This window comes from Myxine glutinosa, unplaced genomic scaffold (genome assembly GCF_964187855.1).
Source record: "Myxine glutinosa unplaced genomic scaffold, kmMyxGlut1.1 SCAFFOLD_699, whole genome shotgun sequence".
Lineage (NCBI taxonomy): Eukaryota > Metazoa > Chordata > Myxini > Myxiniformes > Myxinidae > Myxine > Myxine glutinosa.
In genome coordinates this window covers 1-55,460 of record NW_027616794.1, presented here as the reverse complement: position 1 = coordinate 55,460, position 55,460 = coordinate 1, and the positions used below count along the sequence as shown (strand labels likewise).

General features: G+C 45.0%; 1 protein-coding gene across 4 annotated transcripts; it reads left to right on the top strand.

Moving 5' to 3' along the window:
• Positions 1-400: 400 nt before the first annotated feature.
• LOC137422005 (choline transporter-like protein 1) lies at positions 401-50,879 on the top strand (the record flags this gene model as incomplete). 4 transcript variants are annotated; one of them, XM_078768913.1, is given in 12 exon segments in its annotated part: positions 418-585; positions 2,443-2,556; positions 3,944-4,045; positions 11,025-11,167; positions 17,143-17,279; positions 18,274-18,364; positions 18,513-18,682; positions 28,403-28,492; positions 28,746-28,891; positions 28,998-29,184; positions 40,516-40,681; positions 50,723-50,879. In XM_078768913.1, coding segments are annotated over 10 exon segments (1,290 nt in total), but the record flags the coding sequence as incomplete, so codon positions are not given.
• Between the last annotated feature and the right edge of the window lie 4,581 nt (positions 50,880-55,460).

Sequence of the window (55,460 nt, the reverse complement as noted above, 5' to 3'; positions counted from 1 at the left end):
GGGTTCAACCATATATTGACCCCTCTATGACGGCATTAAACGATTAATCACCCACCCTGCCTGTAAAACACCAGGATGGCAGTTTATCGTTACCTATGTCAGGAAAAATAGCAATAAAACCAATAACAACAACAACAACAACGACTACGAGTATAAATGTCTTTTTCCACGTTTGACTTCATCTTCATTTTACATCCTCATTGACACTCACAGACAGACATGGATTATGTTTGTGAAACACAACAAGCAGTGAATCGGTTAAACATGACGGCGAAACGTCCATGAGCACGCTTAGTTTACGGGTAAAGAGAAACATCCGGGCGGTAAAAGGGCGATGGAGTAAACTAAGTGTGTAAACACATTCCCGAGTCGCGAGCAGTGGGCGGGGTCGCGCATGCGCACTTTGCCCGTGGCCTGTGGGCGCTTTCCGGGCCGAGCGGAAGCGGACGAGTTGCGATATCGAGTTTGCTGAGGGTTCCTGGTCTCCTCGGCGTTTTCCCCTGAACCGGGCGGTCTGCCACCTCCTCGGTCGGGCCTGGTGGCCGAGGGGCCGAGCCCCGGGCCATGGGCTGCTGTGGATCGGAGGTGAGACCCGCCATGAGTTCAGTCAGGTGGCATATGGGTCCACGGGGCTCGGCTCGTGATGCCGGGACCGGGTCCCTGAGATCCTGGGATAAGTTTGTCCTTTGTTTATAATGGTACTGCGTGTCCAGGTCGCCTCACGCTTTCTTGCCGACCTGTTGTAGTCGTAGCTGTTGCTGCTGGTGTTTGTGGTGGTGGAGGTGGAGGAAGACCTGGTGACGAGGTGGACCTCGCGCGCACATGATGATGTTTTAGCTTATTCCGGTTTTTATTAGTAAGAAATTGTATAAAAACGAAAACGTTTTGTTTTGTTTTCTTGTTTCAGGTTCAGGGTTCGAATTTCTCTTCAATTTGACTTATTGAGTCTATTTTACTTTTAATGAATTTATAACATTTTTCACTTTGTATCATTTGTTATTTCCTTTTAATTGAACTCCTTATCTGTTTATTTACCTCTTATTTCTCGAGATTGTGTTTTCTCTCTCTTGCATTAACTTTTTATTATTTCCAGGATTGCTGCTTTTATGTTGTTTTTCCCTTTTATTATTCTGTTATTTTTTTTTTGTTTTATCTTATCTTTGTTCTCAATATGGTGCTGTTCTCACTTGTTTTTCCTTTTTATATTCCTCTTCATAATCTTCATCATATTCCTCTTCCTCTTCTTCTTCTTCCACTTCATCTTCCCCTTCTTCCACTTCTTCTTATTAATCCAATTCATCTTCTGCCAATTCATCTTCTTCTGCCAATTCATCTTCTTCTTCTGCCAATTCATCATCTTCTTCTGCCAATTAATCTTCTTCTTCTTCTTACACTTTATCTTCTTCTGCTTCCACTTCTTCTTCTTCCACTTCATCTCTTCTTCCACCTCATCTTCCTCTTCTTCAACTTCATCTTCTTCCTCTTCCACTTCTTCTTCTTCTTCCACTTCATCTTCTTCTTATTCCACTTCATCTTCTTCTTCTTCCACTTCATATTTTTCTTCTTCCACTTCATCTTCTTCTTCCCCTTCATCTTCTTCTTCCACTTCTTCATCTTCATCTTCTTCTTCACCCTCTACCTCATGTACTTCTAACTCCTTTTTTTTTCTTTTTTTTTAAAATCTGCTTTGTAATCTTCATATTCTGCTTTTTTCCTTCTTCCATTTATTATTCTTTTTAAAATTTCCTTTTCTTTAATGTTTTTCTTTTTTTTCTTTTTTCTTATTATTTCTTATTATTCTTTTTTTATTGTTTTTTTTGTTTGTTTGTTTTTACTCTTCCATTTATTTATTTTTATCCTGTTGGTATCGAAGTTGACTCAGCCTGTCATCCTTCCGAGGTCGGCAAATTGAGTACTAGCTTGCTGGGATGAATGATCCCGGTGAGTACCCCGATTTAGAATAGGTACACCGTATCCCTGCGCATCGTAAGAGGCGACTATGGGTTAGTGTCAGGAAGGGCATCCGGCCATAAAAACATTGCCTCAAACAGGGAACCATGATTGTCATGGGGCTCGAAAGGCTAACCTCGCTATAGCGGGGAAAAATGGCCTTAAAACGTTCATTCATTCTGTTGGTATCGAAATGTAAACTTCTGTTGTGGAACTTCTGGAACTGAACCCCGATTCCTGTCTTGTCCTACCCCGTAGTCCATTGATAGATGGGGACTCTAGCACAGGGAAGTGCGAGTGAAGTGTGACAGGCAAGTGTGACTGTCCTCTTGAGCTTTTGCTGCTGCATGTTTTGAGTGAGGGATTAAAATTAGTTTGTTAATGTGGAATGACAGGATGGCCTAGACTAGAGACACTCACACTCACTTCTGAGCTGTCTGGCCTGGGTTTGAATCCAGACCCAGCTATAAACTGTCATCCTTGTGTTTCCAGGCAGGGTGATTCATCAATGTGTGTGCCATCCCTCAGATGGACCCACAGGTGTTCCGTCAGCCAGTATTCGTTGGTGGACGTTAAATATCCTGCAGTGTCCTGCACATAGAATAGGTGAGCTATCGACGGCACCATGGAGCAGATTCCAAATTCCTGCCCGAACTACTGCTGGGAAGGCAATGGCAAACCACCCAGTATAACCCTTGACAAGAAACTGCTTCGGCAGAATCGACGCTCTGTCAGAGTATGGCACATCAGAATGTGTGGAATTCAGTGATTGTACAATTGTTCTGAATGTTAAAAAAAAAAGTTGGACAATTATTGAAAATGTGAAAGATTCCAGTTTACGGTTGGTTGGATGTTGTTGGTCGTGCAAGAACCCAGCACAAGTGTTGGCAACTTTTCAAGTTTGCTTCTGTTCAGCGGATGCGATGGAATGTTTGTCCGTCCCGATGCCCATCTCCCCTTTCACCACGACACGAGTTGTCACCAAACTTCATCGAGCATGATATTAACATTGCCGTAAAATCGCGGCATTCATGTGGGTGGTACTTCAACTCAAGGCCAACCTTCATGGGGATTGTCAACCTTCATAGGAGTGGGTGGTACTTCAAGGCCCACCTTCATGGGAGTTGATGGTACTTCACTTCACGCTTGATACCTTCTCTCGAGGATTAAGCATTGCATGGTACTACACCCGACCCACAAAGCGGCTGTGAAATGGTTTTCTTGTTTCATTTAATTCCCTCATGCTTTAAACACAGGCGAGACAACTCGGAGGGATGCACCACTTATCGGGGCCAATTTATCCAACCCACTCTCTGCCATTTGGCTTTGGTAACGTTAAAAGTATGCTCAGGATAGTATGAACATCGTGTTGGTGGTATGATTGGTCTGCTTAGGATGAATTGGCAGTTGTTTCACAGGCAGGCGAGCCATCAATGTCTGTGCCGTCCCTCTGATGGATCCTAAACTGGGCTCTCCTGCCAGGATTAGTTTGTGGATGCTGAAGATCTGACTGTGTCCTTGGTGCAGGTTATGCGAGCTGTCGCTGGCACGCTTGCCCAAATCCAAATTCCTGCCACTTTCAGTCAAACACAGGACCTGGCCAACTAGTTTGTGAAAGAATTCCGGCAAACATGTTTTCAGGGCAATCCCACATGGTGGTGGGTATAATTGGGGCCATTAAGGTAGTGTGCTAGTTTGAGGTGTTTCCAAATTGCATCCATGATGACCTTTTACCCACAAAGTTTGTGACACATGAACTTTGGACGTGGTTGGTTAGTATTCTTATTTTGATCCAATATATATATATATATATATATTTATTTATTTATTATTTATTTTTGTTCCCTGGGATATACAAGCGTATGACATTGGACAGTAGCTGTGTGATCTGAACGAGGGCAACCTGAATAACCCGTCTGTGAGATCTTTATCCTGCAATACGTTACCTTTATCAATTTCTCCCTCACCTATTTCCTATCCCCTTGTACCTCAGAGTGAATCCAAGCGTCCTGTCCGCCAGTGGACCCCACTGGAGAAAAGATGCTGCACAGATGTTCCTTGGCTTGTCATCTTCTTCCTCTTCATCTCTGGCATGGTAAGGCCACTGTCGTACTGGTAGACCCCTGAGAGAAGCATCTGTAATTGATGTCTGCTGCACAGTATTGTTGCGGAAATGGCTACTAAGGCTTATTATTGCATAGTTTAGCATTGTTTATTTTCATAGTGCACATCTAGAATAATCGTGAGGTAATTTAATGGGATTATAGGATTATCCGTCTATTTATATATAAACCTGTCTTCCCTCCCTAATTTTGGTGTCTAAAAGTGCTTTCCCCTTACATCCCCCCCCCCCTTCCCATGCCTCCTCCCCCCAAGCCCTCTTCCTCCCACAGATCTCCCGATGTCCCTGCTCTCCATCTTGTTCTCCCGCTCCCTTTATCATATGTTTTATGTGTCAGTTTGTCTTTTTTGTGATCAATGTTAGCTCTTACACGAGCCTAAATCTTATATCCCCCCAAAAAAAAAAATCCCTCATTAATGCCCTTTCCTTTGTAATCCACCTTTAGAGGCCCTTTTTCCCCACAGAGTAGGGGTTGGCCTTTTTCGGGCATCTTGGTCCCTTTTTTGAAGCAATGTTTTATGGCCGGATGCGATTTGTCGGATCCGGATGCCGGATTCCGGATGCCGGATTTCCTTTGTAACATGTCCTAAATATGCTTTTTGGGGAAAAATGAGGCCGCGACTACAACCTTTGATGCAAAATGGGCAAGCACACAAACCCTTTACTACACTAGTGCCAAAGATCAAGGGGAGGGGCCCACCAATGGACTGTACTTGCCAGGCCAATAGGAGCCACAGGGGCATAGCCAAGTGACGACACAGGGCATCATGTGCACCAAAGGGATAAAGTTGGGTGCAATGGGGGCCGGGAGGAGATGTGTCTTGGTCCACACTGTGGGAGCTGAGCGGTTTTCTTTGTGTGCACGGTCGGCACAGTGGACACATCCTGCCTCCTCTACGCTTCCCTGACCGAATCTTGAGTCCCCCGCCCCCCTAAGGTCCTGTCCCGCCTGCAGTTCTCCACTGGGCAATCGAACCATGACGCGAGACCAGACGCTGTTCCCCACCGTGCCATGCATTTCCATTTGGGACTTGCTTTGCTCAACCGAGCACAGCTACGGAATTTTCAGTCTTGTCCGCCTCCTTGGTCATTTCATTCAGATGGTGTGTCTGTCCGGCTCAGACATTCCACCGAAGTACAGTAGAGCAGCAAATAGGCCCTCAACCCTGCATGGAGCGTCTGGGCCTGAGTGACCACTTTAATCGTGGTTTGTCAGGATTGGGAGCAGGAAAATGGCCGAGTCTGTACAACTGTAACAGTATCTTTGCACATGAGCAGGAAGAGATGATAATCTCTATGTATGTTGTATGTTTTATCTACTACTCTATGAGAGGATTTAACCTAGGAAGCTGAAACTTTCAGGGATTATTGAGGGCACCCTGAAGTTGTGTCTGTGCAAGTGTCATTTGATTCCAACAGGTTTGAAAAAAAACAAAAAACATTCCGCCCATCTTGGCATTTTTTATTTTCCTTTGTGGAGGGCTGGGGGGGGGGGGGGGTGGGGGAAGGTTGGACAGGGGGGTCCGATTGGAATTATCTGTGCTATACAACCAGGGGGTTGACTCAGCCTGTCATCCTTCCGAGGTCGGCTAATTGAGTACCAGTTCACTGGTAATTCCCTGTTTGTCGTTAAAGGCGGCAAAAAGGGTTGGCGTCAGGAAGGGCATCCGGCCGTAAAACATTGCTTCAAATAGGGGACCGAAAAACAACAACAACCACGGTTCCCGAAAAAGGCCAACCCCCGCTTTGCGGGGAAAAATGGCCTCTAAAGGTGGTTTTTTTATATTTTTATACAACCACGATGCAGTACAATGTTTTCGCTCCATGTACATAACCCGGGTCATTTTTATTTTTGGGAGTGATCAAGGCAGCGGTCTGTTGCCTATACACTGCTCAAATAAAGTGATATGCCAGAAGAACCCGTTGCACGCTTGGAACGAGATCGCCCATATGGAGGATACTCTGATAGTTGTAATAAACATTTGATTCAACATTGGTTTTGTGATTAAAGGAAAACTACACTCAAATTTCCAAAATACACCACCACGATTGGTGGAAATGCATATTGGAATTTTCTCCACACATTAAATACTAAAGAAAAATCCAAGCTCTCAATTTTTGTCGTATCTTTAAGTGATATTTAATCGAATTATTGATCTTCCAATTGTAAATCTATCTATGCTATAGAGCATGATTGGTCTGTTTGTTCACCAACTCCATTTTTGGCTGATTTCAACCAAATCTGGCATGAATGAAGGCCCTCCCTCCCCTCAGGCTGTCCTTGATGCGTCGCAATCCTCCAGAGAGGGTTGTTCATGATGCAAATTAACGTAGTCACGAGAATGTAATATGAAGGTCTCTGAGTTGTGGGTAGATTAAAATGTTTACATAAAATAGAAAGGAGTTGAATGTTGGAAGGAAAACAAAATCCTGGTAATTCTAGCAGAGAAAAAAAACAACCCATAGACAAGGTAAAGTTTAGAAGTGACAAAAAGAGCAGGTGTGGCACCTTCCTTGGTGAACCTTATTGAGAACAGCTGTGACATGGTGTACTTTAATACGTGTATCTCTCAAACCTATCTCTTACTTCACACAGCTATGGTTTTGCATCATACAGGTATTCATGTGTAGCACTTGGCTGATGCTGAACATCATTGCAGGCTGCATCGCAGATGCTGTGCCACCTGAAGGTTGGAGCTGGAATTTGGAATTTTTCGTCAGGGTGCTTGCGATAACTAACCTTCTTTGCAAAAGAAACCGAGTTGTTCTTTTTATCATACTCAAAAAACAGTGCTGGCAGACAGGTCCTTGTGTCTATTTGTATGTCACGAGCCAAACTTGACCGTCAAACTTTCCTCATGGGGATTTGTACATGACTCTCTACTCGCGTTCCAAAGTGTTGTCTTCCTCTGGACTGACAGGTTGGTCCGAGGTAGCATAATGTACTCGACTTTTGAGCTCTGGTTTGATTTTCAACCCAGCTGTAAATTCCCTCTGCAGTATCACAGGCAGTGCGGTGATGGTATCAATGTTTACGCCGTCTGTTAGATGTGATGGTTGGCAATCTGGCTCTCCTGGCCGCCAGTATTAGTTGTTGGATATTAAAGATTCACGGGTGTCTTTCACAGGAGCAGGCTATTGTGTGCTGGAACATGGCTAAATTCCTGCCCTGATCTACTGGGGCACTGCATTAGCAGCACAGCTGCACCCCCAGCAACAGTGCTACCATAGGTCATCATCATCAGTAGCCCCTGGCGTCCTCACCTGAAGCCCACAGCCCCAAAGAAGCAAATCACTCTGACGGGATTCCCCCAGAGATTGAGTAAAGAATAAATGTTAAATAATTATCTGTATTGTGCAAGTTGAGAACAAGTCGTTTTTAATTGGTATACAATGTCAAGTTCGTGCCAAAAGAAGTGCTCTCAGCCCACTCATGTTCTTCATGATGATGGTGCTGGTAAGTAGGAAGGTAAACGTGAAAGATATTCTGGGGGAATATTGTATGCAGACGATCTGGTTGTTGTGGTGGAGAGTGGGTGGGAGAGGTCGGAAGTATTCGGGGAGTGGAAGGAGGCATTTGAGAAACATGGGCTGAAAAATGAACATGGAGAAGATGGAGGTGATGTGGGTGGGGCAGCAGAGTACAGAAATTAATATCAGGTTAAAGGGGAAGGTGATCAGACAAGGAAATAGGCTTGAGTATCTCTCGGGTGGGGTGGACAGTGACCGGGGACGGTAAGTCAGAGACAGAGGTGTTAAGGAGGATTCAGGTGGGTGCAAATGCGTGGAGCAGGGTGGAGGGAGTAATGACAGACAGGTTTCAAGTTGATTGAAACGAAAGGTTCTGATTTTGTGTGTGACGCCGGCCTACCTTTACGGTCTGGAGATGGTGGCACTGACAGAGAGACAACAACAGAGGCTGCAGGTTTGCGAGAACGACTGGGTCAGGACGATTGTGGGAGTGAAGAGGTGGGTATAAGGAGAATGGATGAACTGAGGGAGAAGATTGGTGTGCATTGGTGAAATTTCGGCTGAAATAGGCTGGACATTTGGTGCAGATGGGGGAAGAGAGAATGGCAAAGAGAGCGGATAGGTTGAGGGAACAAGGTATAAAGAAAAGAGGTGGACCACAGTTGAGAAGGGACGATTGTGTGAAAAAGGATATCAGAAAGGTGGGAATGGTTGGAGAGTGGAGAGAGTTGCCTGGAGACAGAGGGGAGTGGAGGAGTGTGATTGTCAAGGCAGGGCAGGAGTTTGGTGCCATCGGACCTCACCCCTTATAAAGGGAAAAGGAGGAGAACAACAACAGTGAAACCTCAGTTTAATGGACTAGTAGGGGGAGGGGCTGTCCATTAATGAAGAAAATCCGTTAAATCAAATGGTTATTTTTGAATGGTAAGAAACACCCAACCATGAATAATGGACATTATTAAACAGTTATACCTTACATATATGTAATAAAACGTACTCAAAATAAAATAAAAAGAAGAAAACAAGCATTAAATAGAAATGAAATAAGTATATACAGTATTTTACTATAATCTCCATTTGCTCCGTGATCGATAGTGGTGTCTCAGAATACTTTCAAAAGTTCAAATCAAAGATTTTTATGATCATATACATGTATATCACTGCTATGATCAAAATCTTGTTCCCTGAAACAACTTGCCTTCACCTCCTGGAAGGCAAATCAAACTGATGGTAATCTCAGTTCCTTTCACAAAGCTTTGAACAATTGTGTGTCTCCCCTCAATGGAGCCAGGAAACTATCTCTCTACTCTCCACACTGAACTCTCAAACATGTCTCCCTCCTCCAAATCCTGGTGGCGTCTTGTCAAATCTGCTTCTGGTGTTTGTTCCCCCTCCATTCCCTCCTTTACCTCAAACGGCTACACAGCTGACACCACACGTGACAAAGCCGAATGCTTCAACTCTGTGTTTGCCTCAACATCTTGTGTCCCAAACCCATCTCTCTCTGTACCCACCTTACCCAGTCGTACCCAGCTGCTCCTGGACTCTGTGTCCTTCTCTCCTGACAAGGTGGAGCAGTTTCTGTCAAACCTCGACTCTGATTCTGCAACTGGACCAGACGGCATCAGCCCACGGGTCCTAAAATCCTGCTCTGCCGCGCTTTCACACCCTCTCTCTCCGTTCTCTTCACCCTCTCTTTTGCTCAAGGTCATCTTCCATCAGCTTGGAAATCAGCAAACATTTCTGCTTTACACAAAAAGGGGCAAAAACAGATCCTTGCAACTGCAGACAAATCAGCCTGCTCCCAATAATCAGCAAGGTCATGAAATCCATTATTGCTTTTGATAAAATCCTTCCTCTTCTCCAATGGCTTGATGTCAGATCACCAATTTGGATTCAGACCAGGTCATTCCACCCTGGACAAGCTGCTTCTGCTGTCTCAACAATGGATGGAGGTCCTCAACACCAACCAGGAAATCAGCTATCTCCCTTGACATATTTCATGCCTTCTTCACGGTCGGGCACCCCTCCCAGCTCACCAAACTCTCCTCCTATGATATCCATGGAAATCTCCACTCATGGCGCACGGACATCCTCTCCGGTCGCAGTCAGCATGGAGCTGTCAATGGAATTCTCTCATCTCTTATCTCTTCTTCCTGTCCAGGCTGGAGTTCCTCAAGGAAGTGTTCTGGGCCCTGTGCTTTTTCTGGTCTTCATTAATTATCTCTGACTCTCTGGAAAATCCTCTCTATCTCCTTGCTGATGACCACTCTCTGCCGCTTCATCTCTCATCCCTCAGATTGACAGGGCGACTCTTCACTCTCTGCAGACTCAGATAAAATCACAAACTGGTCAAACAAGTGGAACATGTCTTTCAATCCTGACAAATCTTACACTCTATATCTCTCTGAACTGACCATCTGGAAAACCCTCCCATCTACTTTCTCAACAATCCTCTTCAAGAAGTTCTGTCACTCAAGCTCTTGGGTCTCACTGTCACCCATAATCTTTCCTGGGTAAACCACATTTCCAAGCTGGCCTCCAAAGCCAGTTGCCGACTGGGCATCCTCTGTCATGCGAAGTCTTTCCTTGGCACTTCTGAGCTCCTCAGTACATACAAAGCTTTCATCCGCAGCTTGATGGAGTACTGCTCTCCCCTCTAGGCTGGTGCTCCTGCCTCACACCTAGCTCGGCTTCACGCTGTAGAAGCCAAGGCTTTCTGAATCATTGGTATCTCCTGTGATGCAGCTGATTCTGAGGGCCTTTAACTCTCTCACCGCAGGCAGGTTGGTGGTATTTCTGTCTACTACCGACTCGTTTCCGGCCTTGCACCCCCTGCTCTGTCTGTGCTCTGTCCCCCCCAATATTCCTGCAGGACCCACAAGATCTGTCAGCAACCCTCTTCTGGTGAAACTGCCAAAATCAAGACTCTCTGCTCACCTTCACTCTTTCAGTCCTCTTTTCTCCTGCTTCTGGAACAAACTCCCTCACTCTCTTCAATCCCACTACTCCCTCCAGGTCTTTAAAACAGCTGTTCACCACCATCTCTTGTCTTCCCCCATCCAAAACCTTGATCTTTTCTGCCACCGTTAATCCACCCCAAACCCACCTCCTTCAAATTCCCTGTTGTCTTTCCTGAACGTCCCTGTAGTGTCCATCTTGTTTATCCTGTGTACCCCGTCCCAGCCCTCTCTCTTCTGCAGATCTCCCCTGTTCACTACTGTTGTTGTTGTGCTTCTTTCTCTCACCCTTCTTGTCTCCCGCTCCCTTTATGTTATATTATACGTCTTGGCTGTTATACGAGCCTTGATTTAGTATACAAAAGAGAATATATATATATATATATATATATATATATATACACCCTGTCCTCCCCACATTTTAGGTAGTGGATGGAGATCGGTGTAGTCAGACACATGCACTGTCCAATGATTTAACGTATTGTCATCTCAAACACCATGCCTTGCTACTTCCCCTACAGATGTGCATAGCTGCATTTTCCATCTACACGGGTGCTGCTAACCGACTTATGCATGGATATGACAGCTATGGAAACATCTGTGGCTCAACCAACCGCCCAATCAATGGTATACAACAATCTGGCCAGGATATGAGGGATCGACCGTGAGTGAACCTTGCCTGTTATGTCCAATCATATTACAAGTACCAGTTTTTTAATTGTGGAAACTCTGTTAGGTTTATGCTATCTAAATTTCAATAAAACACATTTTAATCATGACAAACATTTGGGCACAACCAGCAAGGGAATAATGAACATGAGAGAGATGGGGAGGAAATATTGCAACGAGCAAGTAAGATGGTTGGATTCGGAAGGGTTAATGGGAATAATAAAGGTCATGGATCAGGTTGGGGGATGACGTGATTTGACTGTGCACTGCCTGTTTGAAGTCCTGCAGGGAAAAGTGGGAAAGGGTAGCCTCTAAGGCTGTTCCATATAGAGGAAGGAATGAAAGAGTGGAGGTGTGCATTCAGCATGGATTTTGGAATTTTAACCAGGAGAGGGATACTGAAGGTGAGGCCGAGAAGTTCAAGATACTGAACCTCGCCCTGTGGCTGACCATGGAAATAGATAAGTATGTAGGTTGGTTTAACGATCCTTCTTGAACGGTATGGTGAGCCTTTTTTCCAGGATTGCATGATATGTTCCATTTGAGACCAGCATCTAATCAATTCCTGATCAGCAGAGAGTGACACAGCTGTAGTCTGCCTAGCAGTGGGATGAGGGTACTGTACGGCATAATGTGTAGCTTTCTGCAGAAAGGAAGAGGGTTTTTGCAGAGCATAGGTAAAGTCATTTATATAGATGAGGAACAAGACACGGCCCAACACACTGCCAAGGGGAACTCCACCCACCACTGGGAGAGGGGAGAGGGGAGGGAGTCAGAAATCCAGCCATTAAAGTGGCCTCGTATACCAGTCTTTGCAAGGAAAGCAGGATGCCAGACTGTGTGGAATGCTGGAGGGATGTGCAGGAAGACTGTCATGTCATCCTGGATTGAGATTTGGGACCTCCAACCATTGCTGAGAAAGGAGCAATAGTACGTCCAGAATTGAGCGACTAACACGGAATCCAAAATGTTGGTCGGACGTGAGGATCTTTGGAAAATAAATAAATAAACAAGAAGACGTTATGCAGAGCACGACAAATCCCCCCTCCCACCCCCAAAGGTTTCCATTGATACAGCAAATTGTCCATTTCATCAAGATTAAAATTGATGATCTTTATCAAAGCTCGGGTGAACAGGATGAAAAGTGACGATTTTTCAGTTGAAACATGACGATTTTAGAAGTTAGACCTTGGGTTGACCTTTGACCTTTTGACCTTAAATAGTTGGTTTCCCAATTCAGTGAGGCACTATACAAATGCTGTTCAATTTTCAAGTCAATCGAATGAAAATTGATGGGTTTTCAGATGAAAATTCATGATTTTGGAAGTTTGACCTTGAGTTGACCTTTGACCTTAAATAGTTGGTTTCCCAATTAATTGAGAATATGAATGAATGATCGTTTTAAGGCCATTTTCCCCGGCTAGAGCGGTGGTTAGCCTTGCGGGCCCCATGGCAATCATGGTTCCCTGTTTGAGGCAATGTTTTTTATGGCTGGATGCCCTTCCCGACGCCAACCCTTGGTCACGCTCTTACGATGCGCAGGGATACGGTGTACCTATTCTAAATCGGCGTACACACCGTGACCATTCATCCCAGCAAGCTGGTACTCAATTTGCCGACCTCGGAAGGATGACAGGCTGAGTCAACCCCCCTGGCATTAATTCAGCAATCGACCGGGATTCGAACCCAGGATCCTAGGATCCCAAGCCGGCACCCTAACCGCTAAGCCAACACCAATTCATTGAGGCACTATACAAATTATGCTGTTCAATTTTCAAGTCAATCGAATGAAAATTGATGGGTTTTCAGATGAAAATTCATGATTTTGGAAGTTTGACCCTGAGTTGACCTTTGACCTTTTGCCCTCAAAAATAGTTGGTTTCCTAATTCAATGAGGCAATATGCAAATGCTATTCTATTTTCAAGTCGATCGGATGAAAATTGATGGTTTTTCAGATGAAAATGGATGATTTTGGAAGTTTGACCATGAGTTGACCTTTGACCTTTTGACCTCAAATAGTTGGTTTTCCAATTTAGTTACTCACTATACAAATGCTGTTCAATTTTCAAGTCAATCGGATTAAAAATGGCGATTTTACAAATTTGACCTCCAGATGACCTTTGACCTTTGATCTCAAAATCTATAGGCTTCTCAATTGTGACGACCTCTACAGTTTGGTGAAGTTTCGTGATGATCGGTTTAGAATTGTGACCTGTAGACCGGTGACAAACAGACAAACAAACACAGAATAACAAACGCAATCGACCAATATACTTGAAAAATCTTAGATTTTGCAAGTAATAAAGAAATAAATGAAAAGATTTTACATCACCAGCACTGATGAATTCTATGACTTTGCTTCTAATTGGAAGTAATCCACTTGTCTGTGGTTGATAGGGTCTGTTTTCGTACCATTCTTGCAAATGGGAGTATTAATGTTTGCGGACTTCCAGGCCAATGGGAGGTGACCAAAGGAGAAGCAAAGACGAAACAGAGAATAACCAGTGAGAGATAGGGGAGTTGGAAATATCCTGTGAGAAAAACATTTCTGTTAAAATATATATATAGGGCTAGCGGCTAGGGTGCCAGCTTAGGATCCTAGGATCCTGGGTTCGAATCCCGGTCAATCGCTGAATTAACGCCAGGGGGGTTGACTCAGCCTGTCATCCTTCCGAGGTCGGCAAATTTGAGTACCAGTTCACTGGTAATTCCCTGCTTGTCGTTAAAGGCGGCAAAAAGGGTTGGCGTCAGGAAGGGCATCCGGCCGTAAAACATTGCTTCAAAAAGGGGACCGAAAAACAACAACAACCACAGTTCCCGAAAAAGGCCAACCCCCGCTTGCAGGGAAAAATGGCCTCTTATGGTGGTTTTATATATATATATATACACACACTGTATATATATATATATATATATATATATATATATATATATATATATATATATATATATATATATATATATATTTTGTATATATGTATGTATGTACAGATATATGTATGTATATATGTATGTATTTTTATATATATGTATGTATGTACAGACTTGGCATTTAATATGGAATTTTTTTTTTTTCTTGACGGGTTTACTTTCTGAATTCATTATATCAATCTGGTGAATTCCTTTTACCCTTCGGTGATGTCTTTGTTGAAAGAACCATGTCACTGATTGTCTTTCACAGCAAGAAGTCAATAACAGGATGATATCACAGGTGGCGTGACAAAATGGAAGGACAGGTGCATTTGATGATTGGCTTCACAGTCGGGTATACAAGGGTTGTTGCGTTCTGTATTGTGGAAAACAACTGCTGCACGTCTGCAAAAGTTATTGCCGCTTCCTCTGGAGATGGTCCGTCAACTTGACAATGCTGTTTGTCATGGAGTGGTGGCTTTACGAAATTCTGGCATGAAACAGTGTGCTATTGCTCGGCATTATGGCATCACTCAAGGTCAGGTGTCAAAGATCCTGAAACGAAATGCTCAGAGGGGTGTCCCTACTCCAATACCGAGGTCAGGACGTCCACGCAGAACCACAAGGAGAGATGATCGCCAGCTGCACCGGTTAGTCTGCCACGGCCGTACCAAGTCAGCTAATCGGCTCAGGGCTGAGTGGCAGCAACTGACAAATGTGCCTGTATCCAGAAGGCTAGTCAACCAACGACTGGTTCAAGCAGGCTATCGTGCCAGGCGTCCCCCGAGAAAGCCACGCCTGACCAGACAACACAGCCAGCGCCGATTGCAGTGGGCCAGAGAGCACCGTCAATGGCAGCCAGGACACTGGAATCACGTGACCTTCAGTGACGAGTCTAGATTTCTGGTCTATCGTCAAGATGGCCGCGTCCGAGTGCACAGACAAGTGCATGAAGCCCACAACGAAGATTGTATAGTGCCAAGAGTCCAAGCTGGAGGTGGTGGGGTGACCGTTTGGGCTGCTTTTCATGCAGGGGGCTAAACTGACCTGGTTGTTCTGAATGGAAACCTGAACCAGTTCAAGTACAGGGTCATTCTGGAAGAAACATTGCTTCCATTTCCTTGTGCAGCCTTTCGAGGAAACTTTGTCTTCCAAGATGACAATGCATGGCCTCATCGTGCTCGCATGATCCAACACTTTCTTGCTGACCATGGTGTAGAGCATATGGAGTGGCCTGCCATGTCCCTGGATATGAATCCGATAGAGAACTTGTGGGCAGAATTAACGCGTCAAATCGACCACTTGGACCAGCAGCCTACCTCTGTGCGTGAATTGCAGCAGGCTATTGTCACTGCATGGCAAGCGATTCCTGTCCAAACCTTGGCAAATCTCGTGAACAGCATGCCTCGACGTGTACGTGCTCTCCTGAATGCTCGTGGGGGTTCCACGAAGTACTGAACTGTAATTTTACTGTCCGTAATCCCAGTCATAATTTAGCTCTTGTTTTTATTGAAAACATTTTTGGCTAATGTGCAAAATAGAGAGATACTTCTGGAAAACGTACAGAAGTTTAACACAGTACTGTCCGTGAATTGAGTTCGATATCAGTTTACATCACTTTCAAGGATCAATTTATTTGCTTCGAAATGTCAAATGTGGTTTTTGTTTCTTTTAAAGGTCACATTAACAAATCTAGCATAATTTCAACATAATGCCAATGAACTTTTGGTTCTAAGTCAACTTGAAAAGTAAGTTCACCCCCCCAAAAAAAATATTCCATATTAAATGTCAAGTCTGTATATATACAGTGCATTCAGAAAGTATTCAGACCCCTTCCATTTTTTCACATTTTGTTATGTTGCAGCCTTATGCTGAAATCGTTTAAATTCATTTTTCCCTCATCAATCCACACTCAATATCCCATAATGACAAAGAGAAAACAGGATTTTAGAAAGTTTTGCAAATTTATTAAAAAGAAAAAACTGAAATATCACATTGACATAAGTATTCATACCCTTTGCTATGACACTTGAAATTTAGCTCAGGTGCCTCCCATTTCTCTTGATCATCTTTGAGATGTTTCCACACCTTGATTGGAGTCCACCTGTGGTAAATTCAATTGATTGGACATGATTTGGAAAGGCGCACACCTGTCTATATAAGGTCTCACAGCTGACGATGCATATCAGAGCAAAAACCAAGCGATGAGGTCGAAGGAACTGCTTGCAGAGCTCAGAGACAGGATTGTGTCGAGGCACAGATATGGGGAAGCCTACAAAAAAATTTCTGCTGCATTGAAGGTTCCCAAGAGCACAGTGTCCTCCATAATTCTTTAATGGAAGAAGTTTGGAACAACCAGGACTCTTGCTAGAGCTGGCTGCCCGGCCAAACTGAGCAATAGGGGGAGAAGGGCCTTGGTAAGAGAGGTGACCAAGAACCCGATGGTTACTTTGGCTGAGCTCCAGAGATCCTGTGTGGAGATGGGAGAAACTTCCAGAAGGACAACCATCACTGCAACACTCCACCGATCTGGGCTTTATGGCAGAGTGGCCAGACGGAAGCCTCTCCTCAGTGAAAGACATGAACAAGATATACACAATATAGATGTACACAAGCTACAGTGGTGACACACTTTGGCCTGGTTCTGGACTGGCCTCCCAGTCCACCAGCCATAAACTCTTCCACTTCAAATTGTCTTGTCGGCCTGCATTACCTCTGCAGTGCCAAGTGACGATGGATGATGGATAGGCAGACAAATCGTCAAGTTCATTGAGGTGGAATGTACAGATTTTGTTTGCCAGTGGTGCTGCCTTGTCTGACAATCCAATCGCTAAAATCTTAAAAGGCCTCAGTCTGTAATCTGTAGTTGAATAAAATCTGCAAAATGGAAGTCTTTACTCGAGTAGATCCTTCCATCCTTATAGACCTCATCGGACTCTATATGGCAACGACAAATCGGATTCCTTTCTTTCAGCCAAGCATCCCCTGTGTAAATGATTTGTTTGTTTATCTTGAGAATGATTACCCTTGAAGTTTGTGCAAATACCTTCCTGTCCTAGGTACGTGTTCTTTATTGACGTGTGCAACTTGGACACCGTGCATCTACGGTTTCGCTCTCTCTCGCTGTGTGTGGCCCGCTGCCCAGAAACGTCACTTTCCACGATTGGTGAAGTCCGACAGTTTGCCATCGTTAATGGTGAGAGTTATTGCCCACATTCTCCGCAGCCGACATCATCGCCTTGCTTCGAACACTTGAGCTTGCATCTTCCTGACCTATCTATACCTCTGCCACCAAAGGTGGATGGAGGTTATGTTTTCACCCCTGTCTGTTTGTTTGTTTGTTTGTTTGTTTGTGAACAAAATATCTCAAAAATTTGTGGACGGATTCGGGCGAAATTTGCCATAGATGTAGCGTATGTCAGTCACAAGGACGAAATGATTAGATTTTGGTGAAGATCTGGATTCGGATCCGGCTACTATAATTTTTTAAGTGATTCTTCACCATTGGGAGATAGGGCCAAAAACGATACATAGCAGGGTATCTCAAAAGGTTGTGGACGGATTTGGACGAAACGTGGTGGACCCGGTTGGGTGTCTGACAAATACAAATAGATTCGATTTTGGTGAAGATCTGAATATGGATTCGGATATGAGAATTATTTAATTTCTTCAGTGATTCTTCACCATTGCGATCGGGCCAAAAACGATACATAGCAGGATATCTCAAAAGGTTATGGATGGATTTGGACGAAACTTGGCAGACAGGGTGTGTGTGTGACAAGGAAGAATCGATTCGATTTTGGTGAAGATCTGAATATGGATTCTGATATGAGGATTATTTAATTTTTGACGAAATTTTGATTCTTCACCATTGAGTGATATGGCCAACCAGGTGGAGGTATGCTCTCTACTGAGTGCCATTCTAGTTCTTTATGGAAAGATTTGCATTATTCAGCCATTTCAATGCAATTGCCTAAAGCCGCTGGAAGCACACGCCATTGTTGGGCACATGCCATGTACCCCTTTCAGTAGTAATCAATTTGGCTTGAACTTGATGTACAGCTTCCCTATCTTCTGCACTTTGTAACATTGCGCACAGCATGCAAATCCTGTTGGTTTCATTTTCTTTTCCGAAAGTTCTGTATTTGCCACTTTCCTAATCTCACCTTCCGTTTTTGTCCAAACCCCAGGTTCTTTGCTTTGTGATTATTCGGTTACTCCAGAGAAGTATGCCCCTCAAATGGAAGGGGGATTGTGTCCCAAGTTGCCGGTTTTGCCCAGGTATTGCCTTCATGTCCAATCCATCCACTTTGCCGTGGTTAAATTCGCACCTTCGAGACCAAGCTCGAGGCTTTCCTTGTCACTTGAAATTTGTACCAAAGGCATAACAGCACCAATAAAAAGTTTTGAACGTTTTCTATTGTTTCAGCAAGCCGCTTCCTTTGCTGCATCGCTGCATGCCCATTGACCCACCTTGCTTCGCTGACCTTCTCAAGACTGTCTTTGGTCTCTTCAACGACCTTGATGTCTTCCAGAAGGTCATTGGGAGTGTGATGGCGAGCCGAGACATCATCTTCGGTCTTTGCTTCCTTTCCCTAGGTGCGTCCTGCTAAGTTTGGTCTTGACAAATGATGTGTCAAATGTAGGAAGGGCATTATTTATAGAGGATGTAAAAAGGAGGTCTGACATGAAGCGTGCACTTGTGTGTTAACTGCTCATCATTAGGTGAACTTGACTTTACTCTCTGCCCGTTAGTACCATACCTACACGGCGAATCACTGGCATTAGGTCTTGGGCCATGAAGTTTCATTTGCATTCATTTAGACCAACCTTGAGCATACAGACACATTGTATCCTGTAACACACAGACATACAGATTGATCCACGAAGGTCCACGATTGCCACCAGCAATCGTGGACCTTCGTGGCAATTTCAAGTGGTCATTTTTTCACTTCAGGAAGAATGGGTGTATGTAAAAGTTCACGTTGTATATATATTACTGGTTGGTCTTGTGCATTATTCTGTCTGTCTGTTTGTCTGTCCGTCTGTCAATCGCTTACAGTTCACAATTTTAAACCAATGTTCACGAAACTTGGTCACAAGGAAGAAGCCTATTTATTTCGAGGTCAAAGGTCATCTTGAGGTCAAATTTCTAAAATTGTCATTTTTCATCCAATTGACATGAAAATTGGTCTTTCAATTGGCCTTTCAATTGGTCTTTTCAATTGGTCTTTTCAAGTGGTCTTTTCAAGTGGTCTTTCTGTCTTCTACCGACTCCTCTCTGGCCTTGTCCCCCCTGCTCTGTCTGTGCTCTGTCCCCAAATATTCCTGCAGGAAGCACAAGATCTACCAGCAACCATTTTCTTGTGAAACTGCCAAAATCAAGACTCTCGGCTCACCTTCACTCTTTCATTCCTTTTTTCTCCCGCCTCTGGAACAAACTTCCACACTCTTTTCAATCCCACTCCTCCCTCCAGGTCTTTAAGACAGCTGTTCACCACCATCTCTTATCTTCCCCCATCCAAACCTTGATCTGTTCTACCTCCGTTAAAACACCCCAAGTCCGCCTCCTTCAATCCCCAACTTATTTCCTGAAATTCCTAGTAGTGTTCATTTGCTTTATACCGTGTACCCCAGCCTCCTCCCCAGCCCTCCCACTTCCACAGATCTACCGACGTCCTTGTTCTCTACTGTTGTTGTGCTTGTGTGCTTCCCTCTCCCTCCCCCTCTTGTCTCCCGCTCCCTTCATTGAATGCTTTGTGTCTGTGTATGCTTTCATGATCAATGTGTTAGCTCTTACACGAGCCTCGATTCTGTATACAAAAAAATAATTGAACAGTATTTGCATATTGAGTCACTAAATTGGGAAACCAACTATTTTTGAGGTCAAAGGTCAACTCGAGGTCAAACGTCTACAATCAATTCTGATATGAAAAATCGTCACTTTTCATCCAATTGACTTGAAAATTAAACAGCAATTGCACAGTGCCTCACTGAATTTGGAAACCAACTATTTTTGATGTCAAAAGGTCAAAGGTCAAATCAAGGTCAAACTTCTGATATCAATTTTCATCTGAAAAATCAATTTTAATCTGATTGACCCGAGCTTTGATTAAGTTCTATTTTAATCTTAATGAAATAGACAATTTGATGTATCCATGGTAACCTTTTTTGGGAGGATCTTTGCAAGTATCGTGCTCTGCATGACGTCGTCTTGTTTATTTATTCTTGAATGGCCATGTATCATGTAAACACAAATTGGGCTTGCAAGAGCCACCCTCTTTGGCGATTTACCTGGTGCTACTTGCCGTACGTTGAGGTATGGAGAAAGTGTGCATTTTATCTGGGACAAAACTCCAGCCACTGGGATATGACTCCTCTTTTGTTTGTGGTTAAGCTCGTTTGCTCCACAAGGACAAATGGAGAAGACGTGGATGGTTACAGGAAGTATTGGGTTACATGATGTTATCCATTCCGTTGTCACCTTTGTAGCTTCTGATGTTTGGAGTACAAATCAGCACCAGCACTAGTGCCATGTTTGAAGTCCATTGGAAATGGCTTCAGCAATATCTCTTCTGGGCTTTATTTATACACAACTGGAAACATTTAAGTAGTAGCACAATCAATACTCTTATGGGAATGGTTTAAGGGAATAATTGGGGATCGAGTAGACTAGTTATTTCTTAGTACATGTAGTTTACAAGTGTGCTGTTTTCCCCCACATTGGTAGGGTTGCCGAGAGAATCGTGTAGGAAATAACTCTTCGCCCCACCCCCAAATAACTCCTAAGCCTTGCGAAGGGAGGCACGCGCCAACCCCGTGTGCAAGGCACAGGGCCTCGAGCAGGTTTCCTTCTTTCTTTCTTGTCTTGTCTACCTTGTTCTCGTATTGTGTTCTCTTGAGTGAATGGGATAAGTTGTAGGCTAAGTAAGAATGTCGTTGGGTCGTGGGCATGGGATATTTATTTATTAATTTATTTATTATTTGCTTGCTACTTGTTTTGCCTCGTGTTATCTCCTCCTTCCCCCTCCCTCCATTCTTGTTAATAAAATAATTAATTATCCACTCCCGCATGGACATTTGGGAATGGAAGATATAACGTCTCATAAAACGTTTGGGACATTAATCCGCTTGGTGGGAAATTGAGTTCGTGCTCAATGTGCCATAAGTTAGCTGACGCCATTCTTATAATGTTCGGTAATTCTTTTATTTTCAAGTGTTATGATATCTCTATATCATTGAACCTTTTGAGTATCAGACAGTGGTTCTGTTTGCAAGGAAAATTAGAAAGGAGGAGGATCTAATTTTGTTTGGTGTTTGTATTTGCTTTGTTTTGTTCTCTCCTCTCCCTCATTCATTCATTCATTCAAGTGGAATAAAATGAGAAATATAATCCCTTGATAGCATCTAAAATTGAGCTTCTGTTTGGCTTCTGTAGATCATTGGAGATCTACAATCACATGTGTGTCCATGGGACTGACTCGATCTGTGAACTTTCCGACCCGGATTTCTCGCAATGACGATTCCTCCCTTCTGGACTTAGTGATTACTATCTTCCCCACAAATGTCTCCTGCTCTTCCTCTGTTCCATTTGGTTCATCTGATCATATGCTTGTGATGGTCAACATCTCTCTGGCTCTTCTCAGAGGGGCGGCTTCAGTGCCGGTGAGTCTGGCAGTTCACTCGGGCACTTTGGCAAGGACTTGCAAGCAGCCATCTATCTTTAGGGTTGGTCTCTTAAATCTACCATCTCTGATATTAAGCCTTGGAATTCTTCCACTGAAACCTGCTCTCTCCTCCAAATCCCACTTGTGCCTTGTTAAGTTAGGTCTTTCTCCTGAGTATCCTCCCTCTTCAACCCTCCCCTCACTTCAAATGGCACCACAGCCAACTCTGCTCGTGAATCTTAGGCTGTTAGGTCATGATAAGGCTGAATCTCTTAGTTATATGTTTGCTTCCAAATCCAGTGACACTAACCCAGTCCAGTCTCTCTCCTTCCCTCTCTACCCACTCTGCCAAATCACACAACTGCTCCTGGATTCTGTGTCTTTTGCACCTGAGAAGGTGGAGAAGTTTCTGGCAACCCTCGACTGCCGCTGGACCGGACAGCATCAGCTCTTGTGTCCAAAACGTTCTCTCGTGTCTCGTGTCCTAAAAACCCATCCTCTTTCTACCCTTTTCACCCTATAATTTGCCCGCAGTCATCTTCCGTCTGCTTGGAAATCCGCCAACATCACAGCATGACATAACATGGTGCATAAACGGATCCCCTTAACAACAGACCTATCAGCTCACTTCCAATTGTAAGCAAAGTATTGGAATCCATCATTGCAATTGACATTAAATCTTTCCTTTTCTTGAACTTCTTCACCTCAGATCACAAATTGGTTTTCAGACCAGGTCACTCCACCTTGGTCATGCTGCTTCGACTCGGCCAACAATGGATGGAGTAGTAGCGCAATCAATGTCAGACATGAGATCAGTGCCGTATCGCTGGACGTACTCGTGCTTTTGATTCAGTCTGGCATCCCAAATTACTATCCAAACTCTCTGCCTATGGCATCCAAGGCCAGCTCCACTCTTGGGTTACCAACTTCCTCCACTCTCATAGCCAATGTGTGGCTCTCAACAAGATACTGTGATCTCTTCCTGTTAATTCTGGAGACCCCCAAAGCAGTGTTCTGGGCCCAGTCCTTTTCCTGATCTTCCTCCACTATCTCTTTGACTCTCTGGAAAATCCTCTATCTATTTGCTGATGACCCCACCCTCTTCCATGACATCCCTCATCATTCAGACAGGCAGGCTGCAGCCTCTTCCCTCTCTTCAGACCTTGATAGAATCATGAGCTGGTCAAACACTTGGTATATGTCATTCAATCCTGACAAATCTCCCTTTCTCACTATTTCTCTGTTTGAAAGGACCGTCTGGAAACCACCCACCCCCTTCCTCCACATCTACCTTCTTAACAATCCTTGTGAGGAAGTTCAGTCACTCAAACTCCTGGGTCTCACGATCGGCCAAGATCTTTCTTGGGCACACCACATTACTAAGTTGGCCTCCAAAGCCAGTCTCGGACTGGGCATCCTCTGTCTTACGAAATCCTTCCTTGGCACACCTGAACTCCTATCCACCACATTCTCGGTAATTTCATTCTTCGGTATTTGATCTTTCGCAGTCATCTTTCGTCTTTCACAGGGGCCAAAATGACACTTCTATTGCACCTTCTATCTTTCGTCTTTCACAGGGGCCAAAATGACACTTCTATTGCACCGCCATGTGGTGATCATAACTACCAACAGTTTGGTGAATTTCTGCATAACTGTTTAGGAGGAGATAGTTAGACAGACAGATGGACGGTGCCGATTACAATAACCCCCACGTTTTTTCCCCCCAAAAAGTGTGGGGATAATATTTGATGAACACAAGTCGCTTTCTTGTCGGCTGAGAGGTGGAATCTTTGACCATGTGCCGACTCAAATGGATTTTATCATCGTTTCTCCCTCTTTGTGAACAGACTGAATCTGACAAGACGTGGACGTTGTCTGCATGTTCGTCTTCAAATTTGTTGTCCCTCTGACGTATTACAATGGTGACAAAGTGCAATGTTCTCCAATTTTGTTATCGCTTTTGCATTTCTTTAACCCAAAACGACTCCACACGTCAGCCTTTCCTCTCTCATTTTTTTTTTTACCACTTTATCAGCGTCTGCTATCTTTCCTGTTATGGGTATTACCAGTATACATGTGTCACATATGATATTACCTTCCAGCAGCACATTTTAACATGGCAAGTGTAGTTTTGAACATACATTTTTATCACCTGGTAGTTTTACACGTGACATTTCTATTCAAAACATTCATAAATTTAAAGAGCGCAACATACTAGTATCTTTAAAAAGTATTAGAATACGTTTTGTTGACAATACAAATCGTGGTAACTTGGTATACCAGCATTACCACGCACCTCTATTTCATTACATATCTTTAAACTAGAAAATAGAATTTCACGCGATTGCGGCAATGGATACGCCTTCTGCCAACATTGGATGGCAACCCACTGTTAAGTTTGATCTCCGTTTGGATGTCATGTGAACAATTAAAGGTCACATGAGTTGGGGAGAAATGACAGATAAGTAGATGAGAAACAACATCAGATGCTTCTAACTCGTTATGGTCTTCAAAAGGATTTTCATAATGGCACATGACCTTTGACCTTTTGATCTTTCGAACCTAAAATGTAATCAGTTAATTCTTGTAATTTAATCCTTGTGCCAAGTTGGGTTGATAGCTCCTCATAACTTAATGCGGTAACGAGGATTTTTCATTTAATGGGCACATGATCGCTCCCACATAGGCCTTGCACTGACAATTAAACCTTTGACCTTTTTAACCCAAAATCGAACCTCTTCATCTTTATATTACACTCTACAATTGTGCCAAGTTTGGCTGAAGTCCCTTCAGTGGTTCAAAAGTTATTGCAGTAACAATCTAGAGAGTTCATAGAACACCTTACCCCATGCAGTCTTGAGAAACGATGACATGGGCGAGGTCTGTGAGCAGCAGATTTCATTGGTCGGGATGATGTAAAATGCTGTAATATTTTGTCCAAGTACTGCTCAACGGAAGGGTCTTGAAAATGCCAAAAAGGTGATTTGTGTTTTACAGTTCCAGAATACAATTAAATTGAAATAAAATGCTGATTTTTAAAGGTTGTATACAAAAAGAAAAAATCAGAAATTTACCGCCGTTGATGCAGAGTCTTTCACACCATCTTATTTAACACATTACATTAGGTCGTTGTGCCCGTTGTTTTTGTCCTTTTTTGAAGGCTTTTAAAAACAGTAAGTTTCCAGGCGTGCAGATTGGCAAAAAATGATGAACTGGCAAGTGTCGTTTACTTTACTCGAAGTTGTATAATTTATCTCGCTCCTCACTGTACATGCGCGATCAGGGTTGATTCAAAGCCAAAGTACTTCTAAACTACAGGTTTGTTTTTCAATTTGTGTTCAAAATATAACATTCAACAAGTACATCTACATTCAAAGTTTACCACCCCATTCCAAATAAATAAATAACAATATCCTCCAGCGCGCGACATTGCTGGGGTGCCTTTGGTGCCTGGCGATGCCACAGTGCAGCAGATGGAGATGGAATTGGGAGGGAGCAGTGTACAATAATTAATTGATTATTTTCATAATCAACACAAATAAATAATCGTAAAATAATGTATTTCTTAATCAATTGGCTAATAGCACACCAAAACCACTACTGCTTCATCTGAATCTAACTTTTTGAAATAATTAATTGATTGAAAATTTAGATGTAATTAATTGTTCAATCAATAAATGAAAATACCATTTATAGCCAAATCGCTTAGTCATTGTCATGTCCAAATATCAGTTTCCTAGCTCAAAAGGTGCCTGAGATATTGCACAGATGAGAAAGAAAATAAATAAATGATTAATAATGAAAATAAATATATAGTAATTGTAAAATAATTAAATTATTAATCAATTGGTTAATAGAATACCTAAACCACCACCGTTTCATCCGCATCTAACTTAAAAATTATTTTTTGATTAATCGATTCATCAATAAACCAAAAATAGCAATGTTCTCCCTTTACAGCCAAATCACTTGGTCATTGTCGTGTCCAAATATCAGCTTCTGAGCTCAAAAGGTGCCTGAGATAATGCCCAGAAGAGAAAGGATATAAATAAGTGCGTAATTAATCGATAATAATTAAGTAACTAATCAATTAATTGATTGATCAAAAAACAAATAAAACATATGTCACCCACAGGGTGAACCGTATCTTGCCAAAATGTGAAAATTCCGTTTTTTCGTCATGACGTCATCAAATGACGTCATAGCGTCAAACTGTTTACAGATCTGGGAAGCACTCATCAAGGGCATTCATATGAGGTATTACTCGATATGGTACCTACGATTTCAAAATTTGACCTTGGGGTCAATAATTTTCGACCTCCAGCGCTAACCATGAAGGTCAAGGCCGATCGCCACCAAAAACTAATCAGCTGAGCGCCGGACCATATACTAGATTCCCATGAAGGTTGGAGACGATCCGATCAAAGTTACTCAAAAAATTAGTGTTTCGTCGACCTCCATGATTGACCACAAAGTGACCTTGACCTTTGACCTTGACCTTCAAAATTTTGTGTGCTGAAGGGTATCTCTATAGGACTCTGATATGCGAAGTTACAGGAGTTTCCAATAATAACTGTGGTCTACAGAGTGATCTAAACGTGAAAAAAAAAATGATTAACCACAAACAAACATACAAGCTGACTAATACATCTTGCAAAAACTTCGTTTTGGCAAGATAAAAATAACGTTTTTGCCAAAGCACTTGTTCACTATTGTGCTGAAGTTTCCGCATCCTAGCTCAAAGGATGGCTGACATATCGCCCAGACAAGCAAACAAGAAAACAAACAAGAAAACAAACAAACTGCCGAAACTGCTGATGGTTAAACTGCCGAAATCTCGGCTCTCTGCTCACCTTCACTCTTTCATTCCTCTTTTCTCCCGCCTCTGGAACAAACTCCCATACTCACTTCAATCACACTCCTCCCTCCAGGTCTTCAAAACAGCTGTTCACCACCATCTCTTATCTTCCCCCATCCAAAACCTTGATCTTTTCTACCCCCACTAATTCACCCCAGATCCACCTTGTTTGAAATTCCAACTTCTTTCCTGGAAGTCTTGGCAGTGTCCATACGTTTTATACCTCTCCCACCCCCCCCCCCCCCCCTTCCCATGCCTTCCCCCCAAAGTCCCACAGTTCTCTCGATGTCTCCATGTCTCTCGGTCCCTGCTCTCAAATGTTGTGTTTGTGTCCTTCCCCCTCTCTCCCCATCTTGTCTACCGCTCCCGATGTTATTTGTTTTGTGTGTCTGTTTGTCTTTCTGTGTGATTAATGTTCGCTCTTTCACGAGCCTCGATCTTGTATACAAAAAAACCAAAAAAAACAAAAAAAAAACAATAAATAAACCAGAGTGAAATCTGAGTACTCCCTTTTGGCGCACGTCATCACCAGGTCCCCTTCTTTGCCCGGCGATGACAGTCATGCAGCACCCGGAGATGGAATCTGAAAGAGTGGTGTACAATGAAATTACATTGTTCCTCGATCAAAAACTGACGTTTGTAGACAGACAAAGTGAACCAATGGCTTAACCCCGCTTCTCGCTTCACACACACGGGGTAAAAATCCACCAACAGACAGATGGATAGCCAGAGCGCTTGCGAAGCAAAAAGCGGGGTTAAGCATTCGGGTACATATGTGTGCCGTGTGCCGTACGTGTCTGCATTTTAAAATTTCATTTTCTCGGCAGCCGTTGGTCCGATTGACATGAAATTTTCACCAAAGGAGCGCCTCCTCCTGTAGAATATTTTAATGATTATTATGACGTCATAGGTCACGTGGTACAGCCGCCATCTTGGAAACACTTTGCACCTCAAAAACTCTGAAACCTGTCAAGTACTTCCCATGAGGAATAAGATATGTTAATGATGATGTCATTGGTGCCTTCGTTATGACGTCATAACTCGACAAGTACAACACTTATCCAATCATTATGAATTTTCTTCCAGCAACTGTTGGTCTGACGGACACAATTTTCACCATAACGAGACGGGCCTCCTCCTTTAGAATATTTTAATGATGATCATGACGTCATAGGTCATGTGGTACAGACGCCATCTTCGAAAAACAGAAAAATGTTGCACCTCTACATCTCCAAAACTGCTCTATGGAAAAATTGAAACATGGCTCATTGTAAAGAACTCCATATGAGGAATAGGTGTTGTTAACGATGCGTCATTGGTGCCATAATTATGACGTCATAATTCGACAGGGACCACGCTTAGTCTGATCAGTTTGAAATGTATTGAGCGTGATCTATGCAACAATTATATTAGAGAATATAGATTTATGATGTCATCGCTCATGTGGTCTGGCAGCCATATTGGATCAAAGAAGAAAAAAAATGTAAAAAAATAGAAGAGATGGCTCACAACAAGTTGACTGTGCAGGGTAAGTATTCTATGAATACCATCTAGTTGGCTTTAGTCATTGGGCAAACATGGTGGAAATTGCAATTTTACCTGCAGGTGATGTCCACCTTCATATTGTGCCACACTTTCAGCTGTACTGATTTGAGTGGTATATTATTGTAAGTGTATTTGCATGTATCGGTGAAATGGCGTTGCTCTCGATACAGTGGCTGCTTTTCAGCAGCACATTTCACAGATGAGGTCTTCAACCTGATAAATGTTTCACTTGCCCACCCTCTGTTTCAGTCCTTTCTGTCATCACTATGCTTGTGATCCGTTTCATCTCCGCTCTACTTGTGTGGGTTCTCACCATCCTGCTGATCGTTGGCTCATTGGGTACGTGCCCTCTCTTAACCGCAACCCAACAGTTTTATTGTAATATTTTGAAAAGAAGTGGCAGTGTGAGAATGGGTTTCAGGTTTCTTAAACTCGGTTTCTCTGCTTAAAAAAAATAAAACCAAGACAAATCTTTTGCATCCTCTTTAACTTGCATTTTGAAGCCTTCGTTTGGACGATGAGTGCACATGAATGTAGCTTTGATGCCTTCTCTGATTCCCTCGCTTTTGTTTTCTTCCCCCCCACACCTCAGCGGGCACAGGCATAATGTGGTGGATGTATGTGGAGTACCGTGTTTCGGGTAACACGACACTGCCTTTGGCATTGCCCCGGCCTCCCATAGTAAATGATAACGAGACGGGCCTTCTTGTCTACGCAATTGCTGCAACCATTTTTACAGTGCGTCATGGCGTCATGCCAAAATCCTGTTAATGAGAGTAGGATGGATAGTAAAGTGTTTTGTGTGAAGGCTTGGTTTAATTGTTGGAATGAATGTGGCGTGCAGGTGCTGGTGCTCCTGGCAGTCCTCATTCTGCGGAAGCGCGTTGGCCTAGCCGTGGCACTCTTCCACAATGCGGGCCGTGTCTTGGTGGCCATGCCATTCCTCATGATGCAGCCTTTGTGGACTTTCATTGCCTTGTTGCTCTTTTGGGTCTACTGGCTTGCCGTTCTGATGCTCCTCGCCACTGCAGGTGCTTTGTCATACAAAAAAAAGAAGAAAAAAATCGACAAAGTGAGCGACTGTTACATAATGTACGACTGGCACAGGAGACTTGGACCAGAATTTGGCCCACTATGATTATTATGCACCACAAGTTAACCTGTGCTGATACAGCATTACATCCTGCTGTGCATGATGGGATATTGGGTATATCGAAGCTTTTATTTATCAAGTTTCACGCAACATAATGATGAGTGTGCGTGCTCATCCAGGGCAAAACGTTTTTACCATTTGAGCTTCTATAAAATTTTCAACAACCCTTTATTATGAGAATCTTGAGAACACTAATTAATATAAGTAGCAAGTTGCCTGTGCCCGCATGCGATTCTAAACGGGATTGGGATGAAGGTAGCAAAAATGCAAATAGTGTTCTCTGTCATCGAGCTGGTAAGCTAGGAACAACAATTCACCAATAAATTTATTGCCATTTCCACACACACATTTCCATTCACCTCACCAATAAATTTATATTTATTGCCACATCTGATCCAAGTTAAATGCTCTAATGGCAGCGAGGTGCTCCATTTGAAATGGTTTGTTCAATTATATGTGTAGCATTTGATGCCTCAGGTCCATAATACAAATTGGTATTTTTGTCAAAGCCAGTGACCAATTGCAAATTTATAGTAGGATTTACATTATACAGACTTGGCATTTAATATGGAATATTTTTTTTGTGGGGGTGAACTTACTTTTCAAGATGTCTTAGAACCAAAAGTTCATTGGAATTATGTTGAAATTATTCTAGATTTTGTTAATGTGACCTTTAAAAGAAACAAAAACCACATTTGACATTTCGAAACAAATAAATTGATCCTTGAAAGTGATGTAAACTGATATCGAACTCAATTCATGGACAGTATTGTGTTAAACTTCTGCACGTTTTCCAGAAGTATCTCTTTATTTTGCACATTAGCCAAATTTTTTTTAAACAAAAACAAAAGTTAAATTACGACTGGGATTACGGACAGTAAAATTACAGTTCAGTACTTCGTGTAACCCCCACGAGCATTCAGGAGAGCACGTACACGTTGAGGCATGCTGTTCACGAGATTTGCCAAGGTTTGGACAGGAATCGCTTGCCATGCAGTGACAATAGCCTGCTGCAATTCATGCACAGAGAGACTGCTGGTCCAAGTGGTCGATTTGATGCGTTAATTCTGCCCACAAGTTCTCTATCAGATTCATATCCGGGGACATGGCAGGCCACTCCATATGCTCTACACCACGGTCAGCAAGAAAGTGTTGGATCATGCGAGCACGATGAGGCCGTGCATTGTCATCTTGGAAGACAAAGTGTCCTCGAAAGGCTGCACGAGCAAATGGAAGCAATGTTTCTTCCAGAATGGCCCTGTGCTTGAACTGGTTCAGGTTTCCATTCAGGACAACCAGGTCAGTTTTGCCCCCTGCATGAAAAGCAGCCCAAATGGTCACCCCACCACTTCCAGCTTGGACTCTTGGCACTATACAATCTTTGTTGTAGGCTTCATGCACTTGTCTGCACACTCGGACGCGACCATCTTGACGATAGACCAGAAATCTAGACTCGTCACTGAAGATCACGTGATTCCAGTGTCCTGGCTGCCATTGACGGTGCTCTCTGGCCCACTGCAATCGGCGCTGGCGGTGTTGTCTGGTCAGGCGTGGCTTTCTCAGGGGACGCCTGGCACGATAGCCTGCTTGAACCAGTCGTTGGTTGACTAGCCTTCTGGATACAGGCACATTTGTCAGTTGCTGCCACTCAGCCCTAAGCCGATTAGCTGACTTGGTACGGCCATTGCGGACTAACCGGTGCAGCTGGCCATCATCCCTCCTTGTGGTTCTGCGGGGACGTCCTGGCCTCGGTATTGGAGTAGGGACACCCCTCTGAGCATTTCGTTTCAGGATCTTTGACACCTGACCCTGAGTGATGCCATACTGCCGAGCAATAGCACGCTGTTTCATGCCGTAATTTCGTAAAGCCACCACTCCATGACAAACAGCATTGTCGAGTTGACGGACCATCTCCAGGGGAAGCGGCAATAACCTTTGGAGACATGCAGCAGTTGTTTTCCACTAATACAGAACGCAACAACCCTTGTATACCCGACTGTGAAGCCAATCATCAAATGCACCTGTCCGTACATTTTGCCACGCCACCTGTGATATAATCCTGTTGTTGACTTCTTGCTGCAACAGACAATCAGTGACATGGTTCTTTTAACAAATAAATCACCGAAGTGTAAAAGAAACTCACTAGATTGATATACTGAGTTAAGAAAGTAAACCCGAGTCAAGAAAAAAAAAAAATTCCATATTCAATGCCAAGTCTGTATATACTGTCTGACCGTGACATTCGCGGAGGATACGTTCCTGGAAAATACCGCGAATGTCGAATCCGCGAATGTGGGGGTATTGTTTGAATAGGGGGAATTTTTTGGGGGGCTTGTGGAAGAGCTATGACACAGAACAAACTAGAACAGCACTCAGTCGAGCGCAAACCTCCGCCAGGCTGAACAGTTTATGCTTTGTATCCCACTGATAGGCCTGCTCCGGATTTGGACCTGAACCAAAATATAATCTGCTTGTTCTTGTCACCTAACCAAGTCGTCCATAACTTTTTGAGATATCGTGCTATGTATCAGTTTTAGTCCTATTTCTCAATGGTGAAGAATCACTTAAATTCTAGTACCCGAATCTGGATCTTCACCAAAATCTAATCATTTCGTCCATGTCACATCCACTACCTGCCTGCCAAATTTAATCCAAATCCGTCCACATCTTTTTGAGATATCTTATTCACAGACAGACAGACAGGGGTGAAAACATAACCTCCATCCACCTTAGGCGTGGAGGTAATCAGGACATGACGTGAAGGGAACAGCAGGTGAAAGGGGAAATGCCAACAGCAGGGCGGAAGTTGAAAATAGACTGAGACGGACAAACAAGAGATGCAGGTAACCATGGGGGGTAAGGAAGAACACAAAGGGCGGACTAGATGGATACATTTATATGCAAAAAATTTGGAGGGGTGGGGAATGTTTAACAGGTGTAGAAAACATCATGGCTTTAGATGGGGGATGACCGGAGATGGTGGTGAACAGCTGTCTTGAAGATCTGGAGGGAGCATTTTGATTGAAGAGTGTGTGGAAGACAGTTCCAAAGATGGGAAAAGAGAGGAATAAATGAGGGGAGGTGAGCAGTGGTTTTGGATTTAGGCAGCTTAACTTGGACAGGGTTGCAGAGAGGGCAGAGGGTGCAACATCAGAAATGAGGCTGTAGCTGACAAAGACCAGCGACCTGTCGGCAATGGTGAAGTGATAGGCCCAACGACTCAGCTTCATAGTGTGAGATTCAAATGATCTTGGAAGTCTTGGTTTCCAGAGCGTCAAGCTGAGCAAGATGAGGCAGGGGAGCGAGCCCAGTGGGGGGAGCAGTACTCCTTCAAACTGCAGAAGAAAGCCTTGTAGGTGGATAGGAGTCTAGGGACATTGCACGATGGTGGATGCCCAGTTGGCATCTGGCATTGCAGGCCAACTTTGAAATGTGGCTTGCCCAAGAGAGATGATTGCTGAGAGTGAGACCCAAGAGTTTGATTGACTGAACCTCATTGAGACGGTTGTTGAGAAAGAAGATGGGAGGGTTTGGTAATGATCCAGAGAGAGAGAGAGAGAGAGAGAGAGAGAGAGAGATAGAGATAGAGATAGAGATAGAGATAGAGATAGAGATAGAGATAGAGATAGATATAGATATAGATATAGATATAGATATAGATATAGATAGAGAGAGATATAGATAGAGAGAGATATAGATAGAGAGATAGATAGATAGATAGATTTCTCAGGCCTGAAAGACGTCTTCCAGGTGTTTGACCAGTTTTTGATTTTGCCAATGTCTGAGGAGAGAGGGAAGAGGCTGCTGCCTCTCTGTCAGAAGGATGAGGGATGTCATGGCACAGAGTGGATTCATCAGCAAAGATATGAAGATGATTGTCCAGAGAGTCAGTGAGATCATTGATGAAGATTAAGAATAGGATGGGATTTCCACATGTGGCATTCAAGCAACAATACACAAGCATAACTAGAAATTATCACAAAATGCAAAGCCTGTCCACGTCCGCTTTGTACTTGAACCAAACTTGTCAAGAACAGCTAAAAAGACAAAAAAGTGTAAATTTATTCATTTGTGTTCTCCATGTTCTCATAATAAAGGGTTGTTCAAAATAGGATGACAAAAGCTGAAATAGTAAAACGTTATGGCCTGGACAGCTACACTGAAGCTCAAGTGGTAAATAAATAAGAAATGCGGAAGCGATTAAAATATAAACACAAGAATAGCACTCAGTAGATTGCATACTTCCGCCATGCTGAACAGTTTGTTCTGTTTCCCACTGATAGGCCGAATCAGGATCCGAACCTAACCAAAGTCTAATCGCCTTTGTCTTGTCACCTAACAAATTCATCCACCAAGTTTCATCCGAAACCTGTCCACAACGTTTTGTGATGTGCTCACAGACGACAGACAAACGGGTGAAAACATAACCTCCATCCACCTTTGGTGGCGGAGGTAATAAAACTCGGCCGTCTCATGCTGCGCAGCAGTGGACGGGCTAATAAGGACTATTTGTCCTTACCGTAATTTTACCCTTTGACATTTTGACCCAATTATTAATTGGTGTTCTTCATATTCTCATAAGAAGAGTTTGTTGAAAAATTTATTACAAAAGCTCAAATGTTAAAAAGTTATGCCCAACAACTGCACACGTGATTGTAAAACCCTGTCTCCCACGACGCGAGCAGACGTGCAAATGAGACCAGAGAAGTTAAAGATAGAAAACGGATTGGAAGGCCAAAGAAACTCAGCAAAAACAGATGGAAATGAATGAATATGAATGAATGATCGTTTTAAGGCCATTTTTCCCCGCTAGAGCGGGGGTTAGCCTTGCGGGCCTCATGACAATCATGGTTCCCTTTTTGAGGCAATGTTTTTATGGCCGGATGCCCTTCCTGACGCCAACCCTTGGTCACGCTCTTACGATGCACAGGGATACGGTGTACATATTCTAAACCGGGGTACACACCGTGATCATTCATCCCAGCAAGCTGGTACTCAATTTGCGGACCTCGGAAGGATGACAGGCTGAGTCAACCCCCCTGGTGTTAATTCAGCGATCGATCGGGATTCGAACCCAGGATCCTAGGATCCCAAGCCGGCACCCTAACCGCTAAGCCAACACCAGGCTATGGAAAGAAAGAAATAGAAAGGAAATATGGAAAGAAATAGAAAATGAAAATTCAAGTACTGAACTTGCACAAAACCTGGCACAGAGTGTTCAAGTTGGCACATCACAAGTGGTTTCCATGGGCGAGTTGCTGTCAAAAAGAATTTTTTGCTTAAAGGTATCGAACCTAAGAGACATGAAATATGCCCAAGAACATCAGAGTTTGGATGCTAATCAGTGGGCAAAGGTAGTTTGGAGTGACGAGTCAAAGTTTGAAACTTTTGGAACAAATTTGTATGTCTGAAGAAGGATTGGTGGGAAGTGTAAGGATATAGGCCTACAGCTTCTAGTCCTTGAGCCAGACCAAAAGTAATGCTCCGGCGGGGGGAGTAATTCTCATTATGATTTTCCATTAGACCAATGTCTCAAGTGTCAGAAAAGGTGTGATGCACATCTGAGAACGGTAGCTTAGTGCCCGGATGGACGCCATCTTTGAAACCACCCAGCTCGAAAATGCCCATTTGGTGGGGTACATTGTTGCATGTGTATCTGGACTTCTATACTAGCTATCGATGTGCGGTTGACGACTAAATATACGTCCGATGTGTACCGTCTAAATAAAAAATAATATGAAGCATTTTGTTTTAGATTAATTATTATAAAAATCAATTATCGAAAAAAAATCATATATTTTTCAATATTTTATTATTAGACTTGTACTTTTTTTAGTGAAACAACACTGGTATGATTTTCCAAATTATGCATTGTGCTACACCGTTTATCTGTCTTATAAAAATAACTCAAAAACTAAAACATATCATCCACCACGAGTTTACAACAAATAAATGTAAAGAGGCATAAAATGACTTAGGCCGCCGCTGGCATTATCTATTCTGACGATAACGCAAGTTAGGAATGTCGTACGGAGAGGATTTTAACACCATACGATATCTAATAAGCAGGCGGAAATTGTTACATAGGAAATCTGCACTTTGGTGGCCATCTTGGATTTCAAAATGGCCGCCAATTATATTAATTATTCATTACTAGAGTTTGGAAAGACGTATGGAGCTGATTTTAACACCATACGATGTATATTCCTAATAAGCAAGTGGAGGTATCATTGAACATGTCATGTTTTAGTCAAATAACACCGGTATGATCTTCCAAATTATACATTTTGCTAAACCGTTTATCTGTCTATAAAGATTTTCAGGCAATTTGGCCTGCATTATAATAGAGAACAACATATGCTATACAATATACAGTGCACACAAAGTTAATCATCAGAGTCGCCATCAGAGTCATTGGCATCCTGAGCCACGATAGCATCATCCTGCACCATGTTGGAGCATCCCTGCAGCTTACACACAACAGTGCACTTCAACCCATTCAGTATGCAGGAGCAATCTGACGGTCGACACGTCCTTCTGCATGTGCATGAGATGAGATTCAAGACGACATCTGGAGCTGGTAGACCCGCCATCCATCGGATTGTGAGCGAACCGCCATCATCGAGTTCCCAACCATGTCCTGCTGATGGTGTTGGGACGTCTGGTAGGTTTTCAAGGCTGCGTCGCCAGATAGCCGCCTGATAGTTGGCCCTAAGCGTATGCTGCATCAAGGAGTCTTCACAAGGCGGCAATTGTCCAGATTCGATCTGGCCCTTCTTTGCACAGAACATGTGATAACGGAGCGAATTAACACCGACGATCTTCGTGTTCTTGGCGTACAGCTGACACGTGAAGGCCTGAATGCTATTGAAGACGTCTGTTGGTACATTCCACGAAGATCCCAGATCTGTGAATGCTTGAAGATACAGCTCATTCGCTTGCACAAGCTTCAAAGCCTTTATCTTTCCTTGGCTAGCCAGAGCACTCACAGTGTCACACCCGCTCCATGCATGAAGCCCTGGCAATGCACTGCAAACTCCAGACCCTAATACCGCAGCCAACTTTCCAACGTCGATCATTCTGACTCGAACCTTTGTTCCTCGTCTGATGAAGAGCTGACTATCGATGGTTCTGCTGAGATGAAGACTGATGATCAGAACGTCGGTGTCATCTGCCACTAAGATGATCGTCTTGTAGTGGGTAGCGGCGTGCTTTGCGTGGAGAAACATACGCGTGTCTGCTTCCTCGTGGCTACATTCGAGTGCTTACACCAACTTCCACCTATCGCGGGTCAGTACCAGACATTTTTCACCACAGGTGACATACAGTGTTCTGTTGCCTAGCTTTTCGCGATTTGTTTCATGTTTCCACGACTCCGCCAGAAACACAACCAGTTTCTCCTTTGTCTGGCTGCAAGCAAGGAGATGCCGCCAGTTCATGATTTTGTGTGCGGGTCTGATCTCGCTGAAACTGATGCCTTCATTTGAACCGCGGTTCACACGCTCAGCTGCTTTGATGGATTCTTCTGTGTATGTGTCAAAGACAACATCGATGCGCTCACTGCCTTGACCAGCGTGAAGCGCTGCAGCAAGGATGCGGTCAGATAGTTCTTCGAACGTGTCGTTCTCGCCATGCATCTTTTGTATGAGAGCCATCGCATCAATTATTGTTGCACTTCGCTTGTCAACGTTCTCGGCTGGTTCCACAAGACCTTCCATGTGTTTCGCAAGTGCAGCTTTGTTCGTTTTTTTCATTGACCCTTTCACGCTCAAGCTGAAGTGATGACATGATGTTCAGAGCTTCTCTGAGGATTTCTTGCACTGTTGCCATATCTGTGGCAGGCGCGTTTATAGTCCGGCAGGTAGCCAACTACATCTTCCGTCACCTGAACACGATCTCTAGTCATGATGTTGAAACCAGTCCACGAACTGATTGTCTGGTCGCATGGTTCCAGCATGCGAGTCATAATCCATACGTGATTTCGGCGCTGCGCAAGGGATGTTGCGCCTGCAAGAGTGTCAGAAAGATCTGCAGGCTTGATTGCAGGTGGGCCCTCTCGTTTCCCACCGCTGTATATTGGAACTAAATCGCTGGATGACGGGATAGATCGCTTCTTATCTGCTTTGGATACTGCCGATGGAGGTTGGGGCGGCAAACACGACTGCGACTTCGGTTGGACGATGATACCGTTGACGCGATGCGATGTTCCGCCACCACTCAGCGATTCCTCTAGCCTGTCGATGTTATCGAATGCTAATACAGTCGGGACCGAAGGGTGCACATGTGACGGAAGTGGTACTGTATCTTTCTCCACACTTGCTAATTTGTCTATGCATAGCGCTGTCTCGATTTCTTCCAGAACTGTGTACGAACATCCGTGCCCGAGTCGATTCAATATTCTGATGACCTCTGTATTACCGGTGAGCGTTTTCATGACCCACGGAAGTAGGACATGCTTCGATGTTCTGATGGTACCCCGGTGTACAGCATTGATGATATCTTGAGCCATCGACCATACCAGTGTGTCGGCACGCGCAGAGCTACCCCCACTCCCGCAAATCAAAGTATGCAGAAATACACGAAGAGAATCTGGTATCTTCACGTAATCTGAAGTGAGTTCTGCTGGCTGAGGCGGCCAACGTTCATTGTAATGAGCATCTTTGATCTGGTGTCGCAGTGAAGTAGCTGCACGCACAATGTTACTTTCACCGTCCGTTCGTTCAAATGCTTTCACTTCTGCTTTCAGGTTTACGCACTCTGCAGCAATCTCTCGCTTTGTCAGATTATCGGGCATCAAGTATACACGGTGTTTCACATTGAAGAAGATGAGCGATTCTCCAAACTCTCTTTGTAATGTGCGCTGCAGATTCTTCTTGATGGAGTCACGAACATCAACTGAAAATGTATCTGAAGACAGGATATCTGTTGCAACATCAACTATTGGAACAATCCTCGGGTTCAAGAACAAGTCAGTGCGAATGAAATTGAATATACATCGTATCATTTCTTTTTTCTCGATATTATCTTCAATGTCAGTTTCTACTTGAGGTTTTTGGGGCCGTGTGTAGTTTCTATAGCAGGAGAAGTGGTAGTGAGCCTCAGCTGCAACCATATCTCGTGTAGTCAATGCCAAAACTCTCTCATCATTGCGAGCTGTCGCAGCATCTCTTATTGTCTTATCTGCTCGAAGTTCAACAGCCAAGACAACTGTTTCACGGGTACGACTGCCTTTTATGAATTTTGAAGCACGCTGGCAAAAAATGCATTTATCATCGTAGACCGTTGAAGTTGATCCTGTCTCTTCCCGTGATGATCGCCGTCGCACCGCATCGCCAGTATCAACTGAAGAACTTCTAGCTGCATTGGTCAAAGTAGCTAGGTGGTTTTTGTGAGTGAAGTCTGATCTACAAGCCCTATGGTATAATATTGGAATATTAGGAAGTTCAACTGCGCCTTCTTGGACTAGCTTTAGAATTGGATAAAAGTTTCTAACTGCGGCTGCGTCACACAATGTCTTCCAAGAACTGTTGCCCGCTGCCTTGCTTAGTTCAGAGAGTGGCGACTTCTTGCTGCACAGGATGCACGTTCCGGACTCAGGTTCAATCTTCGCCCGTTTCGCCTCGACACCGGCCATCTCAGCTGAAAGAACAAAAAGACTGACGTTAGATTACTCCGATATCCGAAAAGCTCGCCAGCTTACATAGACATACTCATCCAAGTCAGTGAACATGTTAGATGGCGCCACAATACAACTCTATAATAGAGTTGTATGTGGCGCCATCTAACATGTTCACTTTTAGTTCTTAAGCCACCCACCCCCCCCCCCCCCCCCCCTCAGAAATTAATCAGGTCACCGCAACAAATCTCAGACTGAGATATAGAATATAGAATATAGATATAGAATAGACTGACGTCACTTTCGGCACTGGGTTCTGTGGGTTGATTATCGGCGGGAAATTCCAACTGACATAGTTTCGGTTTGTGGAAAGTGCATGCCTTTTCATATATTTTTTGTGTACACTCGTGGTGGATGATATGTTTTAGTTTTTGAGTTATTTTTATAGACAGATAAACGGTGTAGCACAATGCATAATTTGGAAAATCATACCAGTGTTGTTTCACTAAAAAAAGTACAAGTCTAATAATAAAATATTGAAAAATATATGATTTTTTTTCGATAATTGATTTTTATAATAATTAATCTAAAACAAAATGCTTCATATTATTTTTTATTTAGACGGTACACATCGGACGTATATTTAGTCGTCAACCGCACATCGATAGCTAGTATAGAAGTCCAGATACACGTGCAACAATGTACCCCACCAAATGGGCATTTTCGAGCTGGGTGGTTTCAAAGATGGCGTCCATCCGGGCACTAAGCTACCGTTCTCAGATGTGCATCACACCTTTTCTGACACTTGAGACATTGGTCTAATGGAAAATCATAATGAGAATTACTCCCCCCGTCGGAGCATTCACTTCAAAATATGGCCGGTTGGCTCAAGGACTATTCCTTCTGGACGCTCTGTTTGGGCATGATGGACGCTCTGTTCGGGTTTTGGGATGTATTTCTACTGCTGGTGTTGATGACTCAGTGAGAATTGAAGGAACAACAAATGCTGACAAGTACAAGCGGATCCTAATCCACCCTGCTGCCCTGTGAGGAAGGACGCTAATTGCTGCCAACTTTGTTTTCAGCACGACAGCAACCCCAGACTCACTACAAATGTCGTTAAAAGAAAACAAATGACAAGGAAAATCAGTGAGGAACTCTTCTACCTCCATTAGAATGGCCCCCTTAAAGTCCTGACCTTGATATTATAGAAGCTGTCTGGGATTATTTGGACAGGAAGAAAAAATGCAAACCAATCGAATTTGAAAGACTAATTATGGGAAACATTGCAGAATGCATAGAACAACCCCCAATGGAATTTCTCCAGGAATTGCTGGTGAATCATTGTGAAATAGATATCTGCTGTTTTGTATGAAAAAGGAGGTCATGCCAAATATTGAACTTTCATTAATATGATAAAATCTAATCTATTTTTGTTTCTTTAATAAACCTGATCATTACAACACATTTTATTTATCAACGTATGCCAGCCAATGTGCCATTAAAAATGTTTCTTTTCAAGTGTGTGTGTTTTGTGTGTTTTGTGTGTCTTTCTGTTTTAATCATACGTAGTTGTGTTGTGCACTCCTCCAGGAGACTCACAGGTTACAGAAGAGGGCTTTGTCGAGTACCGGCTAATGGGTCCGGTCCGCTACCTTTGGTGGTACCATCTGATCGGACTCATCTGGGTTAGCGAGTTCATCCTGGCCTGCCAACAGATGGCCATTGCCGGGGCTGTCACTACGTATTACTTCACAAGGTCTTTCCCTTTTCCTCTTCACCTATCAAATAATTTGTCTGATAATTTGGGAACTTTTTTTGACCTACCACAGAATAGTAGTCCCTGTAAAGGTGAGTGGCTCAAATTTAGAGCCAGAAAAGGCCTTTCCTACAATTTTGTGGCTTTCTTTTGCCAAACCATCACCCAGCCAGCCACCATAATGACAGTTGAAATTGCTACAGATGAGAAACATGAAACATAGTTGGGTTAGGTAATTAAGAGTTGCTCCATATTGGAGGAAATAGAGGTATTATCGAGAGTCCTCATCGTTATGTGGATGTTATACCACACAGACAAATATTACTGATTAGGTGTTTGGGAAGAGATAAACACAGCCAAAGATGGTTCGGACAGATTAGTGAAGATTATGAGCAATGGAGTTCTTGACATGCACTACATCCTGGATGTGGGAGGGGCTTGTCAAAGCTGGAAAATAAAATAATCAGGTAGACGCATAGGGGATGTGGAACGCGTGATGTGTGTGGGTTGCGCAGTGGGGTGAGGGGGTGCAGGGTGCAAGTAGGATACAGACTAGGAAGAGTTGATGGTCTTGTGCGGGCATTCTTTGCTGGCTGGACTCCTCATGATCCCTAATTCTGATAAACGAAGACGGACATTGTGAAGGGTATGAAATAAAGGGTTATTGAAAGCATGGAGGAAAGGCGTGCTCCAAGTTCAGTGGTACAGACCATGGAGCAAGTGTTGGCGTGATCATCATGTTTGGGAAAGAAACTGTCTGAAGAAGAAGAATAAGTGAAAAGGTTGAAGAAGAACGTGGGATGTTCCTGATGGAGAGGTATGGAAAAGGAAACGTTTAAAAATGTTATTGAAAGCTTCGAAAGTAAGAAGTAAATTACTACTATGAGTGGTTGTTGAGATTGAAAAGATAAAGAATGAGTGAATAATGGAAGTAACAGACAGAAAGGTTAGTGTTTTTTGTTGTATATATTTAATTATATATTTTATTTTGAAAATAAGAAGGGGGGAAAATATAATTTTTAGAAGCTTGAAAAGTGTACATCCAGAATAAAAGAAACATAATGAGGCATGTGTCAGGCCTGATTCAAATAATCCACACCTCGCTGAGGCCTGGAGAGTTAGGCCAGACATATGAACACTGATTAAACTAGAACGGGCACTCGGTAGAGCGCATACCTTCGCCGCAGCTACTGTTCTGTACTTGGTAAAAATACGATTTTGACCTTTTCGTGACCTTGACCTTGACCTTTGACCCGATTGCTCCCAAAATCTAATCAAATGTGTCCCGTATAATAACCAATCATCCCACCAAATTTCATGCAATTCGGTTGAATACTTTTTGAGTTATGCGAATAACATACACACACACACACAGACATACAAATAAATACACAGCGATCAAAACATAACCTTCCGCTTTTGCGAAGGTAACTAGAAAGTATCTGAAAATGCAAAGCCTGTCCGCGCTTGTTTGTATTCAGGCATCTTCTTCTTCTTCCGCATGCTCAAAATAACAAACGGTTTTAAAAAATTACAAAATTACAATTGATGATTTTATACAGCCTTGACCTTTGAGCTTTAGATCTAAAAAAAAAAAATCAGTTTCTTGCTTTTGATTGGTGAACCAATTCAGTGACCCGATATGCAAATTCTTGAAATGTCAGGTCAATCGGATGAAGATTTAAGATTTTATGTAATGCTGACCTTTGACCTATTGACTTTTTGACCAAATTATTAATTGGCCTTCTCCATATTATCATCATAAAGCTTTGTTGAAAATTTGATTGCAAAACTCAAATGGTAAATTTAAATTTCAGGTCAATGATGAAAATTGACGATTTTATGTGATGCTGACCTTTGACCTTTTGACAAAATTATTATTTTGCCTTCACATTATCGTAATAAAGCTTTGGTGAGAATTTGATGACAATAGCTCAAATGGTTAATACTGTCGCGTAACCGTGATTAACACCACAGTTACGGATGACCGATTTGCGAGACTTTAACTCCCGAGGCGAACACTCAATGGCGGACTCAAGTTCAACACCAACGCGCGGAATGGCGGGGCGCAGCGAAGGCTCCGCAACCTTATCTATTAAAATCAAACACCCAGGAAAACTGCGTTCAGATATTATGTACAAAAAGTAATATAAGGGTTTATTAGGAAAAGTAAAGCCAGTGAAAAAGCCCGCCGGTAAATCTAATAATTCTAATAAACCTAAATCGGGACGTCCCCACACGACTGACAGCAAACACAAACGAGGGAGATTAATCACGAAAATAACACGTCCCGTCGTTCAAAATATACGCGGAGATCGGGCTTATCTGTCTTTGTCGTCTTGTATTGTTGGTGTCCAGCACCGCTCCTTCCGGCCCGATCGCACACCACGAGGCCCCTCGCTCCAAGCACCACGCGTCCGACGCAGGCCAGCGGCTCCACTTGACCAGGGACAGGAAGGACTCCTTTCAACTCCACTCGACTCGACGCGGGAGTGCTGGCAGCCAAGTGCCAACGAACTGCTCAGTGCCAACTGGGTGTGCTCTCGTGTGTCTCCTGCGACTCCCTACAACCCGAACTGCACTCGAACTGCGACTGGAATGGCGTGTCCTCTCCAACTCTCCACCACCGCTCAACTCTCTGGTGCCTGCCTGCGTCTGCAGTGCCTCCCACGAACTCAACTCAACTCCTGAAATGGCGTCCGACCGTCGCCTATATTGGTGGCCGATGACGTCACATTGCGCACTCCTCAGCCAATCAAAGCCTCCCGCGACTCCTGACATCTCCCCCGTTACGCGACCCTGCGGTCCTGGCATAACACGTGCCGGCCAGGTTTGTAGGCCTTTGGAGGTGTACACGGTGGCGGCCAATTGTGGTGGTGTTTTTGACCTGGTTTCCTGTCAATTTAATACGAAGTCCTTGTCAGGGAAAGGGGATTATTTAATGTTGCGCTAAGGACCTAACTAATGTTTATGTGGTTTGCAGTGCCATAATGGACAAAGGTTTGACTACTAGGTGAGACTCACAGGGGCGTTACCATTAATCCCTCACTATTTAACACTCGAATCTCCAGGTAGATCCACACTCATACATCTTACCCCGACAACCGCCTGAACATCAATAACTTATTACATGTAGAGTCCCTGTCACGACAGCCGAATACCTACCTATTCAGATCTACCTAGCTCTAGATGTTGCATTACCAAATTCATAACACAGCCCCCCCCCTGGAACCGTAGCTCCTGCAAGGTTCACCGCAGGGCTACCATTCCAGCCTTAACACTTACTGTCACACACTTAATTAACCTATGAAATAAATCAGGAAGGGCTGTGGGAAGTGAGTCGGACTACCTACCTACACTTCCTTAACATGCTGAACCCCTTAACCATCATGCAAGTATGTACATCTTCTTCGTTATTCCTGTGGAGGGAGGAAACAACAACACACAACACTAACTTAACCACAAAACTTAACCATCTTTCCAAAACTCAAAACTCTAACCTTTGTACATACCCCGGTCTACAGACCGCGTCCCCCGGTGGATGCCACAAGACTCAACCTTACCTGCGGGGCCATCCCCAATGCATCCCCCCTAAATTTCCACGGGCCCTGTCCAAATGTTACAGGTGAGTGACACGGCTCGGTGGATTTCGCCCACATTCATGCAACACAGACCCCTTAACCACTCATTCTCATTCCATAGGTCATCAAGGCATTGCAAAAATCAACGAAGCACTTATTCCCAATACACCCCCTGCAGGACCATGGCATTGATGTCATTCACGTGTGTGTGCACTCCTCAACTAGGCAGCGGGGAGGTACCGCACAAAAAGATGGTGGGGGCGCATCAGGCTGTGGTGCCCGCAGTCCCAAAAACAAGTCAACCGACTTACAAGTTCATTGCCCCCCCCCCCTTTACCTCTTGGCCCCATGACAGCCCAACAGCCCCTTTCCGCCGTTACCTTGCCGGTGAGGGTCTCCACACACACCAGGCTCCTTTGCCTCCTGCTTTCGCGCAGCAACACGGGTCACCGGGGGACTTCCTCACCCCGCGGCGCCCAACCAGACCCTCCACCGACGAGCTCCAATTTCCAGTTACCACCGGCTGCCAGGGGTAATTGCCGCAGAGGGGGGCCCGCAGGCATCGCTCCTCAGAGCTTGCTCTGTACCTGCGGACACACACACCTTCCCCACCCATGGTCCCCAAAACACACTTCCTCCCCCGCTGCCATTCAATTCTCCACACAACTCAGCACAATTCAGTACAATTCCATAGATGGTGTAAAAGGTGTTACAAGGCTTGCCATGGCCTGCCAATGTGAAATCCCATTCACAGTTCGAATCATTGAATCCTTACACATTTCCATTAGCACATTTCCAAAAAGCACAATTATCGCCCCTCATTATCTCCAATAATCATCACTCACTCTCCAGGTTCCACTCTCACGACCACATCAAAACACCTAACCACAACACAAAAACATACGCCACCCACAAGACACTGTGGCTCCCATTCCATCCCCTCACCGGCCATGTCATCACTCGCTCTCACCTCCCAACTCCAAATTGCATGTCCCCAATTTCCCAAAGCAAATCCTGAAGCCTGGGACAGTACTCCTTAAAACACTCACCTCAAGTGCAGGTAGTTGCAGGTTGGTCAGGTTCAAGAGTGTCATCCACCACACCTAATTTCCCCCTCACCCTTCCAATCCACTCCGGAGCCTCCCGACCCATGTAGGAGCTCAATCTATCCCCGTGAACTATCTGTGGAAGGGTATGCGGGCCCATCTGAATTTTGAACACCACATCAGTCACCTGCCGAAGCACCACCCCAGGCTCTGTTCTTGCCAACCAAATTGTGCAACGTCTCTACCTGCTCCGATGTTAGGCCCTCTTCAGAGCGTGTCATCATGTCCCGCACTCCCTCTGACCAATCACATTTCCCCAAATTTTGCCCTCCTTCCGGCTGTACTGGCAAGCATGTGGATCCACCTCCTCCGGTGACCTCTACTACACTACTGCATTTGGCTACGATGGCTCCGCCCCTTATAGTGCGGGGGCTGTCGGACAAGTTGAGCAGCCTGACTGCCAGCATAGGCCCACGGGTGTCTATGAGGGTGCGACCCACCATTAATTCCTCCGTCCCCTGCGAGGACCACGACTCCACTAGCCCCAGCTGGCCAATGGGTTGAGCACCTGCTGCTAACTCTGCCATCACGACTCTCTCGGACCTGGGAGGCACGGTCACAGTGCGCGGCACCTCCAGCCACGTCCCCTGCACCTCCTCGTCATCCCCCAGTCCCATTAACTGCAGCCTCTCGGTGCCCAACCACATATGACCACGCCCAAGGTCTAATTGGCAGTCATGTTCCACCAGGAAACTCAGTCCCAACAGACACTGATCGCACACCCCCGCCACCCACACAACCACGCTGACCTCCAGGCCACCCAACTCCATCCTCACCACTCCGCGTCCCAATATTGGTGCCGTTGCCCCCGTAGCCAGTTGAAGGCTGTGTCCTTCTACCCTATCAATTTTGTCCCAGCCTCCAACACTCTGGTCTAGCACACCCGGATTGATAATGGTGTCACTGGCTCCAGTGTCCACCACAGCCTCACAAAATTCTCCCTCAATTTTGCATCTAACCCTTAGATTACCCGTGCCAATTTGTCCGCAATTCACTACTTCCACCAAAGGAGGGCGCTTCTCCACACACTTGCCAGCCGAGCATGGCCCCGTATGCTCGGCTCGTTCTAGTTTCCCGCACACTCTACCTCTATTGGCCCAGGCGGAGGTGGTGGTCCTCTGTCTGGCATCTGTGGACCTACTGGGGGCCCCCTCCTTTCTGGACTGCGAAGCCTGTCAGGAGGTGGGGGCCCATATGGTTGCCGACAATTCCTCTGACTGTGCCCTCTTCTCCCACATCTAAAACAAGTCCCCAAGAACGGACCCCTCTGGTAGCCAGGTGGAGCCCCCCTTTCTCCCGGCCCAGCCCGATAAAAATCAGGCCGTCCTGATGGCCAACCTGGACCACCCTGTCGTGACTCGCTCCCTGCAATTTGTCCCCCCATCAAATTTGTCAGCTGGCGGCTGATTCCCCTTAACATTCGCCCGATGTCATCCTCTGGCTTTTCCCGATCCCGCACCTCGGTCTGCCGTACCGTCACAGGTGCCCTCTCCGATGCGCGGTTCGACCTTCTCAAAAAGGTCAGTCTCGCCGCGCATTCCGCTGCCCGGTGCACCGTGGGTGGGTCCTGTAACTCCACCAACGTCCGGACCTCAGGATCAGGGAGAGCCGCCATAAATTTTTCTATCGCCAGCTTGTCCCACGCCTGTGCTGGTAGGTCCCTGTATGCTATCCTCACAGACTGGTATATATCCTGGGCCAGCTCCTGCAACGTCTCATTAGGCTTTTGCCTGCGATGCAGCAGCTGTGCCCTGACGAGGTCGCACCTTGCGCCTGTCCCGTACCTGTTATTTAAGGCCTCACAAATGGCCTTGCTGGTCAATATTCCCTCTGGGACTACGTTCAACACGTCGGCGGCTGACCCACGCAGTGTCGCCACCAGATTCCCCATGCGCTCCCGCTCTCCCCAACCATTGAGCTGAGACACGCACTCAAATTGTGTCAGGAAAGCCTCGAGGCTCCCTGATCCGTCAAAATGTACGAGGGGGATTGTTTTTCCAGAGACTCTATTCCCCGATTCCTCTCTGTCCAAATCCAGTCCGGGGCCAAAACACCCCCCCAACTGGGTATTCCGTTTCGGAGCCTCTGGTGTCCAAATGTGGCTCGTGGTGAGGGTCTCCTGGGTCACCTTAATCTGGTCCTGAAAATGTTTAACCGACCTACTCACCTCTTCCTTCAGGCTCTCTTGAACCCGACCAACCTCCTTCTTGATGGTATTGTCCCAGATCTCCAGTCGCTCCTGCATAAAATCACTCACCCTTTCATTATCCATTAGTGGCCCCCACAGGCCTTTCTCAATTAACCCTTGCTCCTGCTCTTTTATGCGGGTTTCCAACCCCCTCACCTCCTCGGCCAATTTGCCCCCTTGTCGGTTGAGCAATCCCCATTCCTCACTCTGCTGTAGCATTCTGGCATCCACCCGGCCCCGATAGCCTTCCAGGTCCCCATTTGCTTTATCAATTCGAGCATTTGTGGCACCAATCTGACCCTCCAACTTTTCCCCCATTTGGACAGCCTGCGTCACGCCCTCCTCTATTTTTGACATTAATTCTTCCCGTTTCAATTCAATTTCCACCCCTATGGCTTTTTCCATCTCCCCCATTTGAGTTTCTACTTTACCCTCAAATTTCCCCAGTCTGTCCGTAATTTGGTTTTGCACTCTCCCTTCTATGCCATCAATTCGTTCCCCCAGCTGCTGTGCCATTTCCCCAATTTTTCCTTCCAATTGTTCATTCCTTTCCTTTATTTCATTCCCTTGTTCATTCATTTGTTCATTCATCACCTCCATTTTTCCCTCCAATCCATCGATTTTGCTGACCATCCCTTTGATTTGTTCTTTCAATCCCTCCTTTAATCCTTCAATTTTATCACTCTGGGCATTCAGTTCCCCTTTTAACCCATCAATTTTATTTCCCAACCCACTTTTCATTTGTCCCATTTGTTCCTCCAATCGATCACTCATTCCCTTCATTCCTTCCCTACATTCCTTACTCATTTTATTTTCCAGCCCGTCAATTTTTCGAAGCAATTGACCCAACATCTGGTCGGTTGTCGGGGCCGTTCCTACTGCTCCCGACTCCCCGGTGGGGGAGGGGGATAAGTTGGTGCTCGGGACGAGGGAGGTTCCAAGGCTCACCTCTGCATCTAATTCCCCTATTTCCGGCTCACTCCCGACGCTGACGGAGGCCTCGCTGCGTACTTCCATCTCATCAATTTCCGACATCCGCTTTCCGGAAGATTGTTTCCCGCGCGCGTATTTATTTTAATAATTCCTGAAACAATTTAAATTTGACGAAGACGCGATATCGCGCTCCGTTTGCCCGATTGATTATTAAATTTCTCCGCCTCGACTATAAAAATTTTGCGTTCGAACGTCGGGCGCAATGTACGCCCGACCGTGTCGATGTCTCCCCGCGGACAAAAAAATTTGTCCGACCGTGTCGATGTCTCGCCGCGGACAAAAAATTTGTCCGACGGGTTCAAATCCTACACTCCTGACACCACTTGTCGCGTAACCGTGATTAACACCACAGTTACGGATGACCGATTTGCGAGACTTTAACTCCCGAGGCGAACACTCAATGGCAGACTCAAGTTCAACACCAACGCGCGGAATGGCGGGGCGCAGCGAAGGCTCCGCAACCTTATCTATTAAAATCAAACACCCAGGAAAACTGCGTTCAGATATTATGTACAAAAAGTAATATAAGGGTTTATTAGGAAAAGTAAAGCCAGTGAAAAAGCCCGCCGGTAAATCTAATAATTCTAATAAACCTAAATCGGGACGTCCCCACACGACTGACAGCAAACACAAACGAGGGAGATTAATCACGAAAATAACACGTCCCGTCGTTCAAAATATACGCGGAGATCGGGCTTATCTGTCTTTGTCGTCTTGTATTGTTGGTGTCCAGCACCGCTCCTTCCGGCCCGATCGCACACCACGAGGCCCCTCGCTCCAAGCACCACGCGTCCGACGCAGGCCAGCGGCTCCACTTGACCAGGGACAGGAAGGACTCCTTTCAACTCCACTCGACTCGACGCGGGAGTGCTGGCAGCCAAGTGCCAACGAACTGCTCAGTGCCAACTGGGTGTGCTCTCGTGTGTCTCCTGCGACTCCCTACAACCCGAACTGCACTCGAACTGCGACTGGAATGGCGTGTCCTCTCCAACTCTCCACCACCGCTCAACTCTCTGGTGCCTGCCTGCGTCTGCAGTGCCTCCCACGAACTCAACTCAACTCCTGAAATGGCGTCCGACCGTCGCCTATATTGGTGGCCGATGACGTCACATTGCGCACTCCTCAGCCAATCAAAGCCTCCCGCGACTCCTGACATCTCCCCCGTTACGCGACCCTGCGGTCCTGGCATAACACGTGCCGGCCAGGTTTGTAGGCCTTTGGAGGTGTACACGGTGGCGGCCAATTGTGGTGGTGTTTTTGACCTGGTTTCCTGTCAATTTAATACGAAGTCCTTGTCAGGGAAAGGGGATTATTTAATGTTGCGCTAAGGACCTAACTAATGTTTATGTGGTTTGCAGTGCCATAATGGACAAAGGTTTGACTACTAGGTGAGACTCACAGGGGCGTTACCATTAATCCCTCACTATTTAACACTCGAATCTCCAGGTAGATCCACACTCATACATCTTACCCCGACAACCGCCTGAACATCAATAACTTATTACATGTAGAGTCCCTGTCACGACAGCCGAATACCTACCTATTCAGATCTACCTAGCTCTAGATGTTGCATTACCAAATTCATAACAATACGTTACTGCCAGGACACGCACGCACACATGCAAAACCCCTCTGCTGCGCATGTGACATACAAACAAGGTACAGATAAGACACAATTAACAACACAGGTATGAAACAATAACAGAAAGACAGGACAGATGCGGTGTGGAAATCTTAGCTTTGACGAGTTTCCACGAAGCAACTGAAAGTTAACGTTTACCACGCTTGGAACCGGACCCGAAAGTGAAAGGAAGCTCGTCTCAGGAGCATCATGTCACTGTTAGTTTGTCAATGGAACACTCAACTGGTTCACCAAAAACTTTCTTCCAGAGGAATCTGCCTGCCCTACCTTGTCCGGTTGCCAAGTGGTTCCAATCGCTTTGACTCTTATTGTCCTCGGGGCAACTAGGGTTTGGCACTAAAATGCTGGGTAAAGGCAATATTGTTCAAAGATTACTATAAGCACAGAAAACAAGAAGTCCTTTTCCTATATTTGATGTACCCAAGCTCTTCCATAAGTTTCAGGCATTTTAGAAAAATAAGATATTTTGGAAGGATTTGATTTTGGCAAGTCGAATGGTATTACTGACCAAATGCTCTGTGCTTGTTCCAGGAAGAAGGAGCAGCTACCAAGCACGCCCATCCTGTTGTCCGTGAAACGGCTGGTTTGCTATCATTTGGGCACATTGGCCAAAGGTTCGCTTATCATCACGATCGTGAAGCTTCCACGGTACATCCTCATGTACATCCACCAGAAACTCAGGGGCCAGGTAGGTTACGGCACCTCATGCATCATAGATCGCTTTGAATAAACAACTGTTGCTGCTTTCCATACTGATTAAAATAAGGTTGTGCTGAAAAAACCATGGGTTATGGTCTATGGAGCAGCCACCACTGGAAAAATGATGTTTTTAAGCCTAAAGTTGCATATTGCATTTATTTACCAGGGCATCAAGCAAGGGGTAGTCGTTCACTCATGTTTGTGTGTCCGTCTGTCATACTATCTCTTCATAAACGGTTGTGCAGAAATTCACCAAGCTTGGTAATTATGATCACATGGCTCAAAGATGCAAAAGCAGTATAATTTTTTTTGCCACGCTCCCTGGTGGCAGGATCAAAAGGTCAAATCCCCAAAATGAAATTACGGGCACCTTTTTATGAAACTACAGTGCATTCAGAAAGTATTCAGACCCCTTCACTTTTTTCACATTTTGTTATGTTGCAGCCTTATGCTGAAATCGTTTAAATTCATTTTTTTCCCTCATCAATCTACCCTCAATACCCCATAATGACAAAGACCAAACAGGATTTTAGAAAGTTTTGCAAATTTATTAAAAAGAAAAAACTTAAATATCACATTGACATAAGTATTGTTGCGGAACCCAACGTCGGCCTCTGTTCCCCTTATCGAGGGGGAATTAATCTCCTCGTTTATGACTGACCGACGGGGTCCCTGACGCTGCCCAGCTACTTCCGGAAAGGTAGGTGGCACAGCCCCGTTCGTACCGCGGACAGATGTTAATTGCCGAGCGGTTTTAGCAACCGCGGCACGAACTATTACCAAGGACTAGACCCGATTCCTGAACGTTGGCCAAATCGTGCCACAGGTATTCAATGGGGAAAAGACAAAGACGACGGATGTGAAGAAGAAGAAGAAGACAAAAGGTAGGAAATACGAATATGATTTATTACTACTATTTACAACCAAAAGAAACCAAGGAAGAAGGAAGGATAATAAAATAATGCAGAAAGAGGGACGGACCAGAAGGACACAGTGAAACTCTAGCTTATACAGACTTACTTATAACCCAGGACAGAACACACAAAACAAACTCACGTACACAAAAGGATGGAAGGACAGGAATGGTTTGGGATGGCAGAGGAGGGTCCAGGTAGATGGTGGCGTCGAGGTCCGGCTCCAAGCGCGCGCTCCGATCCACGCTTTGGGGTCGAGGCGAAAACCCGGCAAACACAGCTCTGCTTCGCGTCTCACCGACCGGCAATAGGGCCTAGAGGGTCTCGGCCTATTGCCGCAATACAGGCACCCCCTCACGTCTCTCTCTTTCCTCAACCGTCCCTTCGTGCCGCCGTGGGGACGTCGCGTGCTTTCCCAGGACTCGTCTGAGGTGGGGGGCGTCCCGCTGCGGGTTATATCGGCCACACCCCTCTAACCTTTTCGAACCTCCCCGATCGCTCTTTCCTCCACCCTCTCAACCCAAACCCTCGTGCTTGGTGGTTGTAGGGGCTCTCCTGGCCCCACCCTCCGATGACGAGGTGGAGACACGCCTTTCTTTCCCAACTTGACCTTATTTCATGGAGTCTTGCAGCGAAAAAACCACAACTCCAAAGCAGCAGCGGAATGCAGAAAACCGCCCAATGCAGTTGGCATGACAAAAGGGGAATGTGAAGGGAATCTCCCTTATTCCACTTCGGTGCAATGGAGTGTTAATTAATGGAAGACACAGCCTTAATCTAATACACATAATAAGGAGATAACTACTGAACAAGGAGGAAATCTATGATTGGCTACGTGTGGTATATGGAATAACTAACGGGAACGACCTTTGACCTTTATACACAACAAATGGAGGAAGGAGCGTGATATTTTACAATTACAATAAAAAAACACAATTCTCAAATCCATAACACTGCACCCTCCTCCTCTTAGGCACTTCCCGGGCCTATTAAACTTTTACCTTTAGTGTGGCACGTAGGTGTAGTTCCCTCTACATTTAACCTGACCCTGAGTGTGACAGTTTTAAAACACAAATAAATATGTCCCGCTGCTCCATTGCACCCTGCCTAACAGACTCACGCCCACAGCTAACCAAATTGCGGAATGGTTTTCAAACTACAACATGAACGATGGGGGAGCATTATTTACAGTGACTCTACTTGTATTTACAAAACGCAACCCAGGACCTGCGATTGTTCTTTTTGGGTGGGGGGGGGAGACAGCCTGTGCTGCATAAACGCACCAAAACACCATCAGGCACCAATCGGTGCACAGTCACCACAGTTCAATAATAAAAATAAACCAACAAACCCTGGTGCTGGTCTTCCTCTTCGGCTCCCTCTGCTGGCCATTGGTATTCTTCCAGTTGTTGTCTTTCTTCTTTGCTGGCGGCCTATTTGCAATAATAAAATGACATGCACAAAACGTGTCCATTGTTCTTTATTTATGGCCCACAGGGCCGACTTGGGGTGGTTCACCTGTGTGGCATAGGTGCCCTGTGACCAAGGTCCGCCAGCAAGATCTCGGGCCTTCATGGCCGGTTCCAGCAGAGGGGCCATGCCCCAACCCATGGGGTCCATCAGTGGTGCTCAGCCACAGACATGTGGTCCATAAGTGGTGCATCGATGCAGACAGCTGGTTGCGGGAGTTTCGGGCACACAATGGTGGACTCCCGCACGCTCCCCTCGGCGCCCAGTGGCGCACAGTCCTCGGGTGGGAGACAAGGGGGGGGGGGGGGGGGAGAAGACAGGTGAGCGAGGGGTAAGGTCGCAAGGGTACACATCAAATAAGGCAATGCAAGGCGAGGTGCGTTTGGAGACTGGGCGGAGAAAAGCTCGTCCCTACCGTACGTCACCCCCCTGTTACCTACTCTACCCTTGCCCTTACCCCATATTTACAAAAATCTACACATTACACTACACCTTACAAATCCGTCGCTATCGTCACGTCTTCCCCATATTTCCCCTACACCAAATTCGTCCCCACAATCCCTCTAACCAAAATTTGCCATCACCCAATTCATCATCAATCCTCATAAGGAGGGAGAGATGGAACAACAAAGCACAATGTCACACCCACGTCATGATGCGTCTCATATTCCAAACATTTGCACCAAAATAATAAAACATGGCATGGTGCGGAGTAGCGTCACCTCAGGTGAGTGGATGTAGATGGTTTTAAGAACCAAATTCCCATTGACCAAACTGTGGTGCTTCATCAATTTGGGGTCTCACTCCCCCGATTCAACCCCCTGTGCCCTTGCACAATTTCAGGACTGGGTCGTGTGGCTCTCCCAGCAGGTCTACCCACCGGCACACCTCCACCACTGTAGTTGCCTCCGAGCTTACCTGCTCCTCACCCGAACCGATCTAACTGGGGAAGGCCCTCTGGCGCTCTCCCCACTCGGTGCCCTCTCTGGCACTGGGCTACCCGGGTCCGTCCTCCGGATCCTCGGGCCCCATCCACAACAACTCTACCGGCTCCCAGAGCCCACCTGCGGCCTCACCTGGCCGACATCCTCACAGTGGTGGAGTGCTCAACCAACTACACACACTAACAGGCCACACACCCAGCCATTTCCACGACACTAATGCACCCATCCAAACACCATTCTTCCACCACGCACCACAGATGCCAATATCCAACCACAATTTACCTGTACCCTCTACCTAACGCTTAAACTACCCTCCCCGGGTATTCGTGATAGGGGTCCACTCTTCCCCCATTCACACCTTCGCACCATCCACTCCACTCCACAGTTTCCACCATACTCACTCCACGACCATCCATTCCATCTATATATATAAAACACTGTGTGTGTGTGTGTGTGTGTGTGTGTGTGTGTGTGTGTGTGTGTGTGTGTGTGTGTGTGTGTGTGTGTGTGTGTGTGTGTGTGTGTGTGTGTGTGAGTGTTACCGATAGACTCCTAAACGGAGAGGCTTACGTGCTTGATATTTGACATAGACATGGCCATTGAGCGTGGGACGAACATGGCCGAACTCAAAATATTTGACGATCCATATTTTTTATTCATATTTACCTCAGCGCATTTCAGCGAAGTACCCGCTAATCTCAGCCGGTTCCAGAGCAGCTCGCTGATTCGCTCAGAGCGATCACGTGATGTTCCATTCCCGTCGCCAGACTGATTCGCTCAGAGCGATCACGTGATGTTCCATCCCGTCACACGTCACTTCACCTTTTATGCGATCGTGTTTTGTATCGATTTTGTGCGATATGAATTAAATGTCTTTGAAACAGCTGTGAAACGTCTTTCCACAACCCTTCCGTAACCGATTGGAACAGTTTCTTGCCGCACAAAACGAGATCCGCGAAGCGAGTTGGTCGAGTCGTGCTGACCAAGATGGCGACACGGCGGCTTCACTTTTCACGGAGTATGAGCGTTCTATATATTTTCAATTCAGTGCGCCCGTGATTTGTGGCATAGACATGACCATTGGGCCATCACGGTGTAATTTGTGCGAGGCTTTTGTCCGAGTGAGCTTGAGTCGAGAGGGCGAATGTACGGGTTGGGAATGTACGGGTCTCCCTTCCCCCGCCCGGCAACGCCGATACTGGAGGACGTCACAGGATCGGTGAGTCTCCAAAATCCGCTTCG